The sequence below is a fragment of the Crinia signifera genome, chromosome 4 (assembly GCF_055691185.1).
Source record: "Crinia signifera chromosome 4, ASM5569118v1, whole genome shotgun sequence".
Classification (NCBI taxonomy): Eukaryota; Metazoa; Chordata; class Amphibia; order Anura; family Myobatrachidae; genus Crinia; species Crinia signifera.
This window is the reverse complement of record NC_139220.1, coordinates 259,599,568-259,665,581: the sequence shown is the minus strand read 5'-3', so window position 1 is coordinate 259,665,581 and position 66,014 is coordinate 259,599,568. Positions and strand designations below refer to the sequence as shown.

Genomic DNA, 66,014 nt, shown 5'->3' with positions numbered 1-66,014 from the left:
TGTCAATCAAAACCGGGCATGTAAGAGAACTTGCAACTTTTTGATCCATAAATAAAAAAGGGTGTCCCCTAGTGCTAAGTGTATAAACCAACCCAAAAGTCATACAATATTTGTGTCTCATACCAATGTGCCAGTGATAAAGAGCTTATCTTAACCAACCATCAGATGACGTCAGGTATAATCCTTCCTCCCAGACCATCTCAAAAGAGAGATGAGAAACTCATAAAATAAGTTTTATTACAAAAAAAAAGGTAAAACATTGAGATAAAATCAAGATGGGTGTACTGATCATAATGCAAAATGGACTAAATTGAAATATTTTGGTGATTATCCGGCGCCTCTTTAAATATATGGGCACATTAGGACCTTGGGGGAACCAGGCTGTGGGAGTGCTTGGTTAGGATGCGGAGAGTGGCGGTTGGGGGTCAGGCTGTGTGAGCTTTAGCTACTGCAGGGCAGGGTTAGTACTCAGAAGGGCTCGCTCTAGGGCAGGCATGCCCAAACTATGGCCCTCCAGCTGTTGTGAAACTACATATCCCAGCAAGCCTTGCTATTGTTTTCGCACTCCCTAATAGCAAAACTGTGGCAAGGCATGATGGGACTTGTAGTTTCACAACAGCTGGAGGGTTAGTTTGGACATGCCTGATCTAGGGGGTTATTCGGAGGTGGTCGCTGTTGTGTGAATTCGCAAGATTATTGATTCTAGAACTGCACATGCGCATGGCTAGCAGTAGGCCAAACTGTCCAAAAAAAACTATGAAAAAGATCATCGCAATCCCCTCACAACTCGGCTGACAGGAATGCGCTGTTTATGGGAAGCAGTATGCCGCTTTATGGGAGTGTCAGAAAAAACCCAGCAGGCGTTTTTACGGGTTGGGATCGTTTGGTCGAATGCATTATGGTCGAATGTCATTACATCGAATCCATTAGGTCGAATTGCTAAAAGGTCGACATGATTCTAGGTCGACATGGGAAAAGGTCGAAATGATTCTAGGTCGAAAGGTCATTAGTTCGACAGGTCATTAGGTCGACAAGGTCATTAGGTCGACATTCACAAAGTCGACATGGGGTTTTTCACTGTTTTTTTACCTGAATGTCAACACAGTCGACATGGACACAGTTTAAAGTGCACTGCATCCCCTCGCATCGCTCGCTATGCGTCGGGCACGGTGCCTCGCTACGCTCGGCACACTATTTTATTCTCCCACCACGCCCTAGTGGATGGTAGGGCATGAAATACCGCCTGTCAGCACATGTCGGCTCAAAAAACAGTGAAAAACCCCATGTCGACTTTGTGAATGTCGACCTAGACAATGTCGAACTAATGACCTTGTCGACCTAATGACCTGTCGAACTAATGACCTTTCGACCTAGAATCATTTCGACCTTTTCCCATGTCGACCTAGAATCATGTCGACCTTTTAGCAATTCGACCTAATGGATTCGATGTAATGACATTCAACCATAATGCATTCGACCAAATGACCGCATCCCGTTTTTACAAAGGTTGCGAGGTCTCAGAATTATGCGAATCTGAACAGACTGGAAAAATAATTTTATGGCGAGTTGCGAATGGATTATTTTATCAGTGATCCATTCACAATTAATTCACAGACTTGCACAGGGTGGGTATTCAGTCTATTCGGATGGCGACTAACCGATCGCAGGGCTTTGCAAAATCCTCCATCAGCGGTCAGGTCTGACAAACAAACTATGTTGAGGATACAGATGTGGGATCTGGTTTGTGGTATTTAGCTGGACACATTGGGGGGGGGGATTTACTAAGAATACGAATACGACTCAGTCATAAGTCATATTCTTAGTACGTCAGATTACGACTGGCATTGGTCGTAAATAGCGCAGATTTACAATCTACCTGGACTACAATAGGGAAGCATGGTGAAGGCATTCGTTTTGACACCAAACATGAAAAACTTCATTTTCACGTCTACATTTTTCATGTCGATCCTTTGATGCACCCCCCCCCCCCCCCCCCCTCACTAATCCAGTTAACGCTAGGGGCAATGTGTGGAAGACTGGTCTCAATTTCAAATGCAATTAGGATAAATGACATCACAAATCCCAGAGAAAACACCGCAGGTACTCCAAGCAACGAAGAACTAGTATTACGTGCCAGTTATGTGCAGGACTGCGAATGTGTTTTCTAGTTTAATTGCCACCATGGTAGTCTGAGTGCAAAACATAAGCTCCTATGGGCCAGCGGGCCCCCTACAAACCTGCCCCACGATGAGAGTTCTACTGAAGATGGAATGTTGCCCATAGCAACCAATCAGATTCTACTTCTTTATTTAGCATCTTTTAGAACAGCTGTTCCCAACTTTTTTTCTCTCCCTACCCCTTGATTAGGCTATTCATTCTTACAGTGGCAGTGAGCAGTATGCATATCCTTATGCTTGGCCTTATAATAAAAAGTAGCATGCAGTCAGAATCTGTGTCTGGCCGCTGGCTGTGTACAGTCTCTGGGGTTCCCGGTAACGCCTGTAGGACTAATGCCGCGGCTTCCACACCCATGTCAGCGCAGGGCAGATGAATGCAGAAGTCTGAGGGCAGCGCTGGTAGATCCCAGTGGATTGCTGGTCAGACTAAAGCACAATGAGATGCTGAGAACGCTGCACACAGAACCGGAAGTGATGCAACGTGGTTCATCTACACGGCAATGGGAAACTTCTTCCACCACTACCAATATTATTTTCAAATACCTCCAACTGGTCTGCAGCGTACCCCAGGTTGGGAACCATTGTTCTAAAAAGGTGATAAATAATGAAGTAGAATCTTATTGGTGGCTTGGGGCAACATCCATCTTCAAAAGAACTCCCATCTTAGCAAATGTACCCGTTATAGTACTATTGTGTGAAATGGTCTGTATAAAGGACTATGATTATTTTTATTACTAGGTTTAAACTGTATGAATACACCAAAGGAATTTTTAGTAGCTGTTTCTATATAACTAATTTTCCAATACCTAAGAATGATCATACTTACTGAATCGAGAGGTGTCATGCCAAGTATTGCTGTGTAATATGAGCACACATGAAGTTTGCAGGCAGGGGAGACGGGACTTGCAGGAAGGCTATCATTTTCTCTAGCAATTTAATTAAATCCATAAGTTCTTTGTGGCTTATTGTGCAACATTATTTACTCAGTTTAAGCTAAAAAGGCAGTGTCCTAGTAAGCGAGGTACTTTAACGAGGAAGCTCTTAGTTGTCATAACTTGGATCATTCTCAAGCAGATCACTGTTAATGAAGTGTTTTTTGGACAAACAAATTATATTTGCTACTAATGAAATCCACATTCCTGTACAAGGTCTTTATTCCGTTGCCATAGAAACCACCACCAAAGAGGATTGAGCCTGGAAATGTGGATCCTGGAAAAATTCTAATGCTGCTGTATAAAAGGCCTCTGCAGAATGGTCCTGAGCCTCTCGGAGTCCATAATGGCCGATGAACAAACACTGGGAGATTTGTTCTTTTCATTTTCAATATCTGGTTAGTTGTAGGGTACAAGGTTAAACTCGCTTTTTGCACGGACACATTTAAAATATTAACTTTTTGAAGATCTAAAAAAAATTAACATTAAATCCTTGTTAGCACTCTTTGCAAAAGTGTGTGACCTGCAGTAAGCACTGCGTCCTATGGTTGCATTCCACAGGATGTTAGACAGCAAAATATTTACACATGCAAATAGCGATCATACTGTAATTGGCCATTTTTGGACTTTGGCTGCATTTCTCATACTGTATGAACAGGTTGAGCATCCCTTATCGAAAAATGCTCTGGACCAGAAGGCTTTTGGATAAACAGATTATTCTGTATTTCAGAATAGTTTTATATTTCAATGATGTATCTTGCATTTAGGTTGCACAAACAGATGGAATACATACAAATATATTTAATTTGTGCATAAAACAAGGTTTAAACACAAAACAGTTTGTGTACTACTATCTCAGGTACGGAATTTAAATGCTAACCAATAATTTTATTGCACATATTTGGTGGCAGTTACATATCATGTCCCCAGTAGTGCTGTTACAGATGTCCCCGGCAGTGCTGTTACAGATGTCCCCAAGTAGTGCTTTTAGCAAGAATTTTTGGTACTTATGAGTTATCTGGGCGCCCGATTTTTTGATTGTATGCCTTAAGTTAAGGCATACAATCAGATGCGATGCGATACGATATCGCATCGCATGCGACCATCGGATGCGATGACCCGATTTTTCCATAGGAATCAATGTTAAAATGGACTGAGTCCATTTTAACATGGAATTCAGTGGGAAAAAGGGGTCCTTTTCATACCCCTACTATCCAAGTGGGCATGGAGTTGGATATAAACCTGTGGCGAGCGTAGCGAGCCACCGAGCCCGAAGCGTGGCGAGCGAAGCGAGCCCCGCGAGGGGACGGTATTCTGTGTCCCCTCGCGGGGCTCGCTACGCTTCGGGCTCGGTGGCTCGCTACGCTCGCCACAGGTTTATATCCAACTCCATGCCCACTTGGATAGTAGGGGTATGAAAAGGACCCCTTTTTCCCATTGAATTCCATGTTAAAATGGACTCAGTCCATTTTAACATTGATTCCTATGGAAAAATCGGGTCATCGCATCGCATCCGATGGTCGCATGCGATGCGATGTGCCCGATCCGACCCGATTTAGAAATCGGGCGCCCAGATAACTCACAAGTACCGAATTTTTTTATATTCTGGAATGTATGGCGTTCAGAATAATTTGGATAACGGATATTTGGAAAGGTGATACTCAACCTTCACGGAACCTCCTGGCCGGAGTCATGAATTGATCAATGCATTTAAGCCTGCAGCCCCCTTCAAGGGACCCCACTTTTCTGCAGGTCCTAACACTATTGCTCAAAATAGGCTAGTGGTTCCCAAACTGTGTGCCAGTCATCCTGGGGTGTCTTGGGACACTTGCAGGGTTTCCTCGGGTTGGTGGTCTTAGACTGCCACCCGAGGAACCTCCATGGCACACAGTTTGGGAACCACTGGGCTATGGGGAGTCGTTTCACATTCTTCCCTAAATGGTCTCCAATTGGATCCCTTCCATAAAACCCCATGTTCCTCTCTTCACATGCACATAGGACCAGGAAGTCCAACATTTTGCAAAACTAATCGGACATGTTAGATACTTAGCACATACTACCCTGTACAATAGGAAAGGGGGGGGGGGGGCAAAGAAAAGAAAGAAAACAGATCATAACAACATAAGTACATATGAATGCACAACACTAGTGAATTTGTCAAGATAGGTGTGAAAATTGTCAAGCAAACATCATAATGACCTGGAATATTTACCACATATAGGAAATATAATCTATTTTACACAATCTATTTTATTTGAATTTATATAAAAAATGTGATATTTTGAACATCGGTCACAGATGTTGGCACTCAAAGGGTTAAGAGCAAATTGTGACTAGGGGGCATATGTACTAAGCTTTGGCGAGAGAGAAAGTACGAGAGGTATGAATAAGTCAAAGAATATTCAGCAAAATAAGATAGTATTTACAATGCGTTAAAGAAATAATCATTGTAAGCACTATTACTAAAACCGATTAGTAAGAGTGCCCCAGAAAAAAGTTTTTATCTCTTTGTATCGTGTTCCGTATGAAACGCTAGAGGCACACCACCAGAGAGTATCAAAATCCACTAATGTTTGGGAACAGTCAAGCCCACAAGTGTGTAACTAAAAAACATTCTGGATTAATAATTACTTTCTGTTTAAACTTGTTCAGAAAACTACACCCACATGTATTACATGTAGTTATAACTCCTAAACAAAAAAAAATATTAAAATAAAATACAAAAACAGGTAATCAAATAAGATTTTCACTATATTGATTTTGTTTATTGATTCTGTGCTGGAAGAACTGTAAAAGCCAAAGTGCATTTTATTTGTATTTAGGTTCATATACACATTGCACCATACATAAATAAGGACATTGTAAAAATGACTCCGTATTTACAAGTATAATATATATTTCCATATAATATATAAAACATTTTATATTAAATCTAGGGCATGGTACTTGGGAGAGTCTCTCTGTAAGGAGTGTGTGTGTGGGGGGGTTTCCACGCTGAAAACTGTGAGGGGTAGTAGGTGGGTGGGACCTTGCTGTTCACAAGGAGGTTAACCCATTCCCTACCAGAGGCCTGCAGAACACCGCAAAGCAGGATACAAATGAAAGCAAGCAAGGCGGATACAGGCCCCTGCTGTAAGGAAGAGGTTAATAAAATATGGCACCTGAAAGGTTTGTCACATGGCATTATGCAACTCCTGTAAGTGAGCAAAGTGGGCGTCATTTTGTAAAGCTGTGTATAGTTGTGCACCACCCAATCTGTTATAGGTGTTCACAGCAGCATTCCTTAAAAACCATGATGGAAGTATTAAAATGGCATTTATACCCTACATACAACTGAGGCAATGACTCCCCTTTCATTTCAGTTATGGTGTGTTTCAGGTCGGAAAACCCATCTTTTTGACAAAGAGGCACGAGGTGTGGTGCTTAAGACAGCTCTTAGCAAGATAATACATGCCTCCCCGACCGCAAAGAGGTTTACCACGGGAGCTCACCCACTCAACTTGTCTGCTCAGAGTGGTACATATCCTTCCTTGTTCATATATATCAACTGCAGGGAGAAGTGGGGTACGCAGAATGATCGCTACCGCCCCAACAGAACCTCCAGCCAGCAAGGACATGAAGTGATCATCTGACGAGAGTAGCATGGCCCCCAGCCTTTAGCAAAACTGATACGTACACTGTGAGGGTCGTAAGGTCCATCTGCGTATTCGGGGGGTGGGGGGAGATGCTGGAGGACGCACGATTTTTTATAGTCAAACACTTTGAGGGAATATCCAGGCATCACCTTGCGCACCACAAGGGATCGACAGGTGGGTGCATCAAGCGTCGGAGAGTTAACAAAGATGGGGTGGTCGCTGCGGTTATAGGCCCACACCCCATCTGCCTCTTTGCTTAGCATGATACCAAGTCCGATCTTCCCCCGTGTCCTGGCTGCAGCCTCACTCCTATTCTCCAGGCTCAGCTGGCCCAAGCAGAAGCCACTCCCTTGAGGTAGGTCATAGAAGATGCTGACTGAAGGCTGGCACACTGCGTAGAGACGGCCTACACGAGTCCGGTGCTCCCAATACGCTACACTGCACCAGTGCCCTTGCTTGCTTGCGTCAAGAGAGAGGCTGGTGTCTAATGAGACAAAGAAACAAAACAGTAATCAGTATTTTGGCACCAGTGATACATCCTTTTACACAACGTCAAGACAGAGTCAAACGAAAAGCTTATATAATTTAGCGAGTGTTGCAAAATATTCAGACACATACAATAATGGTAAATGCAGTAGCCTGTGAGTTAACAGACCGTCTCACAATTTAAATGATTTAGCCACAACATTGTACCCCCCCCCCCCCCCGCCCCCCAAAAAAAATAGTGCCTAAAATCAGAAATATCTTGCTGCTACCAGCAACTACAGGGCTATTACACTTAACCCTATGCAATCACTAGGAACTACTTTTTTTCATGACCACAGGAAACTAAGGAGGAGTGTTAATGGTTTAATATGAAATACCTGCTTGGTTGCAATGCCCATAGTTTCCTTCAGTACAACCATGACATCACCCAGGCAGATGTTTAGTGCATTGCCCTAGCATATGACATAGTGAGTGTAAAAATGACAGTTAGGGGCAGATTGACCCGTACTTTATCTCTCGCCGTGGTTTAGTATATCTGTCCTTCTGAATGGAAAGCCAGAAATCAATGTGTAGTAAACGTTGCACATTTGACACTGAAGCAATACATCATCTTAAGATGGAATCCCCTTTCAAAGACCGTGATAAACATTTGACAAATGTGCATTACATTGCAAAACTGCAGTCATGTATAACTTGTATAGCGGAGTATGGCTTCTCACGTCATCTCTATGGGGAGGAGTCAGCACGCAATAGGGACACCAGAGATTTAAACACCAAACTGTGCTGCCCTGTTCTGAGGGTGTTCTTCTTACAGTAGTGACCAACAGAGCTCTGTGATAAATACTTTAACAGTATGTGCGAGGGTCTAACAAGCGGTGATCAGTCCAACCGGGCTATAAATAGATCACTATAATAAATGCTTTATTAATGCTGAATGTATCATATTTTTAATCAAAAGAAGAAATACATGACCGATTGTCATATGCTTTCATTAATTACTAGCCCCCCCCCCCCCCCCCCCCCCCCCGACCACTAAGATTGAGTAGATAAATCTTTTGGGGTCTACCCTAGAACTAATTTGCCCACAACTACTTTAGAGCAACCTGGCCTGAATGCAAATACAATTGGCCATATGTGTGATTTAATAGCCTGAAACAGACACTGGATGAATTGCTCGGAGAAACCATTAGGTATGAACGCACTGTGTAATGATCTGGTTCAGACACAATGGAACCGGTGATTTCAAATCAATGACTGAGAAAATAACGACAGTTTGTTTTTGTAGCATTGATTACTGCATTTATTTAAACAATGCCCCCACCAAAATATTCTAATGGCAATATATACTCAACATGAGCACACAAATGTGACCAAAACTGTGGTTCCCCTGCAATTTAACCCAGCAAAATGATGGCATTTTACTTGCTGCAATCAGGATGACGGACATGGTGTACCCTGGGAAGAGTTCTGTGGCTTTACAACGCAGGTGCCCCCCTTATAATAGCAGAGGCATCCGTCTCCCAGGACAGGCTCATTTTGGTGAGCATAAAGCCGGCCGAGGCAGAACCGGTAAGGTAAATAAATACAATTTTCCTCGACTATAACAAATCTGGGGTAATAAACACTTTGTCGACATGTAATGGTTTTCCACAAAGTAGATTTTGTTCAGCGCTTAAAAAAATATTTATACCCCCAGTCATAACATATAAAAAACATACTGCTCATTAATTGCTGGCTTGTATGAATGACGCATATACACAGCAGAGCCATTTATGAAGTAGCAGAACAGACTGTAGCCCCTTTTGCCAGCATTTATGTTTTAACATGGCTTCTCAGGCATCCACGTTCATAATAGATGGAAGACAAGAACAGATTAACACTGTACACACAGCTGCTGTTCAGTCTGTCATATAGATCAATGGCCAGACCATGATGAATGCATCATGGAATAAACAGAAAATCCAGTTGTGGTGTTGGAAAGGGTTGGAGTGCATAAAACGTGCACAAGGTCCCTTTAAGCTGGTGTAGCACGCTCTCTGTAGAAGTGGCAAGCTGGTTTTCAATTAACTATGATAAGTTGAGTGAGGGAGGAAAGAGGAAGAGATAAGACACCATGCAGAATATTCTGCAGAAGGATACCAGAGCCTGATTAGGGTTACTCCATCGTGCCAGACCTTGTACCCTGCCCTGGGCCCCTCGCACAGGAAGCTGCCTCATCCTGCAGCCATTGAGAGAAAAAGTAGGGCGAGGGGAAGGATCCATGCAGACTGCTAAGAGTTATACATTTAGACATAGGGTAAAAGGTCACCTTAAAATAAACAGAACTGGACAGATATGGAAAACAGTGCTCTGATCATTATATACATATATAAAAAAAAATAAAAAACAAACAAAATACCCCAAGTAGTCATTTGTGACCCCGTAAATGTCCAAACTCTACCCTCAGAATCCCATTTAAAAAATGAAAATTGCCATTCTGACCATCCATCGACCCAGCACCCAACACACACACACACACACACACACACACACACACACACACACAAGTTCTCTCAGAACCCACTGACCCCCCTGGTCTCACGACAGGCCCTGAGGACAAGGAGAGAACCATATGATTTTACTTTAGGCCTGGCTATTCTTGCACTAAATGGAAAGTCTGTGACAGCAGCTTGGAGAGGACATCAAAGAGCTCTGTGGTCTGAGAGGAGACGGCTCCTGTAGAGTGCGCACATCCTAAATCTTCCCATCTTTACTGGCAAACTGGGACAGGGGCAGGACAGAACTTTTCCTGCCAGAGACTTATGTAATGACATGATAACTAGAGGCATGTAACAGACCTAGCCACATATTCCATACTGCGCCTACAGCTTCATAGTGTCAATGATGGGTGCTTAAAAAAAAAGGAGTAATGTTATTTAACATTATTTCTATTCGAATTTAAGATCTGCAACAAATGCCATGTATTTGCAATTTGCATGTCCATGCTTTTGTTTCTGCAAAAGCAGATTTCTATAAAGCAAACAGTTCCAAAGTCACTAGTGCAACACTGTGTATAAAAAGTTATTTTGCTATATGGTTTGTAGTAAAAAGGTACAACCTCAAACCATGGCTCTCCACTGAAGCTCCTCCCATATCTTCAGAAGAGATATAGACACTAATCCCATCCCACAAGTACTATCCGGCCTAGCTCATATCTTCAATTTTGCCATCTGGACCTCTTTCTTTTGACGGTGCCAAGAAAACAACAGGAAAAATCACTCCATAAACTGAATATTAATATAACATTTATTGACCACCAAAAAAAAAAAGTTTGAGAGCCTACTTCCATGTCCAATGTATTAAAAGGTCGCTGGCCACAGGTTACTATTTGCAATAGAAGCTGACGTGGTCCAAGTGCACGATGGGAAAGGTCCGTTCAGGCATCTAGGCGCTACCCCCACATGCCCAGCTCCCATTTTAGCACGCCTTAACATCAAACCTGTGCCACAGTATACTTTAATAATAATACTTTAATATGTAGTTTGGGATGTCTTAATTAGTTAGACATGTACAATGTGACATTCATAATCTGAACAGTTGGTGTCAACATTGTTAAAATGTTTATGTGATATGTCAACATTGTGCACTGGCCAGAGGGTTAGGTCTAGCAATACAAACCACTGCAAGAACAGCTGGAAAATAAGCCATTGTCTGCTGACCCGACAAATCCGGTGAGTCCCTACTAGGCTGCCAGGTTACATTTTGTCAGCATTGTAATTCTAGTAACATTTTAGAAGTGTTGACTTGATTTTCAATAATATCAATGCTGACCATATAAGTGAAATGCTGTAGCCACACAGGCGGTTTACTTCTGACCCAGCCGCTGCAGACGAGGTGGATTGTTACTTTTGGGTAGACGTGAATGACCATTGCCCATCATACACAATGCACACCACAATTTTCTCTCAACATATGCCATAGAGCTTGTGTGGGTTTCTTAGATGTATCCACTGTAACCATCTGTTAAGCAGCACGGCAGGCAGTTCCTTTGACCTTTTATTGGTTTCTTTGGAGTGTGGCAACAACCTTTGGAGATTTCTGTCTAGGCAGCTCCTGGCACACTTTATATTATCGTTTTAACGGAGTGTATTCTTGGCAATATGAAATAACAGGAATACATCAATAAGACACCATTGTAAGTGGATATGACAGCATGTCAGCTAGTGTTTGCCCAAATAAAACACGCTAAAATGACCACCGCCATACACCTACTGCATGCAGCAATTCATTCATTTAAGACATGTAGCCTCAAACCATTCTTTGTTTAAAGAATTTCCTGTTAGATGTTTTAGAACACACAATAGGTGTGCCTACACTAGACATACAGCCCCAATGCATTTTACATTGCACATGGTTTTCTAGAAGTGTCTCAGGATATGTAGAACACTCATTAGTCCTACACAAGGCATACACCTGTGCACATTTACAACCAGCGGATAGCAAGCTGGTATTGCCAACACTAAATGGAAACCTTACAATAGCCCGTATACTATATAGTTTAATGCAGTGCCCTATTAAAGAGAAGGTTCATAATGTAAAAGTTGAATTTTGCACATCATTTACTGCATCACAATGAAATAGGAACCGTGTTGATCACAGCAGTAGTAGTGACAATGCGAATGACAGCATACTGACCGCTTTAGCTTATATTACTTCAAAGTGCAGAGGCCTCATTGCACAGCTTTACCCCAAGCCTCAGGTACCAACAGAAGCTAGGAAGCTCTTACCTGGGGAGAACACTAGGCTTAAGGGGTGATGTAATTAAATGTAATGTAGGCAAGTAGCCACTGGGACAGCAATGGCATTCTACATCATATTCATAAGGAAATGTACAATGCTAGGTTACGGTATGTATGGGGAATGCCATCACTGCGCATTCATACATCACTACTGAACATGTGATTTTCCTGAACCAACTCCTTAGTGTCTCCACACAGTGTCCTAAACTTCATGTAATCTACTCTACACTTGGCCATCCTGGTTCCTCTTTTCCAGGTGTAATGTGCCAAATGACTGAAATAGGCACACGTAGTACAGAAATGTATGACATAATAACGGATACAAGTCCAACTCTAATGAGACCCACTGTGGTTATACGGACCTTCTATGCCGACAAAGAGTAAACTAATTATTGGTACATTCTGGATGTGCTCACAAGGATGCTACACTTTCTCTTCACATCAGTCCCTCTTCCAGCAGAGCTTAAGGGGAGATCTCAATTCTCAACCTAACAAATGAACAACACTTAACTTAGTAAAGTAGGTTGAGGCAACAAACACAGACACCACACAGGTAGTGCCATGGTGGTAATAGAAACCATGGCCTGTGCAGAGTCTGTCAGTAATGCCAACCACTATGCCATGATTACAAGTAAGATAAGGCTAATGCCAACTGTAGAGAGTATTGAACTCAAGAATGTATAATAGGACACTATAAAAATGTTATATTAATCTTTAATTACGTAACATTATACAGATTCAGGGGGAACAATAAACAAGTTTAGAATCCTATATAAAATAAATGGGCTAATCCGGCTGCTTACCTCTATGGGCGGATTCAAGTGCTCTGCATGCCAGCGGCCACTAGATGGCACAAGTCAAGCGTTGCTCCACTTGTGCATGCACAGCCGCTGATGCTGACATTACAGTTATGTTATGTGTTTATTAACAGTTTCTTATATAGCGCACACATATTCCGCAGCGCTGTACAGAGAATATTTTGAACACTCACATCAGTCCCTGCCCCAGTGGAGCTTACAATCTATATTCCCTACCACATATACACGCACACAGACATCCTAGGGTTAAATTTATTGGAAGCCAATAAACCTACCTGTATATTTTTGGATTGTGGGAGTAAACCGGAGTACCCGGAGTAAACCCACGCAAGCACAGGGAGAATATACAAACTCCACACAGTTAGGGCCATGGTGGGGATCGAACACATGACCTCAGTGCTGTGAGGCAGTAATGCTAACCATTACACCATCCGTGCTGCCCTTATGTTGTTAAATAGTGAATAGAAATATATATTATATAAATAATTATAGAAGTATTTAAATGTATTTTCCCAATCGAGTACCGAAGTGACCATATAGAGGGCCAGTTCATACACTTTGAAAAAGCACAGGCAGAAGCCTTAGGCACCCACTCCCCTCCTCACAAGGTCAGGATCTTGTGGTCTCGCCTGTGCAGAAGTTTTGGTTTAGAAGCAGGATAAAAGCAGGATGTTTGTCTGAGGTTACCCTGCCCTCAAATAAACATCCCGCAGCAGCCTCATCCCAAACACAGGCTGAGCAGTGTGAAATTGCTGGCTCCATTCTACATTGCTCCCATATCCTGCCTGTGCTGAGCAGGGCACGTCTTCTAGAGAAGCTGGGAGATCTGGGATGGGGGGGGAGTGGAGGAATGTATAGGAGGGGAGGAGTACATCAATGTAGAAAGGAGAAAGCAAAGCAGCAGAGGAATTTACTGGAGCAAAAGGCCTGGAATGTTGGGTGGGAGATCAGGGCAGAGAAGAGAAACCAAAAGTGGGGGGCAGAAGAAAGGTGTTGAGGTTCTGTAATGCAAAGGAAATACTACGCTGTTTGGAAAGGCAGCTTCTGTACCGTAATGTAAGTCAGGAAAGCACTCTAAGGCCTTGCTAGGTTCTATGTATTTGCAATCATGCAGGCTAGATAGGTTATTGCTTAGGAGTTATCGAAGGTCATATTTTACAAAGACAGAGCCAGGACCTACACTATGCTGGCACAAGCACAGATAATCTGCTGCCAGCACTAACAGGGGTAATGTGGGCAATTCCCTAGCCAAGATGGATGCACCTTATTGTGGCCACCCAGCAGATGTACAAACTAACCTTGTAAAATAGTATAGTAGTTTACCTGCCTCACCTACAAAACATTTTTCGGTACTTGTGTAATATCTGGGCACCCGATTTTTTTTATCGCATGCCTGTACTTAAGGCATGCGATGCGATTGGACCAGATTTTCGGGTTTTTGGACGTTCCTGGTACAATGTAAAAATCGGTCGCATCGCATGCCATTATAATGGCATGCGATGCGACCGACCCGATTTTTACATTGGAACCAATGTTAAATGGTCCCTCAGACCCGATTTTTAATTGTATACCTACCCTGATGGTTAATTATGAGGTCAAATGCCCCCCCATGATCAACTCCAACCCGAAGCGTGGCAAGCCCGCGAGGGGCGGCGGTACGCGTCCTCCGACCTTTTCATATCCCCACTATCCACGACGCTCCCGGGTCCAGGGCCAGTGGTAACCCAGGTCTATGTGACCGGGGTCCCATTCACAGCACTATAACAACACCTATAGGAGATGCTTTCATCTCCCAGGGCTGCCCCGGCCCCGCCTCCCAATGACATCACCTGCCTGACTTTATGCCGGGTCGGGAGACTAGTGGGAAAGGGATAGCATGCTGGGTCAGACCTGGGTGCAAAATCCCAGGTCTGACCTGGCTTGTCTAGTGTAAAAGGGGTATTCTATGTCAGAGGCTGTGTTTGAAAAAGGTCAGGCAGATTGGTTGGTTGTTTATCACTCTCCATTTTATCACTTTTGAAGCTAAAAGGTGCCCATACACAGTGCAATGATCGCACCAGTTATGGGCTGGATCGCAGCGATCCAAGGGCAGTACAAAAATGTGCAGCACATACTTTTTGTACTGTGCGATGAGATGCCCGCAGGAGCGCGCATCGCATCGTGTATGGCCATCTTTAGTGCATCTGGCCCTCTATATTTTTAGTTGGCTACACATGGTACAATGCCAACTCTGTTCCAGTCACAGAACCAGAATCCATTTGGCTATATTCAAGTGGCCAATCTGCACAGGAACCAGTGGTTCTCGGCTTATGCCAAGCAGAAGGAATAGTTCTGGCATCACCGGGGCCGGTTAATGTGGTTGTAAGAGGACCACACACAGAGCTATAGCAGTCCCCATCCAAGTATGCCTGATAACAATCCTACTGATTTCAGTTGGCTTATTGTGGAGCCCAGGGATAGTTTTATGACCACATGCTGCAATATTAGGCCAACACTGTAGTGTGTGTGTCCAGCATTATGTAGACAGACCCTTGGCTGCAAATGAATGCAGCAAGTTATTAGTGCAAGACTTAAATAATACATTGCAGGCACAGGGGTACTAGTTCTCACGGCGATACCAAACCACAGAGACCAGATAGTAGGGTACAATGTATTAACCGACAACTGCAGTGCAATCACGTTTCACTAACCCAACATATTTATAGCAGCCCCCCTCAGAGACTTCACGCTATAGGAAAAAGTTATTTGACTTGTTAATGGTGACGGGACAACAGGCTTTCCTGTTTCTCAGGGCACAGAAATTTCAAGACAATAACAAGGAACTAGGAGGCCTGTCCTTAAAAAGCATTTTTACTGTGTGAAGAAATACCCAACATGACTTAACATATAAATCAACACATCCCTTGTAGGAGACTCCAGGCACCTATCAAGAATCTGTTGTAACAATAACACAATTAATAAAAGCAAAGTAGCAGTAAATATAGTTTTCTAGGACATCAGAGCTCTTTTACATGTACCCCAATGGGGGACTTCAGAAAGTTATATGATTACTCAGTTAATAGAACAATAAGTGTATAATTATCAAAAAACTATATTAAAACAAAGGCTGTATCATTAAAAGAGTTGTAGTTTTCACTCAAAAGGTACTTTGTCAAATCAAATACAAGCAGGTTAATTATTCATGTTAATTATGGAAACAATCAAAGTTTAAGAACCCTGATGACTGACAACTTCCTGTTTATAAGTTATGAACATTTAGTACACTATGGATGGCGTAATGGTTAGCATTACTGCCTCACAGTGCTGAGGTCATGGGTTCGATTCCAACCATGGCTCTAACTGTGCAGAGTTTGTATATTCTCCCCGTACTTGCGTGGGTTTCCTCCGGGTACTCCGGTTTCCTCCCACAATCCAAAAATATACTGGTAGGTTATTTGGCTCTCTACAAAATTAACCCTAGAATGTCTGTGTGTGCTTGTACATGTGGTAGGGAATATAGATTGTAAGCTCCACTGGGGCCGGGACTGATGTGAATGCTCAAATGTTCTCTGTAAAGCGCTGCGGAATCTGTGTGCGCTATAGAATAAACTGTTAATAAATAAATCAATCCCCCACCATAACGAATGATTGCATTAAATAAAGAATTGGGGGTACCCAATACATGACGAGGGCAAGATGGGACAAACAAAAGTGTCTATCCTGGCGATGGGGATACGCTGATGATTGAAGACTTCTGAGTGACACCTACTGGATACAGGATTATAAAGCACAGTATAACGCAGGATATAAGCTATATAACCAATGCTACCCCTGATTGATTGTTTAAGTGAGGCAGAAAAAGAACAGGATTATAAAAATTCAAAAGTACTGTCCTACACTGGTCAGTCAGTGTTTTGAATTTGACTGACCAGAGTAGTACGGTAAAAAAGGCTTACAATTGGTAATGCATCAGAAGAAGCAACATTTCAAATCACACCACATAGATGCACATAGTAAAACTAGGGATATTGAAAAAAGTTTGGTACCGTGTTAGCCAGTTGATAAGAAAAGTTTTATTGTTCCTCAGTGAGAAAAACAAAATAGCAATCTAGCAAATATGATACCTTTTAATGGCTAACAAAAATAAATGTTGTTAAAATGCAAGCTTTCGAGACTTCTTAGGTCTCTTCCTCAGGCATGGTATAACAAGGTGTGTGAAGAACCACATATATATACATAGCAGAGTAGGAACAAGATGTGATAGATGGACATTCTTAAGATCAAAACAAAACAAAATAACAGAATGAGCTTGTAAATTGAGTCCTTAATTAGTTTGTAGATAAGTAGTGTGAAAGTTTTATTGTCTCTAAGTTGATGACAGACCAGAGTTAGAGCTCCGATGCCCTCACTCTCCCTGGGCCAGATTCCTCAGATGTTGTAGTGGGCCATAAATCCCTCGGATAGATTCAGTCCTGTGTTAAGGGTGTCAAACGTTGTCATTAATTTGTATTCCCAGACCCTCCTGTCTCTTTGTGATTTGAAATTTCCTTTTACTAAATATATACTAAATATTATACTAAAAGGAAATTTCAAATCACAAAGAGACAGGAGGGTCTGGGAATACAAATTAATGACAACGTTTGACACCCTTAACACAGGACTGAATCTATCCGAGGGATTTATGGCCCACTACAACATCTGAGGAATCTGGCCCAGGGAGAGTGAGGGCATCGGAGCTCTAACTCTGGTCTGTCATCAACTTAGAGACAATAAAACTTTCACACTACTTATCTACAAACTAATTAAGGACTCAATTTACAAGCTCATTCTGTTATTTTGTTTTGTTTTGATCTTAAGAATGTCCATCTATCACATCTTGTTCCTACTCTGCTATGTATATATATGTGGTTCTTCACACACCTTGTTATACCATGCCTGAGGAAGAGACCTAAGAAGTCTCGAAAGCTTGCATTTTAACAACATTTATTTTTGTTAGCCATTAAAAGGTATCATATTTGCTAGATTGCTATTTTGTTTTTCTCACTGAGGAACAATAAAACTTTTCTTAGGGATATTGAGGCACATAGTAAAACTAGGGATATTGAGGGTATCTTATGGTGGGATATATGCCAATTATTGTGGTATTCTCTGCCAAACCTGAACTGGTGCCTTTGAGGCAATGGTTTGGAGAAGGCTTTTTCCTTTTTCAAATATGACAATGTATGTAATATTTTGCTGTTTAGGACCCAGTTAAAAACATCTACTGAAAGCCAATTATTCCCAACTTAGGGGAAGAAAAGACAAGCATGATGGTCCCATGGGCAGATTGAAATTCACAATACTAGTTGTGACAATAGGGTAGATGTATGAAGCAGTGATAAGGGAAACCATGTAAAGGAACAGTAAAATCCAGCTCAGAGAAGACCGGAAAAGGATACATTAAGCCAGGCATGTCCAACGTTGGCCCTCCAGATGTTTTGAAACTACACATTCCAGCATGCTTTGCAATAGTTTTAGCATTCTCTAATAGCAAAACTGTGGCAAAACATGCTGGGATGTGTAGTTTCACCACATCTGGAGGGCCAACGTTGGACATGCCTGCTTTAAGCAAAATCAAAGGCCAAACTCGAATATATGAATATTTTAAATAAATTATTTGGCAAACATATTGTATGTTAGAAAGATGGCTAGGGATAAAAAGAATGGGGGCCTGTTGAACTGTGCGGGTAAGTTCCTCAAATGATAGAATGAGGATTTGATTGTGGTGGATATCCAGCACAATGCCAAGATTCCACACATGATCGTAGTTTGGTAATTCTGTACCCCCAAGTGTCAGTCCAGTTGGATGGCTATGCAGCAGTCTTTTCCTTTGACGTTGAGACCCTCTCATAAGGACCTCTGTTTTATCAGGATCCAGTCCCCACCAACTGGCACTCATCCACTCCTGGAGCTTAGCTAGATAGTCATTTAGGGTTGTTATTGGATTCGCAGTGCCTGGAGAAAAAGGACAAGTACAGTTGTGCATCATCTGCATAGCAGTGGTAGTACAGGCCCCCAGTTGAAGTATGTACACTGCAAAAAGCAAGGGGGATAGTCATGGGCGGATTTCTTTTTTTTTTTAAACTGCCGCTTGGGTAGGGACCGTGATGCTGCCGTCCCTTGAGCCCAATCTGCAGCTGTTGCTGTGGGCTCCTTCCCTGTCCTGACTATACTCCTAAAGGTGCCTGTCAGCGGAAGACCGGGCACCGAGGATCGATCAATACACTTGGAGCTTCCAGCGCCAGGGAACTGACAAAGTGCAGCTGCCAGCTCCTGTCTGTGGGGGACACAGCGCCAGTGATTACTGTAGCTGGAGATGCCAGCTACAGCAGGAGGTCCACATTGGCAGCGGTAGGAAGCGCCAATATTATTGAAGGGGGACTGGGTACTTAGTCAGGTACCCAGGAGGGGGGGGGGGGGGGGGCAATTTGGAGGTGCTTTACAAAGATATTACTGTCGCTACCCCCATCTCTCTCCCAATCCATATCTGCTCAGCCCCCTCTTTCGCACCTTCCTGTATACCTAGCCCCCTACTCTCCCCCTCCCTTTCTCCCCAGTCTGAATCTTTTCCACCCTTTCTCCACAGCCTCTCCCCACCCTCTGTCTGCTCAGGGCCCTATCTTACCTTCCTGACTCCCCCCTCCCGGTCAATCCATGAGAAATTATGTGAATTTTAGCTCAATCCGTTTGGCATCATGTATAAGGAGCAAGTATAATGCGTATTTTGTTGCATAATGTGGTACTCTAAACTCAAGGACACGCCCTCTTTTGAGTGGCAACATCCCAGTTTCCGGAGCCTTCAGCAAGCACACAACTACATCCCTCACTTTTGACCCCAAGGTGGGCCTGTGTACTTTAAATGCCAGGGCCTATTTGCAATCCCATTCCCATCTTCTCTCTGCTCTCTGAGCGGGAACACTGGCACCACTAAAACCCCCCTTCCCTATCATAATGCCCCCCCCCCTCTATAATTTTCTCCTGGATCCGCCCCTGGGGATAGTATAGATCCTTGTACTACACCACATGGCAGTGGCACTGATGGTGATGAGTATACTCCAGTTGACACACTGTGACCTGTGAGTGAGAAATTATGTGAACCAGCTTAGTACTGTATCAACCAGTCCACAGAAATTTCAGGCATTCAATCAGAAGAAATGGAGGTATCAGAAGCTGAGATTACGGGCACTACCATGGACTCACCTCCCCAATTAGCTGCAGTAGGAACCCCTGATTTAGCACATATACCAGGGCTGTTTCAGTGCTATGTCATTTCCTGAACCCTGATTGGAATTAATCATACACATTAAGGGGGAAATTTACTAAAGGAAATTTTAAGAAAATAGGTGTATTTGTATCCAGAAATACACTTATTTTTGACATTTACTATCCTGAAAATACGGCAATTCGTATTGATGTGCTATCAATACGAATTGCCGTATTTTCGGGATAGTAAATGTCAAAAATAAGTGTATTTCTGGATACAAATACACCTATTTTTTACAAATTTCCTTTAGTAAATTTCCCCCTAATTGTCAAGTTGGTTTCCAGTTTATTTGCAACCACTTTCTCAGTAACCTTTCCTAAAAAAGGAAGGTTTGATACCGGTCTGTAGTTGGTCATGCAGTTGATATCTAAATTAGTTATTTAGATAAGTTCGTTTTGTTTTTTTTAAGAGCGGTCTAACAATTCCTTTAGGGCAGTGGTTCTCTTTCCATGACTCCACACAGAATCACAGGTGAAATAATTAGCTCCACCTGTGAATTTTTAAAATTTGTAAGTGTAGTGCACCTGTTGGGTGACCTGGAAAAAGGTGTACTGTTGTGGGTCCCGAAGACCGAGGTTGAGAACCAATGCTTTAGGGGTTAAGGGAAAATTCCTGTCTGCAAAGAACATTGAACAATTTTTGCGAAGACAGGGCCAATTATATCCATACACCACCCCTATTAGGAGCTTAGTTGGGGCATGGTCCAGATCACAGGTAGTGGGATGCAAAATACGGGCAATTTCAGCAAAGTCCTTTACGTCCATTGAGTGAAAGCCGATTCATTAGACTAGGTGGCTTACACTGTCAGGCATGGTAGTTTGGCACTCCTCTGATGGCAGATTCCAGCCCTGATGTTATTGCCTGATGACCGTAACCCCTTTCAGAAATGGTTTGAGAAACATGACAGCCTCCAAATCCCACAGATCTCAATACAATTCTAACATATGCTGGAAAAAGTGGTCAGAGCCATGAAGGTCCTACAGTTCAACTGCTGCCAATGTCTTGGTGTCAAATACTACAGGGGACACCTTCAGGAGGTCTTATGCAGTCCATGCCTTGATGGGTCAGCACGAGGTAGACCTAAACATTATTAGGCCTAATTCAGAGATGTAAGCAAACACGATCAATGTACATCTTTATTGTTTTCAGATATGTGCATCTGTCCCGTTATAGCTCTAGCAGCGACCCTAGAAGCGCAGGCCTGAGATACCGGCTGCTACCACTTGGGGGCGTAAAACTGGGGCGTAAAACTGGTAGCAACAGCCAGCATAACAAACTTGGGGTGGTCCAGCTAAATTTTCTGGGTGCTTCAGCGCCAATGTGAACCAATGCGGTCTCTTCAGGCCCAGTACTGGATCACAGTAGCTGTCAGGGGACATCTATTTACACAAAACATTTTAGTACAGCTGCTGCATACACAGATTATTTTCATCATCAAGCAATAGTGGTTGACCTATTGGCTGTCGACCTTGTTAGTGTCGACTTAATGACCCACACACAGCAGCTATGCTAATGAATCAGGCCCAGAGAGTGGAAGCCCCCTCTTTCCCATTCCATTAGTGTAGTGATGACAGAAACATTTTGGCGGCACTGAAGGAGTTAAACACCTGACTCGTGCATGAAGTGGATGGTAGGGTACTTTCCTCTCTGGCAGACAAAATGAGCACCACTTGTGGAAGCACAGGGAGGTATGGCGTCTGCTAATTAATTGCCACCAACCTGATCCTGCCCTGTCTCTACTTAAACATTAATTCTTCCTCCCACTCCTCTAATGACTTCAGACTGTCTGGACCTGTCCCCCATAAAGAACAGGGATAGGCGCAGGCATTTCTGTCTGACTGTATAAAAATTTTCTATTAAACGCCATGACTTCCTGTGGTAGAGGCGTTGTCAATTCTCTATTTAATAATTGCACCAATAATCTAATCTAATCATCATTAGTAATAATCCAAGTCTGTTCTGAATAAACGCTTCTTAGTGCACTACACAATAATCAATCCAAACTTACAGTGCAACATTTACATAAGTACGAGCTTCCCAAACATAAGGAAGCCCCAGGAGAACATTTTATTCAGTTGAAAAGCCTTGTTCTCCTAAGCATGGCAGACTTCTTTCCAGCGAGCCTGTTCTTTTATTTATTATTAACAATTTCTTATATAGCGCACACATATTCCGCAGCGCTTTACAGAGAATGCACATTCACATCAGTCCCTGCCCCAGTGGAGTTTACAATCTATATTCCCTACCACATGTACATGCACACATTCATTCTAGGGTTAATTTTTGTTAAGAGTCAAATTAGCCTACCAGTATATTTTTGGATTGTGGGAGGAAACCGGAGTACCCAGAGGAAACCCACGCAAGTTCGGTGTGAATATACAAACTCCGCACAGTTAAAGCCATGGTGGGAGACAACAGGGCATCAAGGAGGATTTATACAGAGGAGACCTTATTCACCCATCATATAGAATTGTATTTCTAGGTTTGTCACCCAGCCGCTGCTTCCAAAGTCACTTAGTGTCCTGGGTGATTAGGGATTGTATTTTTGTTGCAAATGAGTCTCATATAGGGGCCGATTCTGTATCACAAGCATTGATCCAAATTCGTTTTTTGCATTTTTGCGCATGTGTGAACCCCAACTGTGAACGTCTGCGGCGAGTTAAATCATTTGATGGGCTATTCGCATCGTGAGGGAGGGGGTGGGGGCGTCGACCATCATAAGATTTCTCATGATGCGGCGTCATGCGAGGGTATGTGTGTTCGTTACACATCCCCTCGAAACAGTGGGCGGGGACGACATTCGTGCAGGTGGCGTAACATGGCTTTGCGAGTCAGAATCATCCCCATAGTGCACAATGCTGCACATCACTTGCGCTCAGCCCTCTTACCCACTTCTTCTGTTTGCAGATGTGAGGCGCGCAGCGGCTGCATAAAAAGCAAACAATAGCCTTCAGGGTATGTATACTGTTCTATTGTCATAATCGTGCTGCAAATAAGACTCGCATTCACACCAAAAATGGTGGGTACATAGTGCTGCTTTGCAGCATTTTTAGTGGGGTGTCAAACCATTTGGCCTGATTTAAGGACATGTCTGATCAGAGCGTAAAAAAAAAAAAAAAAAAAAAAAAAACCACACACCTTTAAAAAGCACATAACTAATGTCATAAATGGCTGCTAACAGATGAAAAGAGCTTGCAGTGACATATCCAAAGAGGCAACATACCTTTTCCATGGTTTTACAGATGCTCTTGTGAACCCTACAGATACCTCCAAACTGACCCCAACTGGTACCAGCAGTATGCACAACTTTAGGAGTTGTTTGGGGGGGGGTGAAAGAGGGCTGAATGATATGATATGACACCTCCCTGTGTAAAAACACAACATCCCCTCCTTGTGCTGTACATCATATAGGCCAGCCATAGTCAATATACAGCCTTCGCCCTGCTGTGGAACACCACATGCATGCTAAAACAGTGGTAAGGGTACTGGGATATGTGGTTTCACAGCAGCTGAAAGACTGCAGGTTGAAACCCCCTGTTGAAAGCATATCTCCCATTTGATTAAGTGTTTATATTTTATTGGCCTTGTGTAAAAACAACTACACTTAATAAGAGCAAAGTTACTTAAAATTACTGAAACACTATTATGCTGCAAAAATAATAGTTCAGAATAAAATGTACAAGGTAGAGACACTTGTTTGTAATAAAGTACTCTGCAGAGAGGCAATGAAGGACAGATAGAACCAAGTAGTCCTGTTATTTCCCACAGAATGGGAAAGGTTAGTGCGTTTACCTGCTGTAACATAACTGAATGACCACGTACAGTGACAAAAGCAGGACAGAACGCTCATTCATACATAGAATAAAGCCACTACCTGAAAAAATACAGGTCTTCTAAAAAGGATTACACAAACAAGTATAGCAAACTAGGCATAGAATGTAAACATACCCGAGACATCACCAGCAGTGATACACAGTGAGCTTGAGGCATCTGTTTCAGTGTATGAATCAGAGAGATCTGAAAAACAGAACCAGAACATATATATCACTAGAGTATAACAAAACATTGCGCTCGCTGAGGATAACACAACGGGAAAAACTAAAATTATATGGAAATATACACATACATATAAACTAATAATAATAATAAAATATATATATATATATATATATATATATATATATATATATATATATATATATATATATATATATATATATATATATATATGCGCCATGGTACCTTCTCTAACTTACAATGCAATTATTGCCATGATCAGCCATAGGCAGATCAGGCTGATTAATTTTATATGTTAATGCTAGTATGTGCTGCCCATGTCTGAATGGCGGGACATTTACCCTGTTCCTTCACAGGGATCAATGGGAGATCCCACAGTATACAGCCTAACTATCGGAAAGGCTGTCAGACAAAACATCACTTGGTATATACATGGTTCCAATACATAACCATAAAACATGCAGTACCACGGGTCTTTGCTTTTTCCACACCGGGCGAATAAGTCCCACAGGTTATATAACAAACGGTTAAGGCCCCCTCAAACAGTGCAAGGGTGCTATGCGATGCACGCTCCTGCGGGCATCCCATCCCACAGCACATAAAGTCTGTGCAGCCCGTGCTTCTTGAACTAGGTCCCAATTGCATCGCACGCGATGCGATCTAATTCAAAACGCACTGGAATAGTGTACCGTGTATGGGCAACGTTAACCTCATTGTACCTGTTACTTTCATCATGTTCACCGTTACCAGGTTCTTTCTTCATGCTGAAATACTCAACTTCTATGTTATATTTTTATGTTTTTAAAAATCGACTGGATAAAAAGGATTACTAATTAATCTGTAACAGTAAATCTCACTAATACATCGTTCTGTGAATTGATATGCACATTGTTGTCTATTCCAGCCATTTTTAGGGACCATCGGATTTAACTCATTGATGTGACATGTACCCTGCAAGATCACATGGAAGAAGGAGAATCCCCTCCACACATACAAGCCAGGTTAGCATCAAGGTAAATAAGTGTTATTTTAATGTAACCTCCATGTCAATTGTGTAAGGGGCACTGGGATAGTCTATGATCCAGGTGAGTGGAGGGTTACAGGACTGTCACCAAGTCACTGCTGCAGCCCTAGATCACTGCCCGCAGGGGCTACATACCCTCCTCCTGTTACACCCACCCCCCTCCTTTTGTCTCTAGCATGTAAAATTTCAACTGCCTTGACCACAAAGCAGGCTGGAACATGGTGCTGGAAGGATAAAGTTACACGAAGCCTTTAAATGCTTCATAGTTACCATACTTAATTACCCACATTAACATTCTTGAAGCTGTTTATTCCTGCAGGTTTCCTTCCTTCCTCCCTCTGCTACTGAAGCACAAGAAACTTTGTTTTAACAAGTTACCCACATTGTTCCCTTTCCATAAAAAGTCATCCTTAACCCTCAGCTGCAATATTAGCTTCAGAAAGCAACACGACAACCGCTAAATAAAAAAGGTATGATTTTCAGAAAATAAGCTACAAAATCTTCACAACCAATTTCTAACACAGCTTTCATACGACCACCTCTCTGCATGGTCAGAATATAGTCACCAGTGGGTTCTGTCTGCATGGAACCCAGAAACCACTGCAAAGCAATGACTGAATTCTAAACTCGGGAATAGTATGGCCATTGAATGGACATGATCATAGGAGACCCCAGCATCAGTCATACACTCCAGCAAATGGGTGACCTCTAGCAGGGGATGCTGCAGAGTATGGACAGTGAACTAAATTCGAATGTAAATATTACACCATAACCCACAGGTTCTCAAACTCATTCCCCAGGACCCCGCACAGTGCATGTTTTGCAGGTATCCTCACAGAATCACAAGTGACATGATTAGCTCCACCTGTGGATGTTTTAAAATGTGTCAGTGAGTAATGAATGCACCTGTCGGGTGACCTAGAAAACGTGTTCTGTGTGGAGTCCCGAGGACCGAGTTTAAGAACCCCTGACAAACAGAACCCAAAAAAAAAAAAGGGAAAAAACTAACATCAGAAATACAGAATTGTGTTCCCCCCAAATTTACAACTAATACTCCCACTATTTATTTAAAATACGAATTGCCTGTGGAAAGAAACTCTCTCTAAAACAACTAGTCTTACATAAAACTGAGCGATATCTCCAATTTGATAGTAATAAGGAGAACAGCTCTCCAACTAGGATGCCAGGGATCCCTCAAAATACTCTTCACTTATGAGGAGCCGTTTTTCATATCCGTAGTTGATGCTTGGTAAAGCAACCCCAATTATTGTACGGGCCGCCATTACCACTCTGAAGAGATTTACGCTCAGCAGCAGTACAAGAGCCATATCATTCTAAAACACTATGGGGCAGATTTATTAAGCTTGGAGAAGAGATAAACTGGAGATAAAGTGGAGAAAATGTAAAAGGAGGTAAAGCACCAGCCAATCAGCTGTGTTTGAAAAAGACAGTTGGGAGTTGATTGGCTGGTGCTTTCTCTCCTTTTACCTTTTCTCCGCTTTATCTCCAGTTTATCTCTTCTCCAAGCTTAATAAATCTGCCCCTAAGTGAGAACACTTTCAATAAGGGCGGAGTAGAACTTCACTAGTGTTCCCTTACACATACCAGATGAACGTAGTTTCCTTAAAAAAAAAAAAAAACAACAACACACACCATACGCTAGCGAGCTACTCCATGAAAGATTTGTTACCATATTTATGCCCAAAATGTAAAAAAAGACTCAATTACTTCAACTTCTTAGCCATTCAAAACTAAAGTCAACAATCATTTCCTTGGTCTTAGCCACATTTAGGACCAGGCCATTGTCCCTACTCCAAGACTCCAATCTAGACACTTCCAACCTATACTCTGTTTCGGTACTGCTAAAAAGACCTACCATAGCGATATCGTCTGCAAATTTAAAATGTAATAATTTGAACAGAGTCGTAGCAATAGTAAGTGAACATCAAGTACAACAGAGGGCTCAAAACGCACCCCTGAGGTATTCCCGTGCTGACAGTCAGTTCACTAGATACTTGATCTTTTATTCTGAAAACCTAGGGCCTATCTGAAAAGCCTAAAACCCATCTGCAGATACACTCACTCAACCCTAAATTACAAAGTTTGCTCACTATCGATGATGGAATTGCCGTATTAAAGGAAGAGCTGTAGTCTACATATAAAATGCGAGCAAAGGAACCTTTGGTTCCAGATTAGCAAAAACTCGATGTAATAAAATGAGCACTGCATCATCTGTAGATCCGTTTGCCTTATAGGCAAACTCAAAGGGGTCCAAAACAAGTGGGATACATTTCTTGGCATACTCTACTACCAGTCTTTTGGGCGATAATCATTAAGGCTCCGAGACCCATCTTTTTTTGGGACTGGGGTAATACTGGTTGATTAAAAAAAAAAAAAAAAAAAAAAAATTTAAAATAAAAGAAGAAATTCCAGCAAGCTGGGCTCAGCAGTCCTTTAAAAAATAAAAACTTTCCCCTGGATCCCCATCAGGACCCAGAGCCTTTCCTAACACAGGGGGGATGCTCTAACATCCACGCCCCCTTACCGCCCCCCCCCCATCGCTGGCTACCGCAAACATAATTATTGCCCATGATCTAACATATGCGAGAATTATCACAAAAGACAGCTCTTGCGTTAAGAGCTGTCTTTTGCGTTGACCCGGCGGGTCCTGGCGGCTCCCCCTCCCTCTCTTCTCTTACCCGGCCTTCCTGTATTGTGTCAATGGATGCTGCTGCAGCGGGGGGGCTGGCTCTCCTCCTCCCTGCACCCGGGGAGGGGGGTTGGTGCATCGCATTAGAAGCCCATATGCTTCTATGGGGCATCGCCATGGTAACCCGGTGGGGGATGCTTAGAGCATCCCAAAATGAGGTAAAAACCCTGATACCGGGGTTTTAACTGCATTTTTATTTTAGAGAATCTCCCCCTTAGTCCTAACAAAACACTGACAGACTCCTCCTCTAATTCTAAGGGTCCAACAGCCTCAGAGTTGCCTACTGAGAAAGACTGTTTCACAGACTTTCTATCGAAACGGGCATAGAAAGAATTTAAGTTATCTCCTAAGGTGCAATCACACTTGTGATGCGAGGAGTTTTTATTTACTTTGTGATCAGTAATATATTGGATGCCTTTCCACAGACTTTTAGCATTATTGCCCTGGGAAAATGGGTTTTCTAGTTTTACAGGGACCCTAGTCATGGTACAGTTCATCAGTACAGAATCAGTTAGTGAATTCGCTACCCGGGTCTCTACTGATTGACTGTACCATGACTAAGGTCCCTGTAAGGGTCCAAAACTAGAGATAGAGACATACATACATACATACATACTAAATGCATTTTTTGGTACTTGTTTCCTAGCACGGCCACAAATCTTGGCCATCGGGGGTAATTTTAGTGGCCTGCGACGCGATGCCCCCGATTTTTCCATTGAAATGCATTGAAAAATCGGGTCGGTCGCGTCGCGTGCGGCTAAAAATGCTTAAATGGTCCACCCGCGATTTCCCCATAGGGAACAATGTTAAATGCCTCAATTTACCCGCGATGACCCCGATTTCCCATAGGAAACAATGTTAAATGGGTCAATTTACCCAAATCATCATAGGGAAGAATGGTAAATGGGCCAGAAAGCCCAAAAAACCCCCCTGACCAGTGAAATGTCCCCCCAAAAGTAGTTCACGCCACCCCGCGATGAACGTGAACCCGAAGCGTGGCGGCGGTACGCGTCCTCCGACCTTTTCATACCCCCACTATCCACTAGGGCATGGAGTGAGAATAGAATAGTGTGGCGAGTGCAGCGAGCCACCGAGCCCGAAGCGTGGCGAGCCCCGCGGATACCTTCACAGGTAAACGCGTCCCTTCGCGGGCTTCACAGGTATCCGCGTGCGCTCGCCACGCTTCGGGCTCGGTGGCTCGCTGCGCTCGCCACACTATTCTATTCTCACTCCACGCCCTAGTGGATAGTGGGGGTATGAAAAGGTCGGAGGACGCGTACCGCCGCCGCTCGCCACACTTCGGGTTCACGTTGATCACGTGGTGGCGTAAACTACTTTTGGGGGGACATTTCAATGTTCAGGGGTGTTTTTGGCCCATTTACCATTGTTCCTATGATAATTTGGGTAAATTGAGCCATTTCACATTGTTTCCTATGGGAAATCGTGGTCATCGCGGGTAAATTGAGGCATTTAACATTGTTCTCTATGGGGAAATCGCGGGCATCGCGTCTGGCCCATAGCACCCGATTTTTTTGCGCATGCGATGGACCCGATTTTACCCCCGATGACCGCGATTATGATCGTTGTGGCCGTGCTAGGAAACAAGTACCCATTTTTTTTTATAATGCTGTCCAACTGGTTTAGTAGAATCAATAGGTTGAATTATATTCCCCCCTATGAATAGTTCAATAGAATTTTCATTTTTTTCAGTTTCTTTTAGTTGATTTACCACCTCTAGATTAATGGTTTTATTTTGTGTGTATTTGTTGTATGTGTCTTCGTAGGATAAAAAATGTGGTGATTATAATTATGATGAAATTGCTGGCTTAGAGGGCAGGGTTTAAAATAGGATGGGTGCTATTAAGATTTTAGGGAGTGCACTTAGGTATGAATACAAATGACCCCTTATTTTATTGTATTTCTTACAGGTAATAGTCACTAGGTATTGGCACCTGTTATATGTATACAACAATTTTGTGTCTCTTATAGGAGACGCCTAAGCGGTAGTCAGAAATCAGCTAGTGTTTAAAAAATGAGCTGGGCTGATAGAGGGACTACTTGATGTCTGGAATGTGCGTTCCACGATGGTGGAACGCATGAGACTTCCAGCTGGGTAATACTATGTCCCCGCAAGCCCTACTGCATTGCTGATGTAACGGTGACCACTTCCATACGAGAGCATGTGTGCCACGATGGACCTCATTTTTGTTTTCTCTAATTTCAGTGCCTTATTAGGTTGAGGGCTATTTCACACGCTCCGGCTCCTGCCGGGCGGCGAAACCCAGCACGGCCAAGAAGCCGTGCCGCACACAGCAGTTTACAATGGTAGGGATGGCCACAGCCCGGCAGCCGTCACTTCCAGCGGTGGGATCCGGCTGCAACCGGGCGGCCGGGCCGTGGCCGTCCTGTGTGAATGGACACAATCGTGTCCATTATTAACTACTGTGTGCGGCACGGCTTTTGGCCATGTGGGGTTTCGCCGCCCGACAGGAGCCGGAGCGTGTGAAATAGCCCTTACTCTGCAGCGGTAAACACTCTGGAGAGTGAGCAGAGTATTGATGTGCTTCCATCGCTCAAAATATGATTTTTGGTAAATGATTGCCTGATTGCCCCATGTGACCTATGTTCCTATATAAACCCTGTCCTGTGGCAATTTAAGCTCTGGTGTTTATTATGGAAAATTTTGACAAAGATCCGAATCTGGATCGAAACAGTAACATGAATTTGTAAGAAGAAATGTAATTTTTTTTCCATCAAATTGGTGAGTGCCCTCAAATAGATAGATAAAATCTAATGATTGGTACCCTTGTGCTTATTTTTTTGGGGGTGTCAAAACTATAAGATTAAAAGGAGATTGTATAATTGTGTGCCTAGATAATGGAATTACAATAATGGAAAAATGACAATCTGTAAATAAATAAATAAATATTCTAGTGTAGACAAAAAGAATTCCCTGAAATGTCACTTTAAAATGTAACAGTAGACTGTAAATAATAGGTGACAGGTACGCTCCAGAGCACAGCAGTTCTAAGTAACCTATGTGCCAGTGCATTACACACTCACCGTCCATCCTCTCATGCAGATTTGTTTGACTAATGCAGACAGCACAATTAGTTTTGTGAAATAATGGAAATAATATTTACACAAGGAGTAAATACGGAATTTAGGGAGTTTGGACATTTGTCAAATGGACAGAGTTTACAATGGGACAGAAGATAACTGGTAAAGAAAAGAGGAGTGCACTCTCCCACAGGTTTGTTTAGACAAAGTAGAAAGTATTGCTTGATGGAAAAAAAAAAAAAATTCCCAGACAAACCGGGCCAAACGAGTGGGATAATGGCATTGTGCTCTAAGTGGATAAGGCAGTAACTACTACTAGATCGATCTAGTGAACCCTATGCAGTGACAAAAATAAAAAAAAGGATGCAAAAGTCACTTAATCGTTATTATTTCCTCATTGTGTATTTCACTGTGGTCCAACAACAATAGCTTGCCATTTATGTGAGTTCTGGAGACATTCCACTTGATTTAAAGCATTAATTGTTTTTTGGAAAAACTGGGATGTTTTGATTTAAAAATAATTGCACCCTTAAATCTAGAGGCTATATTTCCCAAATCACAGCGGTGTCGGTCACCAGTTTTTACATTTTGGGCAATTTCAGTGATAAACAGATGACGGAGGGCATAATTCATAGTGGTCTTCCCAAGCTGCAGCATGACTGCCAAATTTACCAAACAGAGGCGTGTTGTCCCAGTCATGTGGGTGTGGGTGTGGCCAGGCCTTACATTTTCAGGCACATACTTCCTGGCAACAGCAGAGATCTTACTAGATTTACTCATGTGGGCAATGACGTGGGTATCAGACGTGAGGTCTTCAGGTGTAGCATTCGTTTCTCCGTCGTCAATTTCTTTCTTAAGATGCTTCCTGTGGCATTAGCGTATTAGATGTACACTTCCCTGCAGCTAAGCAATATTATACAACTATGAATCCGGCCACGTATACACAGGATGACTGTAGTCCTACTGAGGCTTCATTTACTAACATATACAACTTTGATCATGTTAGCTGGCATCTCATCTGATAAAGCTGCTTGCAGAGCAACCTGTGGCCAGTATCTTTCTCAACATTGAGTTTAATGAAATATAAAACATGTGCGGACAAGACAGGGGAGTTACCAAATTCTAGGCTGAGCTCAACAGTCCCTATATCAGTGTTCTTAGACCAATCTTTCCTAGAAACTGCAATTACTTGAACAATTCATGGAGACAATATGATGGTAATAGATGTTATTAGCTGACATTTGTGCACCATTCTTCCTGCAGCTTTCAGTAGCCACTGATAACAAACATTCCATACCAGGGGCAGTTAAGACTATGATTAAACGAAGACTTACCCAGAGGTTTTTGCTCAAATTTAGGAGAGAGACGGGAGTATGGAGGAGGCGGTGATTCTGTGGAAAAAGAACAAACAAGACACAAAGTCAGTTTGGAATGACACGAACACAGAATAACCATAAAACACAAACTTTACAGTACATGGGCAGCACGGACGGTGTAATGGTTAGCATTACTGCCTCACAGCACTGAGGTCTTGGTTTGATTCCCTAACTGTGCAGAGTTTGTATATTCTCCCCATGCTTGTGTGGGTTTCCTCCGGGTACTCTGGTTTACTCCCACAATCCAAAAATATACTGGTAGGTTAATTGGCTCCCAATCAAATGAACCCTAGAATGAATGTGTGCGCGTGCGTGTGTACATGTAGTAGGGAATACAGGGGCAGATGTATTGAGCCTGGCGAGGAGCTAAAGTGGAAGGATAATGCACCAGCCAATCAACTCCCAACTGTCATATTTCAAACAAAGCTGGAGCGTTATCTCCTTCCAATTTATCTCTTCGCCAGGCTTAATACATCTGCCCCATAGATTGTAAGCTCCACTGGGGCAGGGACTGATGTAAATGTTCAAACATTCTCTGTAAAAGCGCTGCGGCATATGTGCGCAATATAAAGAACTGGTAATAAAAATAAATTGTATTCATTTCAAGTACTTATTTAATTAAATGGATTAAAGCGTAATAATGCGCTGCTAAGTACAGCCACTATGAAGGGAGAAAGAAGGTTTGCACATAAGGCAGTGTTTGTAGCATTCATTTATGCATCAAGTACAGGGTTATTGTTCCTGAATATATGGCTGTCTGCGCATACACTGATAGACAAAACTGACAGATCAGGTAGTGTGTGCCCACAGGGTTTTTTCTGTATTTTTGTGGGACATCAAGTCAAGTGACTAAATGCTGGGGTAAATTGTAGTGTTTAGTCTACGCACAGACCAACAGGGGCACTTCAGCCAGAAACTGGTAACAGCAGAACACTTTGCAGATCCAGAGAGAAATAGAAGAAAGGGCACAGGAGAGGAGAGGGGAAGGAAAGAGGAGTCAGGGCTGGCCTCCCTCCTACAGCTTATTACACAGCTTTGCTAAGAAACTAGATGCCATTTCCTAGGACAGAGTCCCCGAATGAGAGCAGGAGGTGGGGAGGAGGGGGGTAGCAGTGACTGTAGCTTTAAGAAAGCAGCTGTAATTGGCGAGATCTCCAGATAAACAGTCATTCTGGCGCCAGCAAAAAAAAGCTAACTCTGTATTATCACCACTCCTACTCTCCAACAGCAGAGGGACCTCCTGAGGAAAGCAGGACTGAGAGTGATCTTATTTCAAAGGGAAAGCATGCCAGACCAAATACCAAACTTCAAACTCCCTAAATCCTGGACTCCTCTCCTCCCCATTAGAGAGGACTCGACCTCATAAAACCATTACAGGGAAGAATGAGTTTATCTTGCCGTCTGGGTTCAACAACTGATACAGAGCAGCTAATTCTACTTTCTAGAGACAGACCCCAGAGTTTGGTCCTCCACCCACCCCCCCTGCTGTCTCCTACAATGTTTGTATTTGGTTTCCCTATCTGTGGTTTATCCAGAGAACAGATGCCAGCACAGCACAAGTTAGTTTAGGAGGAGGCAATTTTTTTTACTAACTTAATGGGTCATATTTAGGATCCGGCAACAATATAATGGTATAATGGGTTTCGTTTTTGCTCAGTAAAGTCTGAGCCACTATCTGTATGGCGGCGCACAATTCACATCATGCCATCCCGATACAGCCTACCACTCACCTGGCTTTAAAGTAAATTATTTCTGTGTATTGTAGCTCACATCCAAAAGTGTCTGGGAGCTATTCAATGCTTTTGCACTACCAGCCGCAAGGAAGCAATTTTTTCCCAGCATAGGGCTCCTTTGTCCTGCCCTAATGCTCAGGACTAGGCACGTAATGTAGTTTCTGCAGGAGGGTGAGTGCGACAATCGCTACCAGCCCTGAAGCAATTGAATAGCTTCCAGTCACTTTCGATGGGAGTCACAAACCTCGAGAAACAGTTAAAATCGCCCCTTAGAGGTCAATAAGGACGGGAAAGGGACAGCTTCCAAGAGTTCTCTTTGCAGTTATGGGCTCTTCTTGATAAAATTTACCACAGCCCTTTTCAAAGCCACCGCTGAATTTAGAAAGGGCAACTATAGCCCATACAATTGAATGCCCCCCCCCCCCCCCCCCCCCCACACACCTGGTTCTGTATTTATTTATAGTTTCTTATATAGCGCAGCAGATTTCGTTGTGCTTTACAATTGTAGACAGTGATAAAACAAACTGGGTAACAGACAGACTTGGAGGTAAGTGGGCCCTGTTTCAAGCAGGGACATATCTATAGGGACATAGGACGGAAACCATATTAAATAGACATGCAAACACCAGCTGACTCTGACCGTTTTCAAAAGTACCTCATAGTAAATTTAGCCCTTCTTTACACTAGATTTGCAAATTCATTATTAATATATATATATATATATATATATATATATATATATATATATATATATATATATATTAAAAAATATATAATTAAGCATAATTTAATACAGAGGGGGGGGGGTCACTTTAATTGAATGCTATAACCTTCAAAAGCAAGCGTCTCATCCTTGGTGACCTCGGGCTGATACCTGACTCGGGGAGCAGGGCCATTAGTATAGATGCTCATTTATAGTTCTATTGAGCTCCACTGAATCGTTATGAATGGAAGGTGTTGGCTCTCCAATTCAGGGAGTGATTACGGAAGGGCTGTCTGCAGTGGACCAACCACTTCAAATTACATGTTTGGTAAGAGTGTCCAATTTCCTATTCATTGTAATAATTTTAAAACAGCTAATCACATTACAAATAAATAAAATAATGATATTGAACAAAAGGCCAAATGACAAAAAAGACAGCTATAGTCTTGTTCCTAGGAATACAAATAGAAATGTTTTACTAACATAGGAGCACATTGGTAGTGTTTCCTCAAGCGCTAAATATGGCATTATTTCCTTAAAGCATGCACCGCACCAACATACAGGGAGGTTTTTAGCTTGAAAAATTAGGATGCCTCATTCATGTCACATGTATGTAGTGAACGAATAGGTGAAATACAGTTTCATGGACGAGTGGCCTGGCCAGTGGTATGTAAAGATGAAGTGTACATTCTTCATGTACTGTACAGTTGGATATATTATACATCAGCCCCAGCTATATCCAGTATCAACTTGCAATGTGTGTGTTACACACTGGATCAGCAGTAGATCCAGTGAGCAGAAAACAGAGCAAACGATAGTATTGGCTTCTCTGATCTCTTTATGCCGTTCTGTTATTAAACAAACATTGATACAAGCACAAATAACCCCCTCTCCACCCGACTTCTCCTAATAAGATGGGAGCCAGCAGCCCCTCAGTGTTTGATCCCACACGCATCGCTGGTCGCCTGCTATTCAACAAATGCAGCTCTCAGGACCCAAAGATCCCCCCGGAAATAGAAACAAGTATTCTGTACGCTCTGATTCTCCATAACACTGAGCACTTGAACACTCACCCTCCTCCCCTTGCCTGATCACACTGCATCAGCAATTTACAGGGAGTGATGCCTTTTACTGGACAAGCATCTTAACATAAAGCACCATGTCGGCATGAGGGAGTTGGCAACAAAGAGTATTAGTCCTCTGAAAAAGGACCATAATCATTCCTAATGTGAAATCTACTAAGAGTAGGAGACAGAAGGCAAAATAAAGTCAAAGACTTGTACAAGTAGATTATACACATTCATACAAACATACATCTAGTAAAAATGCAAACGTTTGTTTTTAGGTTTTTTTTTTTTTTAAAGAGACCAGTTAAAATGCTCACCCTCTAAGTTTGGGAAATATTGTAAATTACATGAAGTGCTAAAGTAAATTACATGAAGTGCTAAAGTAAATTACATGAAAAGGCTAAAGCTAGGTATACACTAGCCAATAGATGATACAGTTAACGATATTGGGTACATATTGTCCAGTGTGCATGGTCAATATAGTCGACAATGCGCGTGGCTGCTGCAAGTCGTTAAAGACCCCCCCTGTTATCAGTACATACAGCTCAATTTGACAATCTTGTCAATGACTGTACGTATGGAGCAGGGGACAGCAGTCACATATAGCTCAGCCCTATATATTTCTCCCATGGCATCGCTGATATGGCACTCTTCACGCCATTGTGAGGGGTTCCGCCCCCTTAACCTGTGAACGCCTATATTGCGTGAAATATGTTTGTATTATATGGAGCATTTCCTACATTTGTACTTTAGTTGATGGATAGTGGAGGGTGCCCACTGGTGCGGGTGTGAGAGTGGCAGGTAGGAGGGTGCCACGCATGGGTCAGGGAGTTGAGAAGTGCTGCATATCTGTGAGGGGCAGGTGAGGGTGAGGGGTGCAAATGTGGGAGGGGGTATGTAGATTCTGCTGGTGGGTGAGGGGCAGGTGTGGTGTTTGGGGACAAAATAAGAAGGTTGTGGAGGTGCTTCGGGTGGGGGAGGGGTGTGTGCGGGGGTGATGCAGATGGGGTTGGCCGTCCAATGGCACTGCGTGCATTGGAAGGAAAGGATGGGCAGCTAGCGGGGTGGAGCTGGTGGGGGAGGCTTGGGTGCGTGTGTGGGGAGTATGGGTGAGGAGTTCCACAGCAGCTGCGGGTGGATGGAAGGGCAGGTGCGGGTGTGCCATGGATGGTAGAGGGGGTCTAGGGGTGCTGTAGATCGGGGACAGGCCGATGTGCCGTTGGTAGGGTAGGGTGTGAAGCAGGATGAAGAGGGGCAGGTGCAGTGGTTTTTTTCAGGTGATTGAGGGGCGGATGCGGTGTTGTCGCAGGTGGGGGTGCAGCAGGGCATGAACCGTCCACCTCTGGTCACAGACAGAGCCACTCTCCAGAACTGTCCCCCCTCCCCCCAGACTACACAGGAGCTCACCTGAACTGTGAACTGTTCATCAGACCCCTTATGGTGTGTACACACGGTCAGATGTGCCTTCAGATACTATCCACAATCCGATCTGATCGGATCGTGGATAGTATCATGGATAGTACCTGAAGGCACATCCGATTTGCATACAAGTCTGACTATATAGTGCAGATCTGCACTATATAGTCAAGGCAGACAAGACTTTCTGCCTTGGGATACGTGAACGTGCATCGGAATCGGATCGGGATCTGAAGGGTTAAAACCCTTGCGATCTGCATCCGATTCCGATCCGATGTTGACTACATCGTTAACATCGGAAGGCAAAAAGTACCCCCAGAGCTGCTCTAAGGGGTCCCCCATTATACGGTCCGCCTGCTCTGTTACTGATCCCGCGCTGCAAGTCCCCGCTACAGTCCAGAGCCTAAGCCCCGCTGTAGGGGAACAGGTCAGCTTTGGACGCTGCTCTAATGGGTTTGCTAAACAATTCACAGTTCAGCTGAGCGGCTGTGTAGTCTGGGGGGAGGGGGGGGCAGTTGAGATGAGCAGCTGTGTAGTCTGGGGGGACAGTGCAGGTGATCAGCTGAGGTGTACAGATTGACAGTTCTGGGGAGAGAAAAAAAAATTATATGTATAACGTAGGAATAAGCGGCACTCAGAGGCTGTAGAAACGGTGAAAACCAAGTGGAATGTTTATTCCATGTGCAGGGACCAAAACGTTTCGGAGCTCGCAGGCTCCGTCGTCAGTTGAGTGTAAGCCTGCGAGCTCCGAAACGTTTTGGTCCCTGCACATGGAATAAACATTCCACTTGGTTTTCACCGTTTCTACAGCCTCTGAGTGCCGCTTATTCCTACGTTATATCCCTTGAGGATTCACACCCTCCAGAAAGAGGGCACCGGAGCCAGTTATTTTGGCATCACCCCCAGACCTGAGTGCCGGCCTCCTTGGTGTGTGTGTGTGTGTGTGTGTGTGTGTGTGTGTGTGTGTGTGTGTGTGTGTGTGTGTATATTTCTAGCACCCACTAACTTTGAAACTCCATGCAGTTCCTCTTCCCTGCTTGGGGTGTCGCTGTCTGCTGTAGTGCTTCTAGCACAGTGTGCTCTGTATATCAGCACTGATATGCAAGCCAGACATGTGCTAGAAACACCACAGCAGACAGCGACACCCCAGGCAGGGAAGAGGAACTGCATTGATTTTCAAAGATAGCGGGTGCTAGAATGAACTATATATATATATATATATATATATATATATATATATATATATATATATATATATATATATATATATATATATATATATATATATATATATATATATATATATATATATATATATTTATATTTATATTATCTTATATAGCGCAGCATATTCCGTTGCGCTTTACAATTGGAAACAGTGAATAAACAAACTGGGTAGAAAACAAACAGACAGAGGTAGGAGGGCCCTGCTCGCAAGCTTACAGTCTATAGGGATACATGAGGATAGAATTCAATAGCATGGCAGTCCCATCAGATTACAAGAATGTCCTGATGGGATGCAATTAGATAAGAATGCTACTAGAGGTTTTGTGGGGTTCTGGAATATGATAAGCTTGCCTGAAGAGGCGAGTTTTCAGGGAACGCTTCAAAGTTTGGAGGCTAGAGGAGAGTCTTAATGTACATGGAAGGGAATTCCATAGGGTGGGTGCTGCCCAACAAAAATACTGCAATGTAAGTGGGAGCGAGTAGTGAGTGTGGCTGACAGACACAGATCTATAATGACCATACAGAAGCCACAAGTACACTGCTCCAGAGAATGATTACACTGCCCCCATGATTAGCTGGAGTTGAGAGATGAACCACAAAATCCCATGGGTTCTGTTTGTGGCACCCTAAGCACTTCTATATTCTAACTGCAATGGTAGGCTACGTTGATACTGGAGGAATGAATGTATCCTGTTTATTTTGATTGTGCGATAGCCCAATGCACTGATGCCACATCGGCATTGGAGTGGGTGTTGTGTATTAGAATAGGGTAGGGGTTCTGTAAATTAGGAGAAGTCAGGAGGGACAAGGCCAAGCATTAAGCCTAGCAGAGACTAGTAGGTGTCCCCTCATGCCTGGAAAGTGTCAAGCATAAAAGGGTGATCATTCTGTTTACTCATGACAGGCCTGTGATGTTTTCCACTAAAGACCTGTTTCTCTGTGTAATTACAATAGTGGCCCCAGGCAGGGAATGCAAATACTAGCCTAGCTGAGATAAGGAATCTAGCAATAAGTAACCCCTTCTAGTGTTGACATTGCCATTTTCAGCACTTCACTGCAGGTTCCGTGACCCTTTACTTTAGCAAAAATAAATTAAATGCATGTAGAAGAATACATCATTACTCTAAAGAAAGAATAAAAAAAGAGTAATAGATAGAAATGAACCAAAAAAAAAAAAAAGAAAGGGGGGGGGGGGGTTGGATTAGTTATGCAAAAATATTAAATTAAAAATGGCCACGTACTGAAGCTTTGTTCTCCCAGTCAATGTTACATAGTATCTGATATTAGAAGAGTGCTTTTGTTCCACAATTTATCTACAGACACAAATAAATCACTCAGCTTTACTATTCTGGTCAAATTTCACATTACATTTGTGTCAAATACATCAACCAGGTGATTTTTTTTTTTGTACTTTAAAATCAGCACATAAATACAGAATGAGGATGAAAATAAATGACAATATGCTGTAAAAATAAATTAAAATGCTTATATTTTGCTAGAGGTGGTATTGCCACTAGCCAGAGTCTCAAAATCTTCTCTATAAAGTCCAGTTCCCCAATGCGGCTCTGTTCCTCTTAGAACCCAAACCAAATACCAAACAAGTGGGATGGAGATATGAGTGATGGTGTCTAATTAGACATTTAGGAAACTCATTTAGAATTCGCAGACTCGCACCCAACTGTATCAGAGATCAAATTTTAACTCATCAGGTTTTTTTTCTTTAAATAATGTATGTCCTAAAAAACAAAAATCCTTCATGTCACATGTGTACCCAGGTATTGAAGAAGTAGATTTAATAAGCCCAGTGAAGTGATAACATGGCTGGTACCTTATCACTGGCCAATCAAGTTAAGTTAAGCTGGGTACACATCTATACAATCCCTGTTTTCTTGCGACCATTCGACTGACCATAGACGCGTCGGACCATCCACAAACAGCTGATACGCGCGTACACACCTGTACAATTTTACTTGCGACGTCCGATGTACTCCTGTCCAAACAGTCGCAATAAAAAGGTTGTAAATGATCATAATGGGCTGGGTTAAGGTCATACCAAAACAAAGAGGCGTGAGTACAGAACCTAAACAAAAGTGATTCATTTTTTACATCAGTACTGGCTGTGCAGAGAACAGCAGTCTATAAAGACGGGGTACGTGTCTACAGTCAGCCGGCAGGGTGACTATGGACAGATACGGCAAACCTATAAAGATGGGGGAAAGCGTCTACAGTCAGCCGGCAGGGTGACTATGGACAGATACGGCAAACTGACTGTAGTTGCGCACCCTGTCTTTATGGCAGTTTGCCATATTAGTCCATAATCACCCTGCCGGCTGACTGTAGACGCTTTCACCCGTCTTTATAGCAGCCGGCAGGGTGACTAGGGACAGATACGGCAAACTGCGATAAAGATGGGGTGCATGTATATTATGATTATTTATGTAAATATACATAGGGAGAGGTGAACGCTTCTTGTGCTGTAGGAGAGATCATGCAGCTACGGAACGCCCACATGGGTGTTCCAGCTTTGGCAGTATAATCGCAAGAACGGGCAGCATATCGATCGAACGTGCGTACACACTGCACTTTTGTTCCGATATGGGCCCGTCCCGTCGGATGAATATTAAACAGCACTGAACCTTCGAACGACCGAGTATGGATGGACAAGACCGTTTTTTGCCATTTATTGATCATACAGAGGGAGTCGGGACAGCGTAAACACCTATACAATCGAACGGGCGTTCGTTCCAGAACGGAAGAACAGCCCGACGATTGTATATATGTGTACCCAGCTTAACATGACAGTTATGAGCTGATTGGCCGGTGATAAGAGTACCAGCCACATTATCACTTCACGAAGCCTAAAAAAACAGCCCCTAGTTTACAGATTATAGGAACCATTTACATATACCACGAGGAAGCAGAGAATCATGGGAGATGTACTAAAAACGTCAAGACAGGATTTCCCAAATTGTACAAAGTTCTTTTTGCAGTATGATATATTGCATATACATTACAGTAGAAATTGCAGGCAATAGGGGGCGGAAACACAAGTATATACAGGTAAAAATGTCTAGAACGGGGGTCTTTAATTTAGCTTCCATGCCATACTTATAGCAGCCCCTTTTAACAGGAGCTTATTTGGTACTCTTTACCTAGAACGGCGCCCGCGATCAGAATCGCGGGCGTCGGGGGTAAAAAATCGCGGTCATCGCGGGTACATCAAAATCGTGTACCCGCGATGACCGCGATTTTCCCATAGGGAACAATGTTAAAAAGCCTAATTGATCGCGATTTTAATGTAAAATGCCTCAATGCCCGCGATTTTCCCATAGGAATCAATGTTAAATGGGCTACAGAGCCCAAATAGACCCAATTAACCCTTAAATGTCACCCCAATTTTTTTACGCCACCCCACGATCCACGCCAACCCGAAGGGTGGCGAGCGCAGCGAGCCCGCGAGGGGCGGCGGTACGCGTCCTCCGACCTTTTCATGCCCTACTATCCACGTCGGCGTGGAGTTGAGAATAGAATAGTGTGGCGAGCGCAGCGAGCCACCGAGCCCGAAGCGTGGCGAGCGCAGCGAGCCCCGCGAGGGGACGCGGATACCTTCACAGGTAAACGCGTCCCTTCGCGGGCTTCACAGGTGTCGGCGTCGCCACGGACACCTGTGAAGTCCGCGAGGGGACGCGTATAACTGTGAAGGTATCCGCGTCCCCTCGCTGCGCTCGCCACACTATTCTATTCTCAACTCCACGCCGACGTGGATAGTAGGGCATGAAAAGGTCGGAGGACGCGTACCGCTGCGCTCGCCACGCTTCGGGTTGGCGTGGATCGTGGGGTGGCGTCAAAAAATTGGGGTGACATTTAAGAGTTAATTGAGCCTATTTGGGCTCTGTAGCCCATTTAACATTGATTCCTATGGCAAAATCGCGGTCAATCTGACTTTTTAACATTGTTCCCTATGGGAAAATCGCGGTGATCGCGGGCATCGCGTCGCGGCCGTTTATGTACTGCCCGCGATCCCGCGATCACCCCGATGGGCGCCGTTCTAGGTAAAGAGTACCGCTTATTTTCTCAAACAACTGGATGCACCCCCACCCCATGTAACTACTTTATTACATCTATGCTGATTCCAGCACATCAGTTTTGATCAGATACTTCACTGGGTTCCGGTATAGAAGATGGGTGATGTCCAGAACAACAATGACCTGGTTGACCACCGCTAGTTAGACACCTAACAATAGATGTCAGAATCTAGAGCAACAGTAACAGAAAATCGACACAAGCAAAAGGCCGACAGGAAAGTGGTCGACAGTGAAATGTTCTAATCGGGTTTAATGGTTATTTTTGGTGTCTGTCAAAGGTTAACATAGACACCGTAAAAGTATACCGCATCCCCTCGCATGGCTCGCCATTATTCATGCATGGTGCCTTGCAGTGCTCGGTACACTATTTTATTCTCCCTCTAATCCACTGGGATGGTAAAGTATGAACAAGTCGGTTAAAAAAACAACAAAAAAAAACAACAACAATGAAAAACTCACATCGACCTCGTCAGTATTGAGCATGTTCATGTTGACCTGTTAATGTCAGTGCCTTTTGCACATTATCATATTAAATGTGCCTATTTTATCGATTCAGAAAATATCATGGTCAGCTGTGTATGGTACAGTATATACACCACTTGGGGATATTATTATATGGCAATACTTTATTATTTCTAAACAAAGGGTTTATACCTGGGTCCAAAGAGATCACTTAAGTGCCCATACGGAACCACAGATACAGTATATAAAACACTGCTCACTGCACTGTTACATTGATCTGCATGCGCGTACAGTATGATTCTTGTCATTGTGCTGCTTCTCAGATATCCCTGTAGCCTCCTTCTGCCCAAGAAAGGGAGGGAGAGGGACTTGCCGTGCTCTGCCTCTATTACACTGGAATGCAATCCTGGAAACACAGCTCTAGTTTAATGACAGCTTTTTTTTCAGACATTTTGTGCTCAACTCCAAAAGAATTATAGGGATAGGTTTGTGTGGAACAAATAACAGATTATCCGGGGATCTTTGGTTCCCCAGACCAGAGTTATTGAATCACAAGACAATTATATGTTATTATAGACCATAAATAAATCACACATATTACCAGTGAGAATTCTGACTAATACAACAATAAGACTTGTTTAAAATAATGGTTAAATGAAATGCAAGTACGAATAGCTATACATGTCTATCAGAGCTTGGTTTAGGAACAAGTAGTGACATATATAAAATGTCGCAAGACACCACACACAAACCCATTTTAAATAGGACTTTACATACTAGTCTGGTACAGACTAGGTCAAATTACCTGCATTGCCCTGTCCGATTCTGATACACAACCACCGCTTATTCCAGCCTGTGAGTGTAACAACTGCCCTGCACATATTTGCTTTACTAAACTTGCATTAAGTGGAGAAAGTCTCCCCCCCCCCCCCTCAAAAGAAGCCACTGCTTTACAGACGTTAATCATTAGTTAAAAAAAATAATATATTACAATTTATTGCCAGCGTGTAGCCAGCTTAGAAGAAATGCAGGAAATCTACTTATACCCCGTTCTCACTGCAGGCAAATTCCCGGGTCTAGAATGTAGACCCGGAAATTTGCCTTTTAACCTACGTTTTTTTGCCTTGTGAATGGGTCGCATACCCGGATCAAATACACAGGTAAAACCCTTCTTTTTAGCAGTGTTTGAGATCTGGGTATGCAGACACAGGTTGACCCGTTCTCACTGCATAAAAAACAGTGTTAAAAGGCAAATTACCAGGTAGAACTTCTTCACCCGGGAATTTGCCTTGCAGTGAGAACGGGGGTCCGTCCCTGCAGTCCCCCGCATTTTAATGCCGCATAAAAGCTGTGTATTTCTCACTCGCAGTGAGAACACGGTATTACGCCCCTTTTTCACTGCAGGAAAAAAAAAAAAAACCTGGGAAATTGCTAGGCATACCCAGAAAACGGCTTTGTATAAATGGCTACATGGGAAAAAAAAGACTGGGTCTGGTAGGTTAAAGAGGATTTTTTCCCAGATAACAAGCGGGTTTTTAGTGGGTAAAAACCAGGAAACATGCTGTGAACATGGCTCTTACCCGGGATTATATGCATTTAAAACGCCACTGATTGTTCTCTAGAAGATTATATCAGCAGCCAGCACTCTGGATAGACCCGAGGAGACACATCCAGGTATATATTTATATTGCATTCCTTCACTTTTCAGGACCCATTTACTATTAAATATTTGCAGCCAATTCCCCGAAAACACCCTTTTTAAGTAGCGAATGATGTGCAGGTTCGGTTTTACCCATGTCTCAAAGCGGGATCTTATTGGCTATCGGCTGTCACATGTTTTGGATAGCCAATAAGATTTTAGATCTGAGTAAATAGGAATAAATGCCTAATGACCAAATTAACCTTTGATAAAATGGAACCCTCTGGACCCAGTGAGTAGTTTGACCAGGACATCCTCTCTCTTACTAGGCACCACCTTCCTTGTGAAGGTCTCATTTGCATGAATGAGATGCTAACCTGGGAGGGGCTTTGACAACGCGATCACAGCCACGAGGGGGGTATATAATCTGCCACCGCTATTTCCGACGTGGGAAATAGCGGCGGCTCGCTATTCAATGCTGTCATTAACGACAGCATTGATGCGGGATGACGGCAGAACGGACCCGACTTCAGAAGCTGTCGGGCCTGTTCTGCCGATAACGGCCGTGGATTGTCGTTATCTGGGCCGCAAATCGACAACCCACGGCCATTTTCGCGGCCACGCCCCCTTTGCGCTCATCGGCAGGCGGGACATTGAATCCCGTCTGTCGTTATGCGGCCGATCTGACCGCAAACGGGCCTGGATCACGGCTGTCGGCGGGTATCGACAGCCGTGATCCAACATTGCATACCCCCCCAAGACAGCAGAAAAGGAGCCTCCTGAAACATTACAGACATTAGGGGAAATTATAGAGTTAATAAAATGTTTATATGAATCTAGTTTCAGAACTGCCTCATCCCCATATAAAAGGCTAAAATACAGACATAGGCAACTGTGATATAGGGGTCTAGCTCTGCAAACCTTATCTATGCCCAGTCTACACAGCACAGATATAAAAAACGGACACAGCATTACTGGAATTTCTCTTTATTGTCAATGCCAAGACAAAAAGCAATTGCTCATAACTTGGTGAGATGAGAAACCCATCTGCAGAGTTCAGCTTTGGCTAATTGGCATTATTAGTTGATTTTGGAAGTGCTGTGCTCTGCCACAGTGATTACCTAGTGCCTGGTTATCATTAAAATGCCTCGTTCCACTACTGAAAATTGCCAGAACCCAACTGAAACACTTCTCTCATCCATTGTCTCTTCCTGTTCTTTGAAAAGGTCCATACAAACTGGGAGATCGCTGGGCTGAAAAATCGCTCAGTGCATACACACTGAGCACGTCGCCTATTCCAAGCGATTTTCCCAGGGGGTGGACTGTTTTCCATAGCATAAGTAATGGGAAGAGTGAGCAGAGTGACGTGGCGCTATCTGGAGGGATCTGCCTGATGGATCTCTGGAGGTGTGTCCCAATTTCACCTCAAAACAATTACAATAGTAAATGGGGTGTAGAGATCCACTGGTGGGCGCTCCCTATAGTTAGGACAATGGAAAGGGGGGAATGGAGAAAATGAAGGGGGAGTATGATACTTCCCTTTGTTTTCTTCTCCTGTGTGGTAAACTTACCACACAGGAGAAGAAAACAAAGGGAAGTATCATACTCCCCCTTCATTTTCTCCATAGCATGGTGGAAAGCTGTCCACCCCCTCGCTCATCTGCTGGTAATAGCATTGGCTGCCGGGCCATACACACCGGGCTGGCCTTAAGGGGTGTACACACGGTGAGATTTTGGCAGAAGGTTTTCACTAGATAGTCAAAATCTTGGTTAGGTTAAATCTCCTAGTTTTTCTCCTGCTTGGACACCAACGCTAAAGGCCCCCCATAAAGTATGCAAATTTGGGATGGATTTCACCTGAGATCAGGGCGAGAAATCGGGTGAAATCAGCCCAAATGGCATGTGTCTGACCCAACGATCATACATGCTGCAGGTAGCAGGGATCGGATATGATCCCGAAGCGGCTGAAGGGGAATTGGATGCAAATTCTCCCGTAGGAAGCTTACATTAGGTCGACTTGTCCTTAGGACAAGTCGGACCCAATTCTCCTGTGAGCCGTCCGGCAGGTCCCCGGGATGCTTACATACAACTTGGCACTTCATGAGCCAATTCTTACATGTGATAAATCGCTTGCGAGCGGGTGGTGATCCTCATCAGGGGGACGCCGGAGCGGGCCCTAACGCTTTAACTAGCTGGCGGTGCTGGCGAGTGCTGACCTGGCCGGGCGGTTTGATCACAGATATCAGCAGTGGGGACGGGCAGTGCAGTGGCGATGGGCAGTGCAGTGGCGGGTATTAGATTTTTAAAATACCTGTCAAATGACTGGCCGTTCTCTGATTGGCTGAGAGCTCTCCCTGTATTCATATGCTTGCAGACTGGCCGGGGGAGCAGTGGGATCAGCAGCGCCATCAGGGGGATGCCGGAGGGGGCACCCGCTGCCCGCTCCGGCGTCCCCCTGATGAGCACTGCTGATCCCACTGCTCCCTTGGCCAGTCTGCAAGCATATGCCTGTCAGGCGGGCAGGCATATGCATACAGGGAGGTCGGACGTGATCTTATGTGCTGACCGTCTGACTTCCCTGATCCGATGCGCACGGGACCACGCATCGGATCGGATGTCACACACCTGCGATTTTGGGCCGATTTCACCCGGTTATCGGCCCAAAGTGCCGAAATGGGATGAAATCGTCCCAAAATCGTATAGTGTATGGTCAGTATCTCCTAGCATACATAAGACTCTGCAGACAAGGCAAATTTATACTAGATCATAGACTATCATTAGTTGGACAAAATCTCTCATGCAACTAGTCAATATTTCATAAGCCCCGTACACACAGGGCGATTGGTGCAGAGAGGCTGAGCGACATGCTTAAGAACACACGGCGGTACACCCGCAATGCAGACAGTGATGTGTCCTAAGCGATCTGTGCAGTGTGGGGCTTTGCTTATTGTTTATAGGCAAAGCCCTCCAATCTAGAAGGAAAGACAGTGCTTTCCTGCAGGCAATGGAGACGGCCACACATTGCCACAGGGTATACAAACGGCGTGAACAGTGCTCCATTTTTAACCGATCTAGACAGATTGCTTAGACATGGGGTGAAAAAAAATCACCCTGTGTGTATGCCCCTTTAGTTAAAACTGACCATTAGCCAATATCTCACTGTGTGTACATGGCTTTACTTCTAACCATCTCCACTTCAGATAAGAAACAAATACCGGCCATTCCGGATCACAGTACAGAAACGGGTCTCCCAACACTCTTCATGTGCCCATAACATTTTGGAGTGTGACCAGGAATGGGGTCACCTATGGCATGACCATAACAGTTTCACAATACAGGCTTCAGAGAGAAGAAAAATAAGAGATGGGTTTAAGATATATGGGGCCCATATTGTGCATCGCATCTAGTTTAAAATGCATGCATTAATCTGGATAAACTACAAACCAATCAACTCCTGTCTGACAGGGGAGCAGATTTCTTAAGCATGGTGAAGTGATAATGTGGCTGGTGATAACACGGGAGCCAATCAGGCTGGGTTTGGAAAGTGACAGTTGGGAACTGACTTATCACCAGACTTAATACAACTGCCTAAGGGTCTGTGATGACAGTTCGGAGCCAACTGGCTGGTTTATCTCCATCCAATGATAAGTATAAAAGACCACACAACACCACTCCTAAGAGACCAGCAAGGTGCAGGGCCATAAAATAGAAAGAAAAACCATTACAAAAGGCCTAACGTCTCCTGTTCCACTTTGACAGGATGCAATTTAGTCACCATGGTGACTGAAATGTGTCCAGCCCTGGAATGAACCTTATTAATTATTCAAACTCATGAGTTGTACATCACATTCTGTTACAAGGGATGTCCACTTGGCTGCATAGTTTCCCTGCTGCCAGCTAAAGGTCTGTGTTTAAAACACATTCTTAAAGCCCAATAATAGATCCCCAACAGATAGTCCAAATATAATAATGCAAGCGCATGGACTGTACGCACACTTTCTGGCGTTTCCTGCACTTTAATTTCAATACTGCCTGCAGCGTTTAAGTGTTAACACACTGTAAAATCCAAAGAAGTTATATGGGAGCACTCATTAAGTATATTATAATGCAGGGAAGCTTTGAGACGCATTAATGAATGTGCTTCTAATGCTCTGTAAAAGTGAGGACAGAGCACAGTTGTGTCTATGCTTTTAATTAGCATTGTTTGTCAACGCCCAAGTACACAGGGCCCTTTAGAAGTCTGCAGAAAGGTGGACATCCCATTTAGAGGAGACATAACAGTTCAAGTGAAAACAAAAGTCACAGCTCATATCTCAGTAATTGTTTAGACCTGGGTGTCCTCAAATAATTGATAAAATGATGAATTTTAGATCATCCTATTACAGATTATACGCAAACAAATATTTAAGTGAAATCTGGTGCAAATCTTCTAATAAAACTTTGAACTGCTACATAATAGACTTGGCGCTTTAAAATAATGTGCATTGGTGCATGAAATTTTGTTATTCTCTGCTTTTGCAGCTTAAGAAGTGTCTGGCCTAAGAACAAACATGTTTGTATTTCAACGGTTATGCGGACACCATGTTCTGCTACAGTACTTTTACAAAAATAGCTCAATCTTTAAAAATAATTCACAAATGAAGCCCCATTTAAGGCACAACACAGAAGTTGTGAGCAGGGTGCTCTTCTGTCTGTTATCACTTGTTCTCTTATTATTGTTGTCTCCAACTGTAAAGATATATATTATATACATACTCACATGAAAACTATTTGCAGCCCCCAGTTAAACTAGAAGCTATTTAACTGTTTTGCATGAAAAATTACATTTCCCCCTTATTTCTTGCACACTAATACAAAGTTAAGCAGCTTATCCCATGCCAATCGCTGGGTACGTTGCAGTTAGCATGTGCCCATCTCTTACGGCCAGTCCCTGATACCCACTTACGTGAGTTTCTGCTACCACCTCAGGAGGATGCAAGCAGAAATCTGCAGTAAGTGAGGCCTCAGGAGTTTGTCGCCCAAGACAATTGAATAACTCCCAGGCTCTTTAGACACAGCTAACAACTGAACAGCTCACATGAGACTTTTACCTCAAAGTCTGAAAGTTGCTTTGTTCACAAGGCAAATAACCAGTAAAATACAAGTACAGTAGCCAATCAATTGCATAACCACTCAGCCACAAGGGGCAGTGTTTTATTAGCTGTCTGTGGCAATACAAGGCTAACCTTATTCCTATTGGTAAAATGCAACCAGGTACATTTACTGATCTCTTGTGTGAATCCAAATGTAAAAGTAATGGCTTTCAATATTCAGGTATTGGTCTTCATTTAATTCATGATCATTGCCAGTCTCCAGGTATGTTACCATCTAAAATGTGAAGGCGTCCACCTACACCCCTTTTTGTACATTAAGTTTGTACAATAAACCCTGATGCCCATTGTGCAGACAAACTAAACAGTACTAGCCATGTTTAATGCTGTCATTATAAGATATACCAATGGAGGGGGGGGCTGTATGTGTACACAGAAATTAATAAAGCCTAGAAAGCGCATATTAGTTAGGTATGTGGTGCCCGGCTGGACAAGGTCTAGGTAAAAAGAGTCACTAAGTCAATCACTAATGGGCAACAGTGACTAGGACGGCACAAGCTCAACGGTCTACCTGGACATGGTCGACATGAGTTTTTGAAAAAAAAATAAGTGTTTTTCATATTTTACTATCCATGTGGGCATAGAATGAGAATATAATAATGTGCCCGAAGCATGGAAAGCACAGGGAGCCATGCAAGGGGACGCTGTACACTTATAGGGTCCATGTCGGCAGACAACAAAATATGTGAAAGTCTCATGTCAACTTTATTTATGTCGACATAAAACTTGTGTCAACCTTCTGTCAATGTCAACCATTCTTAAGTGTCAAGCATAACGTTATTAGGTTCTATACTGTGCACAAACACATTCTGACATTAGATGAATGCTGAGTTATCTAGAAGAACCCAAGAGACGCACACTTTACTGGAGGGAAGTGTGCTGTGACTGTGGGCAGCTCTTTAAAAGCCCTGAGAGCCAGCATGTTCTCCAGCCAGGAGTCCTGGGTTTAATGTTCAAGGGAGCACAGGAACAAGTGCACGTGAATTAGAGTAGATCATTGGGATGACAGGTTAGATAGCTGGAATGCCAGTATAGGTGCCATTCACTAGGGGGGCATCATGGGTTCCTATTATACAGAAGGGCTGGGATCACTCACCCGGTCCGCACAGCCTGCTGTAGTGGTAGGGGTTGCAGCACACATTGTTGCTCTCGGCTCCTCCGGCTCCCTGACACCCGCTCAGGGCTTTTAGTTGCCCGGGATGCTGAAGCTCTGGCCATCGGAACAGTCTGCAGAGCAGCAGGTGAGGAGAGGGCCCCATGGTCCGGGCCACCAGCACGCAGCCTCCGGGCGCTGCTCCTCGGGACTCCACGGCTTCCAGCAGCGAGCACAGAGCCTGCTCCTTCAGTCGCTTCAGGACGCCCGATGCTGCAGACCGCAGCTCCGTGGACCCGGCGGGCGGCTCGGACAGACCGCAACAAGACACCCCTCCATCGCCGCCCGCCCGGCTCCGCCACAGGCGCCGAACCAGCCCGGTGCGTCTGGACTTGAACATGCGGCGCCCCCGGGGATGTGCCCGGGTCACCGGAGCCTCAGTGGCCGCGGCCAGCAGGGGGTGCCGACATGGAGCTGCGCGGGGGTGGCTCTCCGTGGGCAGGAGCAGAGCCTGGTGCGGGGCCACTTCTGTACTCAGCAGGCGAAGCGCCCGGGGGACACTGCGCCGCGGAGCCCGGAACCCCCGGGCGGAATATCTCCCGGTGCCCCGCAACACCGGGGGCACCGATGCACTCAGACGGCGGCTGGGCCGGGCAGGCCACACACACACACACTGGGCTGGACGGCGGCACTGAACACGGCAGGAACCCGAGGCGGCCGCCCGGTCACATCTCGCAGGCTCCCTGCTGTCGGCAGAAGCTTCTCTACGTCCTGTGCCGGGCTCCGGGGCTGTCACATCGCCGGGCAGGGCTCCGTGCAGCGCACACCCAGCATCCTAGGGACCACACTGCGCTGCCGGGATGCTGCGGCCCGGGGCGGGGGGAGCTATGCAGGGGAGATGCAGAAGCGCCGTGGCCGGGCTCAGGGCTGCGGGTGTCCAGTGTGCACGCTCCGGGCTGGGGAACAGGCTGCTACAGTCACGTCTTGCATGGGAGCCGCTGCCCCTGGTTCAACCCTGCAGCGAGAGCTCTCATACACAGAGCAGCGAGGGGGGCACAGTGCTGCACAGCCCCCGGTCCTGCGCTCCGGCTACCTGGCCCCTTGCAAGCTGCTGCTGTGCTCCCGGTCCGTGCACAGCAAATGGCTTCTTAAATGCAGTTTCTCTGTGCAGACACAGTGGTCGCCCGGTGCTCTCTCATACACGCTCCCGGAGTGCGTGCACAGTCTCCCGGTAACGTACGGGCTGCTCAGTGCTCCCACGGTCTGGTCCCTGCACTGATCCCGTCTCTTTGTGCTCACGCTCTCTCACACACTCGGGCCCAGCAGCTGGCACCCTATTGGCTGTCGCCAGTCATGTGACAGTCTAGACACTTTGGCGGCTCCGCTGCACTGACTGTTGCGCAAACAAATCTCAAGTTTCTTAACTCTTAAAGGAGACACTAGCCAGGCATCCCCTTCCCTCTCACCCCGCACCTACTGTACCTGTGTGTGATCACCTGGCAGCCCCCTCCCTCTTACCCCGCACCTACTGTACCTGTGTGTGATCACCTGACAGCCTCTTACCCCGCACCTACTGTACCTGTGTGTGATCACCTGGCAGCCCCTTCCCTCTTACCCCGCACCTACTGTACCTGTGTGTGATCACCTGGCAGCCCCCTCCCTCTTACCCCGCACCTACTGTACCTGTGTGTGATCACCTGACAGCCTCTTACCCCGCACCTACTGTACCTGTGTGTGATCACCTGGCAGCCCCTTCCCTCTTACCCCGCACCTACTGTACCTGTGTGTGATCACCTGGCAGCCCCCTCCCTCTTACCCCGCACCTACTGTACCTGTGTGTGATCACCTGGCAGCCCCCTCCCTCTTACCCCGCACCTACTGTACCTCTGTGTGATCACCTGGTAGCCCCTTACCTCTTACCCCGCACCTACTGTACCCGTGTGTGTGATCACCCGGCAGCCCCTTCCCTCTTACCCCGCACCTACTGTACCTGTGTGTGATCACCTGGCAGCCCCCTCCCTCTTACCCCACACCTACTGTACCTGTGCGTGATCACCTGGCAGCCCCTTCCCTCTTACCCCGCAACTCTACTGTACCTGTGCGTGATCACCTGGCAGCCCCCTCCCTCTTACCCCGCACCTACTGTACCTGTGTGTGTGATCACCTGGCAGCCCCCTCCCTCTTACCCCGCACCTACTGTACCTGTGTGTGTGATCACCTGGCAGCCCCCTCCCTCTTACCCCGCACCTACTGTACCTGTGTGTGATCACCTGGCAGCCCCCTCCCTCTTACCCCGCACCTACTGTACCTGTGTGTGATCACCTGGCAGCCCCTTCCCTCTGACCCCGAACCTACTGTACCTATGTGTGATCACCTGGCAGCCCCCTTCCTCTTACCCCGCACCTACTGTACCTGTGTGTGATCACCTGGCAGCCCCCTCCCTCTTACCCCGCACCTACTGTACCTGTGTGTGTGATCACCTGGCAGCCCCCTCCCTCTTACCCCGCACCTACTGTACCAGTGTCTGTGATCACCTGGCTGCCCCTTCCCTCTTACCCCGCAACTACTGTACCTGTGTGTGTGATCACCTGGCAGCCCCTTCCCTCTTACCCCGCACCTACTGTACCTGTGTGTGTGACCACCTGGCAGCCCCTTCACTCTTACCCCGCACCTACTGTACCTGTGTGTGTGATCACCTGGCAGCCCTCTCCCTCTTACCCCGCACCTACTGTATCTGTGTGTGATCACCTGGCAGCCCCTTCCCTCTTACCACGCACCTACTGTACCTGTGTGTGATCACCTGGCAGCCCCCTCCCTCTTACCCCGCACCTACTGTACCTGTGTGTGATCACCTGGCAGCCCCCACCCTCTTACCCCGCACCTACTGTACCTGTGTGTGGGATCATCTGGCAGCCCCCTCCCTCTTACCCCGCACCTACTGTACCTGTGTGTGGGATCACCTGGCAGCCCCTTCCCTCTTACCCCGCACCTACTGTACCTGTGTGTGGGATCACCTGGAAGCCCCCTCCCTCTTACCCCGCACCTACTGTACCTGTGTGTGTGATCACCTGGCAGCCCCTTCCCTCTTACTCCGCACCTACTGTAACTGTGTGTGATCACCTGGCAGCCCCTTCCCTCTTACCCCGCACCTACTGTACCTGTGTGTGATCACCTGGTAGCCCCCTCCCTCTTACCCCGCACATACTGTACCTGTGCGTGATCACCTGGCAGCCCCTTCCCTCTTACCCCGCAACTCTACTGTACCTGTGCGTGATCACCTGGCAGCCCCCTCCCTCTTACACCGCACCTACTGTACCTGTGTGTGATCACCTGGCAGCCCTTTCCCTCTTACCCCGCACCTACTGTACCTGTGTGTGATCACCTAGCAGACCCCTCCCTCTTACCCCGCACCTACTGTACCCAGTGGCGTAACTATAGAGGGTGCAGGGGATGCAGCTGCTATGGGGCCCAGCCGCTGTGGGGGCCTGAGGGTCCAGCAGTCAATCCCTTCACCCTTTTGAATTATTATTAGTATTATTTACTTTATTAGTAGTTTGCCCTGCCAGCCGCAGCAGCGTCAAGTTTTCCTTCCCTGTAGAACTGAAAAGAAGGCAGGGACAAGGTACAGACAAGGGGCCAGATGCACTAAGTTTCAAAAGTGATAAAATGGTGAGTGATAAACAGCCAGCCAGTCAGCTCCTACCTGCCATGTCACAGACTGGGGTGTATTCAATGTCGTGGGTGAGCGGTGACAGCGAGCAGGGCTTCCTGCTCGCTGTCACCGCTCACCCAGTAAGTATTCAACTCAACCCCCTTCATACGCCAATTCCCCCTCGCTCTGTTTTTTGAGTGAGGGGGAATTGGCGTATGCGGCTGCAGAAGCAACGAGATTCGCTGCTAAATACAGCGGGTTCGCTGGGTCTCACTGTTTGGTCACAGGACGGTGAGGATTCCCCCAGAACGTTGAACGGGGCGAGCGGCCAGCGAGGGGGTTAAACAGCGAGGATCGCTGGTTTTCTGCGGAGGGCGCGCGGGTTGTCGGGGGACGCAAAGGGAAGCCCATAGACTTCTATGGGGTTACGCAGGTGAAGGACCGATTTCCCTCCATCAGGTTCAGCTACTCTGTCTTCAGCCCTATGCGACATGTTAACCCTTTATAGTGCTAGTATATAGGAGGACGCTCCCACAGTACCTGTGCAGTGAAAGTGCATGTTAATTAATGGATAACTTCATGATCTGGAAAGGCATTTCATGGTTACCTTGAAGATTTAGGAAGCTCTTCAACCTACAGCAGGAACTATAAAGATATTCTGTCTCCAATACAAATTGAATAGATTGCCGTTAACATTTACTTACCTGGGATTCCAAGCTTGGGAAGTTAATAAGTTCTTCCTCAGAGACTCATCAAGGGTTTTATATTGAAAAGACAAACCAAAGTAATTGCTATTGACAATTATTAAGAAAACTGCAGTTAGAATAATTTTAATACATTAAAGTAGCAAATAAGGGAGTTCTATATAATAAACCAATCTACAGTGTTTATTAATGGTTATAATTAATACATTTGTAAGCTGTTCATTTTGTTATTGTTTAAGTTGCTTATGATTGTCGATGTAAGATACGTGTTATTAACTTTTTAATCAATTCAGGAAAGCAGAGATTGTTCCAGTATAATAAAATTCTCTTCAGTTGTTTTTATTATTATTGTGGAGATATTAATGTCTTACATTGCTAATACCTAAAAAGGAAGAAAGTTATCACACCTGTAAAAGAAAAGAAAGAAAAAAACAAGTCCTCTCAGAGCCGAATACTTACCCAGATACCTACCTAATACCTAAGTGCTACACTCGCGTGGCGCGTGCAGACCCCTCCCCTCTGGTGTGCGCATGCGCAGTGGAGATTTTAATGGCAGCCCACAAAAAATCGAGAGGTGCGGGCAGGTTTGCGGGGGAGCGGGAGGCTCATGCAATAAGCAGGAGCCTCCCACTGAAAGCGGGAGGGTAAACAAGTCTGGAACTTACCTGTGTGTAGGGTGGCCAATCCTGGGATCGGGATCGGCGGGATCCCGGGATTTGGCACCTAAAACGCCGGGTTTCCAATCCCGGGATTTCGGGATAAGACTGTGCATGCGCAGTCTAATGCCGGGCAGCGTCTGAGCTAGAGCTCAGACGCTGCTTGGCTTCTCCCGTCCCGGGCAGCGCGGTTCTGCGCAGCGTGATGGCGTCAGAGGTCACGCTGTGCAGGCCACACAAACAGCCGCCTCATCCGTGCACACCGCGCTGACCTCCGGCCACCTCGATGATACCGCCCACCCACCCAGGCTGCCTGCACCTTCCTCTTACCTCCTCCTCCATGCCCAGGTCCATCGCCCACCGGCCCGGCCGCACCGCAATTGTAAGTAAATATGTGGGCGGCCGGGGCGGGATTTTGTATAGGAAGCTGATCCCGGGAATGGGCATTTTTCAATCCCGAAACCCAGGATTGAAAAAATGCCCCGGGATTGGCTTCCCTACCTGTGTGTGATCACCTGGCAGCCCCCTTCTTACCACACACAGGGGTATTGCTTGTGTGGGTGCCACCATATCTTGCTGCAGCATGTTTTATGAATTGTATATCCATGATGCTGCATCATATTCCTGTATCTTCGGCTGAAACACAGCACTCTGGCTAATAGCACTGCCGTGCACGAACATGCACAGAGCTGTCTTAAGCCACTTTACTCAAACATAGGTATTTCAGCATCTCCAAATAATACTTTTCCTGTGTAATTCCAACACCTTTAACTTACACAGGAATGTACAAGCATTAATCAGGATAATCAGTGAAATATTCAGATAATAAGTGATAAATAAATAAATAAATAGAGTGTGTATAATTGCAGCCCACGGCTGTTGCCACTGACTTACCATTGTCAGAGGGTATATTATGGGTCTCAGTTGGGAGCAAAGCAATAGCACCAGATTACTTTGCACTTGGACAAGCCATGTCGCAATACAAAATAGAGCAAAACTTGAGCGCTAGGGATGGTGTATTGTGCTTATACACAGGTGGCTGCCTTCTGGGAGAGGGTTGCCGCCCTCAATACAAGAGATACCAGAAACAAGAACCAGTAGGCGCCTCTTGTATATCAGTATAAATTTATTACACAATTAACAATCACTAAATAACACACATAGAATAAAATAAAGGATAAAAGGTATTGGATAAATTGCATGCATGCACTATTCAATTAAAAGAAGGCCATATCAATGCGTTAGCATAAATGTGTAACAAATAGTTACCAAGTCCTGGATTGGACCAAATGGGAGAGTAGTAGCAGTCACTCCATGGGGGGTAATCCCAAATACAGTGTGAGTTGGTCGAATATTTTTTGTAATCCTCCCGGCAAGGGTAAATGCTGGAAAAAATGGAGTGGATCCCTCACAGCTGCAGGTGACCGTTTGGGGATGGTGCCTTGGTCGCTTGGCTGGAGGATTGACACTGTCTCACAAATCTACAGTGTGTAGTGCGGAGTGGGTGGGCACACTTGCCCAGTATGCCTTGCCTTGGTGTGCAAGCTACAGCTGCTGCAGCAGCCAGCAAGCCGACTGTAGGCTGAAGTACACAGTCTCCGGCGGGCGCAACTCCGTGTAGACTTGTGCTGCTGTAAGAAGCAGACTGGCTGATCACGGTCCTCAGGGGGAACACTCTGTGCTGCTTGTGAATGTCCGTGGGTTGGACCAGAGTGTATAAGGGGGATTTTTGCCGGGGGTATATGCTCCCAATCGACCCTTTGTGTCCTCAGTCTGCCGATAGTTAAGGGAAAGCTCCTCTCAAGACCGGTTTCGCCGCACACAGGCGGCTTTTTCAATTCAGACTTAGGTGATAGCCTTGAAAAAGCTACCTAGCGAAATGCGCATTGGCAGCCCTCCTCTGTGAAACTGTAGCAATTTAGCCTGTTAAATAATATAATGTCTGTTTGTCTACTGTAAAAATACCTCTGTTTAGTTCGTTCAGCAGCTCCTGTGCGAGTAGCGCTGAGGCGCAGCAGCACACGCCGGCCAAGGGGATTACATCCCTGGCAACAGGCGTTAATAGGAGAGTGAGCGTCTTTGCCCACACTGGCGCATAGCCACAATAACTACTCGTGTACATCAGCGCAGAGTGTTATGTACTGATAGCGCTATTGGCACATGTATACTCAGAGATCTCTGATAACATTAAAGGAGATCCTGGTACAGGATCAACCAAAAGCTCCGTGTGAAAGCAGGGCTGTGGATATAACCCATTTCAAACACAGGAGCTACTAGTACCTAGAAATGTTTTGTGGTGCACATTTGATTCATTAAATCCTGTGAAGCACGTTACTGGCATTGGCTTTCACTCATGTATATGTGATATCTGAACTTGTTAATAGCGCATCACAAAGTGCATTAGCCATTAAAGCAAAGAAGCACAGTGCGAGTGTAGATCCAATCCTAGGATTGCACAGTGTGTATGGCAATCAGTGATTTAATATTCATTGTGGCAGTTACCAGTGACTCTGACAGATAGAGAAATCTATTCATGTGCACACATGATTCATTAAACCTTGTGCAGCACACTACTGGCATCTGCTCTCATTTATATATATGTGATATATGAACTTGTTAACAGCGCATTACAAAGCGCACTAGCTATTTAAGCACCAAAATACAATGCCAGTGTAGATCCAACCTGAGGATTGCATAGTGTGTATGACACCCAGCGATTACACATTCATATTGGCAGCTACCAGTGACTCTGCCCAGTAGAGAGATGTACCTATGTGAACACGTGACTCATTAAACTGTGCACAACACACTACCAGCATTGTCCCTACACACGTATACGTGCCATATGAACTGTATATAGCGCACTATAAAGCACATCAGCTATTTAAGATCAGAAGTACAGGGTCAGTATAGATCCAATCTGAAGATTGCATAATGTGTACGGCACTAAGTGACTGCACACCCCTTGACAATTACTAGTGACTCTGCCGGACAGATTTATGTATCTGTGTGCACATGTTACTTAGGCACGGCACATCACCTAGCGTACGAGTGATCAAAAGCTAACACATAAGCAATCCAACCATAAGATTGCCCAGTATGGACGCTAGATCCATTGATGTATGTATGAAGCTGTAATGCGCACAATCCAGCACCAACGCTGATCCAACTCTAGGACAGCAAGGTGTAGAGAGCTTTGATTGCCCTGCATTAAACCAACAATATATCTGACACACAAACGTTAAACCAGGTATAAACACCACTTGCAGCGGTCCTTATCTCACTGTGTAGTACCAGACACAAACGCCAAGTGACGAGTGTGAGCGCAAGTACAAGTGAAGGACAAACCTGTCCCTATACACTATACATCTGTATCATATGCATTGATTCGGATATAATCATCGTGGGCAGAATTAAATCCATTTTAGGATTACATACGCAGAGGGCAATACATTGTATTGATTGGACAACAGACAGTGAGAATATCACCGTGTTAATCAAACCCCCACTACAGGCACTGCATTAATCCACCAATATACTGTGGAATATAAGCAGTAACTAGACAAATATATTTAAGCTACAAATTCACAGAGTGATTTTTAATCTTTAAAATTTCTTTTTCTCTTTAAATCTACATCTTGTTTTAATATTTTCGCTACTTACCTTAAGGTCTCATATCATTGACAACTGTATTATCCAGCACCATTACAGAATGATGACCTACTAGTTTAAAATAAAGTTTAATAAATAAAACTTCTAAAATAATTAAATACATAAATAAAATATACACCTTTTATAGGTATAAATATTTTTTATTACTGTGGAACAGGAGTGCATCCCAGTCAAACTGATTCACCTTTTTTCTCTTCTATTGGTATATATATATATATATATATATATATATATATATATATATATATATATATATATAATTATATAAATCAATTGTGGTGTGGCGCCTAAAATTTGTAAATAATGTCCATATATATAGTTATCCGTTGTACAGTGAAGCAAACACTTACTAAAGGAAATTTGTAAAAAAAATTGGTGTATTTGTATTCAGAAATACACTTATATTTGACATTTACTATCACGAAAATACGGCAATTCATATTCGTATTGATAGCACATCAATACGAATATGAATTGCCGTATTTTCGGGATAGTAAATGTCAAAAATAAGTGTATTTCTGGATACAAATACACCTATTTTTTTTACAAATTTCCTTTAGTAAATGTCCCCCAATTCATCAGGAAACTTGTTTTTTTTCAGAAGATCTTGTTGTCACAGGCAAAACAATGAAAGGCCCAACGCGTTTCGTCTATAGTGACTTCATCAGGGGAACAAGATAATACATCTAAAAATACAAGTGCTTTATTTTAATATACAAACAAATACAAGAAATAAAAATTGTATTAGGGCTTCACTAAAAAAAAACATTAAAATTTGAAAGCTTAAAAAAAGAAGAAGAGAGGAGAGCGGCCGCCATTTAATATTGCTCCAGTGCCCTTACCCAAAAAGAACGCAGGCAAACCACAAATACCTAGTAATCTAGCGGTTCCCCACCCTGCAGAAGCCCCGCTATACTTGCGAGGACGTCCGGGTGGCAGCGCCGACGCCGGGGAGACTGCCCGGGGACTGCTGCAGCTTGCGGCCTACACAGGCCTCTGAAGCCGGGGCCTCGATTTCTGTCCGGGACCGGCGGACCGTCCGGACGCCGACGGAGCCGGCGAAACACCCCACAAACACCCGGAGACGCGGCGCGCCCTCCCGCTCACCACCCCTGACTGCAGTGAGGGGCTACAGACCTGGGAATCGGCTGTGGGAGCTGCCGAAGACGGAGCTTCTATGCGCCCGGCGGCCATATTGGAGTCCCCCCTGCGGCACTGATCACCGGCGGCAGACGGCCTGGGGCACAGCGCAACCCCAGTGTGTCCCTGCTGCCCCCTGCCCACCATCCTCAGCAGCAGCTTGGAGCTACAAGCCATAAAATAGGCTAGAAAGGATATAAAACCCAGAGCTGCATAGACGCCGGGCGGCCATCTTGGTGTCCCCCTGCAGCACTGACCACCAGCTACATTGTGAAGGTGCCAGCAGCAGAATACACAGCCACCACAGGATACAGCCTGGTAAGTGCCCGCGCTGAGACACTTCCCTGGACACAGGCCCACCCATCTAGTACCCACAGCCACTGCAAGAGACTGATTATATAGATTGTGCACACCTACATACTGGGGACTACCTCCCCACTCACCGCAGTACCGCTCTCTCTTGAGACGTCTATGATGTAACGACATGTCTCCAGATCCGCCACCCATGTAGCGCTTTCGCCCGTGAACTTCTATAACCAACCGCCAACCTAACTCCATAATCTCCAGAGTGGAATAGTCATCAGTCCAGTTCTTGATCTCTGTAAAAGACTCCCTTACCATGCCTCCCAAAAAGCCAAAAGGGGTCCTACCCTCCCGTGTCTCCTTCCCAGCTCAGAAGATCCACACGGCATCTACACCCCCACCCCCTGGAATCACACCCCCCAGCGGCACACCAAAGGCCTTCTCCGCCATGGGAGTGGATTGTGAGTCAGAGGCCCCTCTTACAGTCAAATCCTTATGCCAAATCCTCTCGGCATTCAAAACAGACCTCACTAATGATTTATCATCGGCCATCCGAGAAGTCAAAACCGAGCTGGCGGCTGTAGGAGACCGTACAGACCACCTTGAACGGAAAATGGAGGAATTAGTAGCGTCGCACAACGACTTAATCTCCTCCCACGCCAACCTGCAGACTGAATTAGATGACCTCAAGAACAAAACAGCCGATTTGGAGGACAGATCTAGGCGTAATAACCTAAAAATCAGGGGAATCCCTGACTCAGTTTCCAACTCCGAACTGGAAAATTATGCATTAACCCTTTTCCGTAAGTTGCTACCCAACGCAGAAGAGAAGGACTTAACAATTGACCGCATCCATCGTCTCCCCAGACCTCGCACAGTCTCATCCTCCCTACCAAGGGATACTCTGCTACGTGTGCACTTCTTCAAGAGTAAGGAACGAATTCTACAAGCTGCCCGAGCAGCTGGGGTCTCAGACGCATTAGGAGGCTTACAAATCTTTCCAGATTTCTCCGCCCTCACCGTTGCCAAAAGGCGGGCATTTGCCCCGATAACATCTGCCCTGCGGGCCAATGATATCACCTACCGCTGGGGATTCCCAGTGAAGTTAATCGTGTCATATGAAGATTCCTCCTATACCATCTCGTCACTAGATGCCGGAATTAAGATGTTGATGGACTGGGATATTACGGTCAAGCCTCCTCCAGGCCCTAAACGGCCTACTATTCCATCTTCCGACTGGTCAACCACCTGAAGACTTTACGGCACATTATATTCCTTCTCTTCGGGGCCAGCTGCTGAACTGAACTAAACTGTGTCTCATGCTTCCAGTTACCACATACTGGATAAGCGGATAAGTATTCATAGTTGTGTTCCCCCATGGCCTCGATTCTAAAATGTTAGAGTTCATATTAGGGTATTTTTGCATCATAGCTTATAAGCTATTATTATATTTCAAAGTTTCAATTAATCTCATATTTTCTGTTTGCAATATAGTATCACATGTTTTTCTGTGCCTAATATATCGAGGTATAGGTTTGGTTTCAATTTCTACTGTTTACTGTTATTGGAACGTTCCCGCTACGTGGGTGGTGGCGCCAAGCCACATACAACCCCACTCCCCTTTTAGATACTACTGCATAGTAGTTTGATCTTTGCAGTAGTCATGCAGGCCCGATACACTGGGCTGTTTTGGTTTTTTTCCTTCCTTTGGTTTCTCCCTTTCCCTATCACCTTCCTTCCTAAACCTACTCACTCCCTCCCTTTACTGTACATGTTTTGGTATTACATGATGTGTTCCTTTGCTAGAAGATATATACTTACTGACTCCCTCCCTGAAATGCATAGTTTGCATTGGTTATCGTCTAACCCCACCGAAACACTATGGCAAAGGTCTTATCACTGAATGTTAAAGGTCTCAATTCACCAAATAAGCGTAGACTGGCTCTCTCCTTCTTCGCTAAGCAGAAAGCTGGGGTTGTGATGCTACAGGAAACACACTTCTCTTCCCTACGCCCCCCTATGTTAAAAGACAACAAGTATCCTCTTGGATACTTCGCTAATGGCCCTTTCAAACGCAACGGAGTGGCTATTCTTTTTAACAGAGATACGACATTTGTTCTCCATTCCCAGGTTTCAGACAAAAATGGACGCTACTTAATCCTGACAGGTCTCTTAAACGACAAACTGGTCACTCTGGTATCCGTTTACGCCCCAAACTCTAACCAAATCCCCTTTCTCCGTAAACTTTTCCTATTGATCCGGAAGTCCACTAGGGGCTCACTAATGGTCCTGGGGGATTTTAACTTAGTCTTGAATCCCAAATTAGACAAGTCCCTCAAAACACCTTCGTTGAAACCCTCTACTACCACTACTAATTCTGGCCCTTCCGCCGCATTTCGTAACCTACTGACGGAATTCGACCTATATGATGTCTGGCGAATACAAAATCCATCTGGACGAGATTACACATACTACTCACCAGTACACAATACATATTCTAGGATAGACATGATACTTAGTGACAAATGGACGCTACAACAATCAAAATCCCTAGATATCCTCCCTATAACATGGTCTGACCATGCACCATTGCTGTGGTATTGGGACCCTAACCCTCGCCAGATCCCTCAGAGACCGTGGCGCCTATCCCCTCACCTATTATCTGATACCATGACGAAAAAAATTATCTCAGATAGCATCGACTCCTACATAGCCACAAATGCCCCTCATGACACATCAGTATTGAACCATTGGTGCGCATTTAAGTCGGTGACCCGCGGTGCCGCTATCCAAGCGGGGGCCACCCTTAAAAAACTAAATACGCAGCGCCAACGTGATCTAGAGTCTAAGCTGACTGAACTTGAAGACAGAAACAAAGCCTCACCTAGCACACTTTTGCGCAAAGAACTGTCTAACATCCGTAGCCAACTCCAAAAACTCCTTGTGGCCCAAACCCAAATAGCATTAAACAAATTACGCCAGAAATTTTACTTATTTGGTAATAAGTCAGGAAAGATGCTTGCCCGCAAACTTAGAATGCAACAAGCTAGGAATAGAATAAAGCATATGTACTCCAATAATAAAGCTAAGATTTTAAATCCCAAAGATATCTCGAACCATTTTGCTAAATACTATGCACAACTATACAACCTCTCCCAGGATCCCTCAACCTTTCAACCCTCCAACGCATCTATCACCTCCTTTTTAAATGACTTAAATTTACCGTCCATTACGGATGAGCAGCTAGCCTCATTAAACGCCCCATGGACCACTTCAGAGGTCGATGCCGCTATAAAATCCTTGCCCAAAGGTAAAGCCCCTGGCCCTGATGGCTTCATCAATGACTTCTACATTTCATTCCGAGAAATCTTGACTCCTACATTGACGGAACTATTTAACACGATCTCTACACTGGGATCTCCCCCTTCAGAAATGTTAGAGTCTCAAATAATAACCCTCCCAAAACCTGGCAAGGACCCCGCATACTGCCAGAACTATCGCCCTATAGCTTTACTAAATGGGGACATTAAACTATATGCAAAACTTATAGCTACCCGTATAAACCGGTTCTTGCCATTGTTGGTTCACGCGGACCAAGCAGGGTTTGTCCCTGGCAGACAAGCTTCGGACAACACCCGGAGAGTTTTTAATTTACTGGACTCCCTGTCCAGTGACCAGGACCTACTCCTACTGTCACTCGACGCAGAGAAAGCCTTTGACCGTCTAAATTGGTCATATATGAAGGAAGTGCTGTGTAAATTTGGCTTCCGCGGTCAAATTCTACAGTCAATTCTCTCTCTGTACTCAGCCCCAACGGCCCGCGTGTTCAGCAATGGCTTTTTATCCGACACTTTTCCAATTTCTAACGGAACTAGACAGGGCTGTCCCTTGTCCCCTTTAATCTTTGTTTTGGCCATTGAACCCCTAGCAATAAAGATCCGCAGTGACGACAACTTTCCAGGAATAGAAGTAGGGGACCTAAATCACAAACTTTGCCTATTTGCTGATGATGTCCTTGTGTTTGTCTCGAACCCCTCTTCTACCCTCCCACATCTCCACGCGATCCTAGACTCTTACAGTAGGGCCTCCTATTATAAACTAAATACAACAAAGACGGACGCCCTCCCTATAAAGGGCACCAACATCCCAATATCCCTTAAGACCTGTTACCCCTACAACTGGCAATCAGAATCCATAAAATATCTCGGTGTTAACATCCCAGCATATACATCAAAAGCTTTTGAGGTTAATTTTCCACCCCTGATCAGGACCCTCTCTTCCCTCACTAAATCCTGGGTTAACTATGAGATATCCTGGCTGGGCCGTATAGCTGCATTCAAAATGACTCTGTTACCCAAGTTAATGTATATATTCCGCACTATCCCCTACTCTGTCCCAACTAAATACTTAAATGAATGTAATCGCATCTTGACCAAATATGTCTGGCCAACTGGACCCCCAAAAATCGCGAAATCCAAAATGACCCCACCTAAAACTAAGGGAGGTCTAGGTCTCCCTGATCTGGCACTGTACCACGAAGCCTGTGTTTTAGCCCAACTTAAACATATCTGCGCTACAGACTCAGTTACAGAATGGGCTATCTTGGAGAGAGCAGCTTGTACCGACTTCCCGCTTGCAGATGCAGTGTTCGTACCTAAGCCTCTAAGACCAGCCCTTCCTTCTTTATTACCGTCTACCCAGTCATCATTAAAAATATGGGACAAACTCGCGGATAAACTACATACCTCTTCCGCCACTCTCCCCCACATCACATTAAAATCCCTTGCCAAACTTATACCTAACCTGAATCTTGTAAAGTGGGTCTCCTGCGGTGCGAAAACACTTGGGGATCTGTTAAATGGCACACTATTACTACCATTCCCTATATTACAAAATAAATATCAAATCCCTGACTCAGAACTACTAGGGTACTTTCAAATTCAACACTGGTGGAAAAAATCTACTAAGTCGCTGGGTTCTAATAACCCCCTCACACCTACAGTTCTATCTAGAATCT

General features: G+C 44.7%; 1 protein-coding gene across 1 annotated transcript; it reads right to left on the bottom strand.

Annotated features, from left to right (window-relative positions):
- Positions 1 to 5,816: 5,816 nt before the first annotated feature.
- Positions 5,817 to 52,227, bottom strand: LOC146075295 (SMAD family member 6-like). Its single transcript, XM_083184364.1, has 4 exons — positions 50,874 to 52,227; positions 32,254 to 32,310; positions 24,057 to 24,125; positions 5,817 to 7,228 (listed from the first exon to the last, which is right to left on the bottom strand). Exons 1-4 carry the CDS (start codon positions 51,268 to 51,270, stop codon positions 6,690 to 6,692), a joined length of 1,062 nt encoding a protein of 353 aa, XP_083040490.1. The 5' UTR covers positions 51,271 to 52,227; the 3' UTR covers positions 5,817 to 6,689.
- Positions 52,228 to 66,014: the final 13,787 nt, after the last annotated feature.

Excerpts from the sequence above, each read along its gene's own strand:
- LOC146075295 (XM_083184364.1), bottom strand. The coding sequence starts at position 51,270 with ATGTTCAAGTCCAGACGCACCGGGCTGGTTCGGCGCCTGTGGCGGAGC. Across the intron at positions 24,126-32,253 it reads ATTTGAGCAAAAACCTCTGG|ATCTCTCTGATTCATACACT; the intron begins GTAAGTCTTCGT and ends TCTGTTTTTCAG. Across the intron at positions 7,229-24,056 it reads CACTGCTGGTGATGTCTCGG|ACACCAGCCTCTCTCTTGAC; the intron begins GTATGTTTACAT and ends TTGTCTCATTAG.